The 71,574-nt window shown below is 37.5% G+C and overlaps 1 protein-coding gene across 5 annotated transcripts; it reads right to left on the bottom strand.

The window, feature by feature from the left end:
* Positions 1 to 30,204: 30,204 nt before the first annotated feature.
* CD55 (CD55 molecule (Cromer blood group)) lies at positions 30,205 to 59,777 on the bottom strand. Of its 5 annotated transcripts, none has more exons than XM_065938306.1 (12): positions 59,547 to 59,777; positions 58,629 to 58,811; positions 57,054 to 57,245; positions 55,607 to 55,706; positions 54,528 to 54,613; positions 50,068 to 50,256; positions 45,757 to 45,813; positions 44,689 to 44,772; positions 41,219 to 41,239; positions 34,733 to 34,805; positions 32,641 to 32,728; positions 30,205 to 31,395 (listed from the first exon to the last, which is right to left on the bottom strand). In XM_065938306.1, the coding sequence occupies exons 1-11, from the start codon at positions 59,644 to 59,646 to the stop codon at positions 32,677 to 32,679; spliced, it is 1,137 nt and encodes a 378-aa protein (XP_065794378.1). In that variant the 5' UTR covers positions 59,647 to 59,777; the 3' UTR covers positions 30,205 to 31,395; positions 32,641 to 32,676. The 5 variants fall into 5 exon arrangements, with proteins under 5 accessions (XP_065794378.1, XP_065794379.1, XP_065794381.1 ...); XM_065938307.1 differs by having other exon boundaries at positions 44,689 to 44,769; XM_065938309.1 differs by lacking the exon at positions 41,219 to 41,239.
* Between the last annotated feature and the right edge of the window lie 11,797 nt (positions 59,778 to 71,574).

Below are 71,574 nucleotides of genomic sequence, written 5' to 3'. Positions count from 1 at the left end.
GATTCTTTACCACTGAGCCATCAGAGAAGCCCCTCAAAAAATATACAATTTGTGTAAATTGTATGTATTTAAAGCCTTTCAAATTTTTGAAGATTTTTTTTAAAATTTAAATTATCAGCTCAATTCAACTTGATTTATATATATACACACACTACTTTCATGAGATATTTCTATCTTATCTGCCCATAATCTTCCTACATTTAGGGACTTTATTATTCTCTTTAGTATGTAATTTTACAATAACTTGCTTTCCTATTAGGCATAAACATTTGTATGAATATTAGCTCACTTAATCTTTATAATTGCATAAATTTCTATTTTTGCCATGTATCTGTTTATTGAGATTGGTTAAGTTATAAGATCTCTCTGCACCGTATTTTCTTTGTTATATGACAGAGTCATAAACACCTTTACTATTCTGGCAAAGTTGTAGGGGGGGTTAGGGGAGACCATATGTATAATAACAGGAAGTACTACAGGTTTGTCTAATATTTATTGACATTGCTATGGATAAAGAAATGAAGACTCAGAAAGTTTTTAAATGAAGGAGAGCCTCATTTAATTAAATTATAAATACTTTAATTATAAAACTATTAAATTTTCTATTTGAACTTTTTATTTTTAAGAAAAGTGCTAATAACAAACCTGAGCAAGGACATGGCAGAGTTGATAAAATCACCATGTAGCTAAGTGACTTCATCACATAACTAAGAAGTACCAGCATCTTTGCTATATATTTTTAGATTATAATTTTATATTTTTTATGAAAAAACCTTGTTAGAATTTCAAAAACTTGCTACTATTTGCATAGAAGAATGTAAAATTTAAATAAAGTTAACACTCAGCAGGAAATAGTATTTCCTCCCAGTATAACAGCAAAAGAAACTGTGTAGACTCTAATGGTATGTATCCAATAACAACCACAATAATTCCTATTTACTCAGCACTGCAGCTGTTTCACAGTGTAGAAATAGAAAATAAGGAAAATAAAACATTTCTTTTTTGTACAAATATCAATAGTTGAAATATATTCCTACCACTAGATGGAGACATAATCATAACTGACAAAATCTGACTTATTTAAAAGGAGAAAGCACATCACCCTCTAACAATTGCATAGGGAAAAGTACATATGCATCAGCTATGTAATGTGATAATTTGGAAAAATCTCATTTAACTAATTATAAAGATATAAAACAATGATGTGAAAATTACAACAACTCAAATTCAGTATAATTCCTGTACTTGTGATGATGAAATAAACAATTTTACTTGTTCTCTTTCTGAGTCATCAGAAAAGATAAATTATAAATTTATCAGAAATTATGACTAGATGATTCCTAGTTTTCCTAAAACCTAAAGACAACACAGTGCTTTTTGTTTCAATAATTTTTCTACAATGAATAGTTCTTTTGTTTTGATTTGAATTGGGAATTTTTCCCACTAAAGTAAATGATTGTTTTCTTGGGAGCAGTGCAGCATACTGTGCTATAATAAATTAGCTAAACTTAGTGAAAGCCCTTTTTCTCTGAGTGGGATTTTCAGTAGGGGAAAGCCTGAACTGGCTGCTTAACTATAAGCCAACCTGGTTAAAATGTATTTCCCACCATCTCTCCTACAAAGACTCTCAGAATCACATTATACTAAATTCCTCCTTTAGGTATGGTTTGTAACATACTTCCTGAAAGTATAGAATTCTGGTGGTTATTTTAATGTTAGCCCTGGGTGTAATATTCAAATTCAGTTACCTGTTTTATCAAATATATAGATGTTTATGAGTCTTATTTTCAAGGAAGAGCTTTGAAATTTTGTTTATTCCCATTGTTCAAAAGATAAAGCAAAATCCAGGGTTTTGTTGAATCCCTTACTCAAAAAGAGAACTAGAACTTTGCTATATGACACAGGGAAACCAACCCGGTGCTCTGTGACAGCCTCAAGGGGGGGATGGGGTGGGAGGTGGGAGGGAGGTTCAGGACGCAGGGGGCATATGTGTGCCTATGACTGACTCGTGTCGATGTATGGCAGAAACCAAGACACGATTGTAAAGCAATTATTCTTCAATTAAAAATATATTTTTTAAAGGAGTCCATATCTCTTTTAAATGAACAACTGTTTGAAGATTGAATGATTAAGCTGAGGTGGGGTGTATGGTGGCAGAGGTTAAGATTAACTTCCATCTGGGACTCAGAGGGAAGGTTGTCTGCTATTTCTCCTGTTGCTGATTGTTACTGAGTTTGGAGCCACAGGATCCAGATTTTGTTGTTGTTTTTAACGACCCAGTGAAATCTATAAGCCTTTGAACTTGATGATGGGTGATTAAATTCCACATTTCTGGTGTAATAGTTCACCTGACTAGAACCCGAGTCTGATTAAGGGCAGGCAACAGTTTTCTTTCTTTGGGCAAAGTGAGGGCCCAGAAGGAAGGTTTTGTTTTTGCCCTGTGAGCGGGCAGCAGTGGAGCTCTGGAGCTCAGTAGACTAATCTCTGACCTCCCCAGATAATTCGCTTTAGCAGCAGGACACTGCCACCCTCTGGTGGGTAAATATCCAGGGTTATGGTTCGGTTCCCTGAAGCTCATTCTTGGCAGTGATTAGGAACCTTTGGGTAGAACAGTCGTCTACAAAGCCAATCTCTACCTGCCAAGATTCAGAGTTAGTTATCTCTTTTCCTTCTTTTCTTCGGGCAAAAAGGGATGTCTATAATCTCCTTTGCACAAGCACTTGATGAAATTCTACCACTGAAGTTTATTGTTTTTTCTTCTCTGAATTGAAAGATGGGGAATAGGATATCCGAGTGAAATTCACAATTTCTAAATAGGAGCTTTAGCCATTCAGAAACAGGTTAGTTTCAGAATCTGCATTATTTCCTGAGAAGTGAAATTAGCATATTGAAGATTACCCTATATCAGAATATAACCCAGTTTCCATGCTGGGAAAGTTGATTAAGATCGGTTTATGCACCTAATTCTTTAATAAAAAGGCAAAAATGTCTCTCAAATATGATGGAATTTCCATAGCATTAGTATTAAAAAGGTGACTAAATGCATATACAAGTCTGGGAGAAGATGCTAAAGTTCTCCCCAAAATTTTAAAAATCAAGACATTTTAATATTTTAAATGTGCTATCTCTAAAACAAAAACAATAAGAACAGCAGCAAAACCCCCTTTAGAAGAAATGAAAATGTAAGTACATACATAGCAGCCACTGTGTTTGCAAAAACAACCATTATTTATGTAAGATCAAGAAATTAATCCTCAGGGGAGCAAGTCTTAATATTTTCTCTGTGTGAAAATGTTGCCTTCCAAATAAAAATACTGGCTTATTAAATGTTGTTATAGCATCATTGGCTAAAGCCAATAGTAAACTTTAATGAGAGGAGAAATAAATACATACACATAGCTCTGTAAAAAAACAAAAGCTAAATTGTTAATGAAAATGAAATGCTTTCTATCCTTAAAGAAAGATGAGGGAGAGGGACACACACAGAGAGAAACTCATGCTCTCTGGCATCTCATAGTATGAGGACACTAATCCCATCATGAGGGACTTGCCTTCATGACCTCATCTCAACCTCATTAGCTCCCAAAGGTCCTATCTGCAAAGACCATTTGGGATTGGGCCTTCAACATACAAATTTGGAGGGGACAGAATCAGTCCATAGCAGCCATCTTACAAGTGATAATTCAACACCCCCACAATGAAAGGACCATTGAGATGCTACCTCATCCTGCAATTCCTCCTGAATCAGTAAAGGTCCAGTTACGTTGGGTATAGTTTTTATGTAACTGGTTTTCCTTTTTCAAGTATGCTGCATTGATGAAACTGGCTCTGTGTTTTGTTTTTTTTTTTGGATTAGATCTACTGAAGATTATTTATATCTTTCCAGTTTAGACATCTGGGCTACCAACTGCCTTGTGAACGTATGTGGGACCCTGTGACAACTCTCAACCTATTTGTTCCAACTATGGTGCACCTATGACACCTCTGGAATATGGCACCTAAGGATGGTGAGATGAAAGCAGATTTCCTTTATTCTCCGCCCCCTCTGTGTAGCATCTAGTCACCTACTTCCCCCACTGGTTCATGTGTAAGGCATTCTTTAGGAGTGGTCACTTCTATCCCTCCCTGAGAACTTTCTAGACTGTTGCTCCACAAAATGAATGGGATCTTCTCAATTCTGTCTTTTGCATTCAACCCGCATAGAGATATCGTGCTGTCCGGAACAGTCCTAGGCCACGCTAGAGAAGAGACAGGCAATTTTTATAGGAATGGGCTGCTTTTTTACTTCACCCCTTCTAGCTGGTGGAAGACAGAGATGCAGCCAATATTGAAAAAGATCGCACTCTAAGAACACAGTGATTGTGGCCTAAAGAGTCCAAGGCTAGGACATATAATAAAGTCCAAATGCTAAATACAGCACAACTGAAAAATGAACTATCATTTACATCTTTTCCTGTCTGGATAACACTTGCCAATGAAGCCTGGCATACACCTTTGAGAGTCATTGGAGTCCAATGTTCATGGCTAGCACAATGGATGACCAACGTAATGAATAATGATGTAATTAATGATGAACAAATGACACTGGGAACCACGGGGATAAGAAGATCTATATCAATATAAACAGGTTCTAAAGCGCCATCACATTGTGAGTAGTAGCAATGCTGCCATCTTTTCCTGCCACTGGGAGATCAAAATTAACCAAGGATAACACATTGGGCACACTGGCAATTAAAATTTTTGGAGGATCTAGGCCCAAACAGATGGAGAGAAATCTTCTTCAAGTCACTGAAAAATTGTGAAAGTAAATGTAACATGGTTAAAAGTCTATGTCTAATTCAGCATCAATGTGTGTGTTAAATAATGAAACATACCTGAGACTTAAAAAATAAATAAAAAATAAAATAAATAAATAAAATAAAAAATAAATAAATAAATACTTTTTACTTAAGGGTTGGTTGGCCCTTGACTGATCCGTGTCAGAATCCCTTCCCTGGAATTTGGTTGGGTCTAAGAGATTCCACTTTCAATATGGATGTATGTCCTGAAGAGAAATATCAAACCTGGGAGCAGTTAACTATAATGTCTCCTGCCATATAGGGGCAAAGTAGCAGGAGGATCTGTACAAAGAAAGACAAGAAAGAAAAAAAAATAGCTGGCACTCAAGAGTGCTAACGAGATAGCTCTGACTGCTTCTCCAGCGCCAGGTCCCACTATCTGTTTGAAGCCTGCTATATGCTTGTCAGTGGGGTCCCTGAGACCCCTAATCCTTATGGCGCATCTTCATACACATGTGCACAGTTTTTCTTAAGTTGCATTCAGTTGATTTCGGTAACCAAAACAAAAGTGAGTCTTGACAAATCCACAACCATAGCAATGAAAATCACCTATTAAGCATCTTTTATTAAATGAAACCCAATAATTGCAAAGCACTGTGTTATAATATTATGTAGATTTCTGATGTAATGTCTTGGATTTTTAAACATTAAAAACTATATGGTTGAATATACTATTTTTCTTTTATTACTTCTTTAAGATTTTAAGCAAACTAATAAAAACTAAAATTTAGAAAACAGCCTATTGCAATTAAAGTGACATTTTCTTCAAATTTTGATTGTGTTTTACTAAATGAATTTGCTTACGATGGTATTTTCTTCTATGCCACTTAGCCAAGAGTATCCAATGTGAAAAACAGAATTGCAAAAATCTGGCAAAAAAAGACTTCTACAAAAACCAGAGAAATAGGAAACTTATAAGGGAGATGATGTAGATAATTGTAAATTAAATTAGATTTCAAACTCAATTATAGTAACTTGATAAATAATAGTAAACTGCAATTCAGCATCTTGTACCCAGAGACTGATGTAGATAGATTTCAGGCTTTAATAGTGAAGTGAAAGTCACTCAGTCATGTCCAACTCTTTGCGACCCCATGGACTATACAGTTGATGGAATTCTCTAGGCCAGAGTACTGGAGTGGGTAGCCTACCCCTTCTCTGGGGGATCTTCCCAACCCAGGGACCGAACCCAGGTCTCCCACATTGCAGGTGGATTCTTTACCAGTTGGGCCACAAGGGAAGCCCAAAAATACTGGAGTGGGTAGCCTACTCCTTCTGCAGGGTATCTTCCCAACCCAGGAATCTAACCGGGGTCTCCTGCATTGCAGGCAGATTCTTTAACAACTGAGCTATCAGGGAAGCCCAGACTTTATAGAAGACACTTAAACATCTAGCTACTCATTCCGTAAATACACTTTTGTTTAAAACAGTGGTTCTCACGGTTAGCTATAGATAAGAGTCACCTGTGATCTTTTACAAATTCAGATTCCATTCCTTACCACAGGAAAACCTAATTCAGGTTATCTGGATCTGTATCAAGGCACCTGTATTACTGAAGTGGTGAGTTTGATAAATAGCCAACTGATGAAATTACTGAACACCTTACAGAATGCTTTGTCACTGTCCAGTAATTTTGTAAATATACAAGCATTATGTATGAAAAGAAATTAGCAATTGATTCTATTTGGTTCTTAATTAAATATAAAAAAGAATAGTATATGATCTCAGACTTTTTCTACTAGGACATCTAGGAAATTGGTAAATGTGGAGGATTACTTGCCACTATGTGATAAAAGGCAGAGTTTGAGATAAAACCTCCACTGGAGTTGCAAACGGGCTTTGGATATTTTTACTATGCTGTGTTCCTTTAAACAAGATTTGTGAAGGTTAAATTAATCTCACTGATATTTTTTAATGAGAAATATCTCATCTTTTGAAGTAGAATATTTCTAAAAGGTAGGACGAAATACAAATTTAATAGTTCTATGATCACTTCATTTGAATCCTCATCAATTGTTTGATTCTGGCCTTAAGGTTAACACAATACTAGCAGAGGAAGAGAAGAAATCTGAGGAGACAAATTGTAAAAAACACATGATAAGCCTCAAAAATAAAGCTAAAAATATTTCTCAGAAAACCAGCAGTAGAATTCAGAATCTAATATAAAAAGAGAGTAACAAGCTAAAATCTATTTATAACTCACAAAACTAGCTCATAAAAGTTACTCTTACCACCACAAGAATTTAAATACACTCTCCAATAATCTCAACCATAAAACTATCATTTTCAGTCAACAATAAAGCAAGATAAATATCACACCACGTTGTTCATTTTGTCATTATTGACTTTTTTTTTAAAGTACATATGTATTAAGCACCCATAATGCGCGGCCATTGAAAGGGGTGGAAATACAATTCTGAGTAGGATAAATATAGTTTCTGCTTTCATGGGATTTACAGCTGATAAGACATAAAATTATGCAAGGCATGCAATTATGATAACAAAGAGAGATAAGCAATATGAAGAGCTGTATGGAACAATGTGTGTGAAATGTGAACGTGTGCTTTTGATGCAACCGAAATTAAGAGACAGAGAAGTGAAAAGTGTCGGTAGAACGGAGGGGCACCATAATGTTTTCTTTGGGTGAGAAGCAAATTATACTCAGAGACTGAGACTGTCTTTGCCAATAGTTTAACACAGATTCACTGCGGGAATTTCACAAACCAACAACATACAATAATAAGCCACTCAAGAAATAACATACTCCAAACCAACGAATGATAAGTTAATCACACTGTTGTTCCAAGCAAGGGGAGATAGAAGGAATAATGTCCAAATTTAGTTCCAGAGTTTTGGTTTCTAACCAGAACCAACTGGAGTCCAGCTGCCGGAGCAAGAATAAAAGTCCCTTGTTGCTAGAACACCGTTGCTAGGGGACTGACACGCCAGTTTGGCCGGCCAGCTAAGCCGCTCCGGGGGGTTAACTACAAGGACTTGTCCTGGCTTGAGCCCCTTATGTCCCTTCTCTCTCGGAGACGGTTCTATGGTTTACCACCACTGCCCAGCAAGAGTAGCCTGGTTACAGCAGAAGCATATGTCTGAGAATCTTCTGAAAGCTAGACCAGCAAAGGGTAGCTCTGCTCTGACCCGAACTCTAGAATATTCCTCACAAACTCTCCGTAGGTACAGTCTAAATGTCCCCTCTTCATAGCTGCTTCTCCACACATTCTTATCCATAAGCCCCCAGAGGGGCCCCTCAACATCTGAACTGCAAGTGCCTATCAACCAGGACAGATGAGAGGATGACATCTTAACTTCATTCTTATATCAAAACAACTGTACTTATAAAAACAACTTTTTTTTTTTTTTGGCATTTGTCACAAACAAGTGAATTAAAGCAACGCTGCTTAAATTATAAATAAGTAGATTTGAAATAATACCCAGCCAATACACAACAGTCGTCAAGACTGAAAGCTACAGAATAAAACTAGCATCTTGTGTGAAGGTTATTAAAAGGAAAAGAACTAAAAGAAAATGTAATTCAAAAGTTTCATCTTTAAAAGCTGAAATACTCATATATTTCATCAAGATGGGACTAAAATGTTCTGTTAAAATTCATGCTCAAAGAAAAGCTGTGATCCTCAAAAAGAAAAATTAAAAACACATATTATACCCTAACTTGAAATATTGGAAGTTAAATTTCTGAAAAAAATTTTATTTCAGTATGTGGAAAAAAATAATTGAAGTTAAAACAAACTATAATTTTAATTTTTATGATCAAATAGAAAAAATAGAAGCATTTTCAGGTAAAATATTTAATACATTTTCAAAAAAATAATATTGATCTTATGATTGCTACCCAATGCTAAGGACCACCTATCACACCACATATTCTACTAAAATAAAAATATAACTCTTAGGAAAAATTACAAAGTAAACACTATTGTTTCAATCAATTGACTATTGGTACAGCACTATTAGTTTACTAAACTACAGTTTCCACACCATAATATATGGTACCTTCAGTTCAGTTCAGTTACTCAGTCGTGTCCGACTCTTTGAGACCCCATGAATCGCAGCACGCCAGGCCTCCCTGTCCATCACCAACTCCCAGAGTTTACTCAAACCCATGTCCATCGAGTCGGTGATGTCATCCAGCCATCTCATCTTCTGTCGTCCACTTCTCCTCCTGCCCCCAATCCCTCCCAGCGTCAGGGTCTTTTCCAATGAGTCAACTCTTCGCATGAGGTGGCCAAAGTACTGGAGTTTCAGTTTCAGCATCAGTCCTTCCAATGAACACCCAGGACTGATCTCCTTTAGGATGGACTGGTTGGATCTCCTTGCAGTCCAAGGGACTCTCAAGAGTCTTATCCAACACCACAGTTCAAAAGCATCAATTTTTCGGCCTTAGTCATATATTAAGATCCCTCATAGAACTGTGTCTATTCCTAAATATTATTTGATATAAGTATAATTTGTATTTTATCTAATTACTTACAATATAAAACTCTTTATAATTTAATAATTTTGGTAGAGCTAGAATTAGTATAACATTTAAGTAAACAAAATTTTTTATTTATTTCTTGATAAAAATGGTTTCCATTAGAAACATTTATTTGAAAACTTCATTAAAATCTGGACAGATAATACCATAATAATGCTAAGGAAAATGTCCATAACTTTAGCCAACATTTTAGAAAATTTCCAGATGTTTTAATTTGGCACTAGAAGATAATATCTTTAGTTGTCTTGGAATGATCTAATATAAGATTTAAATCAAACAAATCACTTAAACTCATTTTTCAATAAGCTTGCATTCACTTCTACACATAAAATAGACATTAGATTAAAAAAATAACAAATTGATGGGAATATATAATAATAAAAATTCAATGATTCAGACATTGGTGGGCAGGCTGTAATTAAGGCTAGAGGTGCAAAGACAGTTCAGAAGTCATAGAAGTTTTATCTATTAACTTTAATACAAATTTGCAATGAGAATAGTTAAACATGTGGAAATGAATTCTTAAGAGTCTTAGCTAAAATACATAAAAGCAATGTTAAGAATTTCTTCTTATGAGAAAAATAGTTATTAAAATGAAAGATTAATTCTATAGAAATACACACATAAAACATATAAAATTATGAAAAGTGAAGGCAATTATTGAAATAAATATTGCCGTATATTCTTAAACAGAATGAGCTAATCTTGTTTGCTTCTTAATAGACATACATATCTATTTTCTCAGGGGCAAATGGATGATGTAGTGGACAAAAATATGCAATTTTAAATTTTCTGTAGGAAGATATAATACATATTAAGATTTGGTCAAGAAAATGTCTAAAATATTAATATTCTTTAATTTTAAAGCTTTGTCAGTGAAACAAGTCCCAGAAAGATAAGGAAATGAAGAGAAATCAGTTCTGATAAACTGGTGATTTGAGAACAAGGACACAATACCATTTTAAGTCCCCTGTTCAACATGGAAGTTACAATGAAATAGTATAATCCTGTTGGTTTTTGTTTAACAAATGGTTCCTTTAAAGCTTTCGAACTGTGGTGTTGGAGAAGACTCTTGAGAGTCCCTTGGACTGCAAGGAGATTAAACCAGTAAATCCTAAAGGAAATCAACCCTGAATATTCATTGGAAGGACTGATGCTGAAGCTGAAACTTCAATTCTTTGGCCACCTGATGCAAAGAGCCGACTCATTGGGAAAGATGCTGATGCTGAGAAAGATTGAAGGCAGGAGGAGAAGAAGGTGACAGAGGATGAGATGGTTGGATGGCATCACCGATTCAATGGACATGAGTTTGCTCAAGCTCTGGGAGCTGATGGTGGACAGGGAAGCCTGACATGCTGCAGTCCATGGGGTCACAGAGTGGACACGATTTAGGAACTGAAAAACGACAACAGGTAGAATCAGAGTACAGAACTGAAGCTCTGGTGAACTATCTTTAGTAGAAGGCTGTTCCTCATGACAGGAAACTGCCACCATTAGGAGGATGAGAATGTAAGGCAGATGAAGATGTGGTTTAGCAGAAGTGGAGGCCCAGGGCCACTGAGTGAAAGGAAAGTTGTGTGTTTGTATTTTTACTTCTAAATATGTACTTCACTCTTAAATCTATGTCAAGCAGGAAAATGGAAAGATGACCTTTTATCGGCCTACCTAAACTTGTTCAGAACATACAGATTCTTTTTTTTTTCCTGTGGAAGAAAATTGTAGTCATAGTTTGAGGGTCATTTTATCCCTACCCTTGGTGAAAGCCAACATGAATTGACATGAACTGTGTCCAAAGTTAATAAGAGATATCTTCACATATTGAGGTCTGGAGAAATCATTCCAAAACCATGCAACTCAGATTGGGACTTGAACCCATGTTCTTTTAACTGAGATTACACACCTGGTCTCAGGACTTAATGAAGCTCAGGCTCTTGATGGCTCATCACAGGAAGAATTCAGTGAGAGACAAAGTGACAGGTAAGAAGTAGATTTATTTAGAGAGAAACACACTTCGCAAGCAGACTGTGGGCCATCTCAGAAGGTGAGAGCAGCCCCAGGGTATGGGGTTATCAGTTCTTAAAGGGTTGGGTAATTTCATAGGCTAATGAGTGGAAGGATTTTTCCAGTTATTTGGGGAAAGGGGTGGGGATTTTCAGGAATTGGGCCACCACCCATTTTTTGACTTTATGGTCCCCTTGGACCTGCACCTATAGGTGAATCATTTAGCTTTACTACATTTACTACATTTACTACATTAGTTGATGTAGTACATTGAGCGTATACTGAGGCTCAAGTTCTAGTGGAAGTCAACTCTTCTACCATCTTGGACCTATTTGGCTCTAATCAGTTTATATTGTGTCCTGAGGTTTGTCATTCTTTTAAAGGTTGTGCCCTGCTCCCTTCCCTCCTATTTTAATTCTAGATTCTACATGAGTTAACTTCACTTTTATGCTAACTAAAACAGCCAGTTTGTGGCCCATCAAACATATATTATACATCTACTTTATTAGGGAAAAGGCACACTGACCAGAAATAAAGAATGTTCATATTAAAAAACAATGATTAAATTACTTTTTTTTTTCTGGGGCACAAAGGCAAGTACTCCTTCAATAATAAAACTCCCTCCCCAGGTGCAAGGCTGTGCTGACTACTTACGTGTACCTGCTAATCTGTTGTGGGCTTTTGTTTTTTGTTTTTGAAATCTTAAAGGAATATATCCCTGACTTGTTTAATGTTCTTTGTTCTGACAAGATACAAAACTGTTCTGAAACCCAGACTTCTCCAGAGCAGCTCCTCAGAGTTACATGAGAGGCTGTCTTTCAGGCTACAATCCTCAGTTTGGCTCAAATAAAACTCTTTTCTACTTCTATTGTAGGCTCCTATTATAGATTATTTATTGATTATTTTCATCAATAAAGCTAATGCTCACAGGTGTTCCTTTGCATGGTCCCTTCCAAGATGGTAGTATTAGTAACTATATTTGAATTCATCATTTTGTATTCATTTTCTTAAAAAGCATAACCCCTTCCAACAGTTGTATATTTTCTAGTCTCAACAAAATTTAAATTCACCCTGAGGAATGGGAGATTCCCAGAACCCCAAAATAGATTTCTGCCTTTGATGATGAAGCACTATGGCTGTCTACACTTCTCAAAGAATGAAATGATTCCAATTTGTAAGCTTTGACTCAAGATTTCATTTTATCTAGACTGTTTTATTTGCTTTTAGATAACTTTGAAATTTAGAGGCAAATAATTTCAAACAACAGAATCTTTATTTTAATTAATATTAAAAGTCATTAAGTAGTTATCTAAATATGAAATAACCATAAAAATTGAAAAAATAAGAAAGTGGGCAATTTTTTCAGTTCTTTCTATGTGATATTCATATTCTTAAAAAATTCATGTACTCGGGGAAAAGTGAAGGTTCTACAGTCACCTGGTAACTGTAATCTTTGTATATGAAATAGGTTAATGAATTTAATAGTCAGAGAATTTTACCTCAAAGTGGTTTTCTCGTTAGAAATAACACCTTTCGAATTTACTTTAAAAACAGTATTAATAATAAAAAGATATTATTCAATTGACTTTTAAACCTTTTGGTTAATGGTATAGCATTAAAGGTAGGTAACACATTTTGACAAGAAAAATACCCAAGAGTTTATAGATAAAATATCTAAATGATTACTTGAAAAACTATTTCCTAGAAGAAGAAGGGCGTGACAGAGGAATGAGATGGTTGATGACATAATCGACTCAATGGACATGAGTTTGAGCAAATTCTGGGCGATAGTGAAGGACAGGGAAGCCTGGCATGCTGCTGTCCTTGGCGTCTCAAAGAGTCAGACACGACTGAGTGACTTAACAACAACAACAAAGCAACTTTTAAAAATTGTGTTTAAATGTGTTATACATGCTGTGCGCTTCAACAGAAAGGTAAAAGAAATAATAAAAGCGAATGTCACTGTTGTTCAGCTGATAAGTCCTGTCTGACTCTTTGTGACCCCATGGGCTGTAGCACACCAGTCTCCTCTGTCCTCCACTATCTCCCAGAGTTTACTAAAATTCAAGCCATTGAGTCAGTGATGCTATCTAACCATTCCATCCTCTGCTGCTCCCTTCTCCTTTTGCCTTCAATCTCTCCCAGAGTCAGGGTTTTTTCCAGTGAGTCAGCTCTTCCCATCAGGTGGTCAAAGTTTTGGAGCTTCAGCTTCAGCATCAGCCTTTCAAGGAATAATCAGGTTTGACTTCCTTTAAGATTTTCTGGTTTGATCTCCTTGCTGTCTGAGGAACTCTCAAGACTCTTCTCCAGCACCACAGTTCAAAAGCATCAATTCTTTAGTGCTCAGTCTTCTTATGGTAAAACTCTCAACCCATACATGAGTACTGGAAAAACCATAGCCTTGACCAAACAGATCTTTATCAGCAAGTTTATGTCTCTTCTTTTTAATACACTGTCTAGGTTTATCATAGGTTTTCTTCCAAGAAACAAGTGTCTTTTAGTTTCATGACTACAATCACCATCTGCAGTGATTTTAGAACCCAGGAAATTAAAATCTGTCACAACTTACACTTTTACTCCCTTCTATTTGCCATGAAGTGATGGGACCAGATGTCATGATCTTAGCTTTTTGAAGGTCAAGTTTCAAGCCAGCTTTTTCACTCTCCTCTTCCACTGTCATCTAGAGGCTTTTTAGTACCTCTTCACTTTCTGCCATGAGAGTGGTATCATCTGCATATCTGAGGTTGTTGATATTCTCCTGGTAATCTTCATGATTCATTCAACCCATCATTTTGCACTGTGTACGCTGCATAGAAGTTAAATAAACAGGGTGACAATATACGGCCTTGTCATACTCCTTTTCCAATTTGGAACCAGTCAGTTGTTGCATGTCTGGTTCTAACTGTTGCTTTTTGACCTACATATAGGTTTCTCAGGAGACCTCATCAAAGGCTTTAGGGTAAACAGTGAGACAGAAGTAGATGTTTTGCTGGAAGTCCCTGGCTTCTTCCATGAGCCAACGAACGATGGCAATTTGATCTCTCGTTCCTCTGCCTCTTTGAAACCCAGCTTGTAAAACTGGAAGTTCTTGGTTCATGTACTGCTAAAACTTAGTGTGAAGAATTTTGAGCACAAACTTGCTAACATGTGAAGTGAGCACAATTGTAAAATAGTTTAAACATTCTTTGGCACCCTTCTTTGGAAATGGAATGAAAACACTTTTTTCAGTCCTGTGGCCACTGCTGAGTTTTCCAAATATGTTAATATACTGAGGGCAGCATTTTAATAATGCATTTTAGCTTTCCATAAAAAGAGTGCTTAGAAATTAAGAGGGAGAAATCCCTTCCTGCTGTTAGATCAAGGGATGTTATCTTAAATTGCAAATCAAAAGTATAAAATGTGAAAAATTGTAGGAAACAGCCAATAGAAAAAAAACATTTTAATAGGAATTCACTATGTGTGAAATTTTTTTAATAAAAAACTATGATAAAAACACCAAAATAAGTGTTTTGAGAAATTAATGAAGGATAAACAGTCATTAATAACTAAGCAAATAAAGGCAGATATGAAGTACAGACTGTCAGATATAAAACTTATCTTAGTGGAATCATTTCAAATTGCAATCTCAATTAATTGTATTGCCTCTAGTGTGTCCATTCTTCATTTTCTGACCTTTTTAAAAAATGACACTGTGAAAGAAGGATTGAGAAAAAAAATATACTTCCGATCTAGATTTAGGATCAAGTTCTTAAAATCACTGCTGGGATTATAGAACGATGTGTGGAAAACTGATTTCTTAACACTGTGTGTTCCTGATTTGCCAAAAGTTTCACTTTTGTTTGAAACTTCAGATTGCAGTGTTGGGGGCTCCCGTTTATAATCTCAGGCTGCAAACTGGTATTGTCATCAGTTTGGATGCAAAAATGCAGCTCTGGCTTTACTTTAACATTTTTACAATGCTGTTTGTTTTATCTGATGAGTCATGGGATTTCACTAAACTGTGGGTTCAGTTGGCCAGACCTCTAGGGGCTCAAAAATTCCAAAACCCACTGCCTATCTTATCTAAAGTGCTGCCTAATTAAACATGCTTGTGGGTAGGAACGGAATCTGGGCAGTGTACAGGCAGGTCAAAAGCAAGATCAGATACCTGCTCTCCCATCTTGTGAAGCCTGAACAAGACTTCCTCCACTGTAATTTCCCTAACAGCCTCAGGACTGTTTAGGCTGAGGAGCATGGAAATAAGGCAAAATAACACAAGCACCCTTCTTAACTGTATATGCCAAATAAAAATTCTAGATCATCAAAATAAATAAAGTGATCAAAGAATAAAGTAATGGGTTAAGCAATGAAGGAAACAATTTTTCAACAATAGGGGGTTTAGTAAACAGAAGTCCTACCATGCATGAGAAGTATGTTTTTGTACATCTGTTCCTATATCCATTAACTCATTGGCAGCAATAGTTGTAACAATACAATATTCTATCAAGTATGTGCTCAGCTACTAAGTCTTGTATGACTCTTTGCAACCCCATGGATTGTACCCTGAAAACCTATCAGGATACAATTACATTTATCTATGAAAGTTTCAAAGAAATTAGTAATACCAAGGGAATATTTCATGCAAAGATGGGCACAATAAAGGACAGAAATGGTAAGGACCTAAAAGATAGAGAAGATATTAAGAAGAGCTGGCAAGAATACACAGAAGACCTGTACAAAAAAATCTTCATGACTCAGATAATCTCAGTGGTGTGATCACTCACCTAGAGACAGACATCCTGGAATGTGAAGTCAAGTAGGCCTTAGGAAGCATCACTACAAACAAAGCTAGTGGATATGATGGAATTCCAGTTGAGCTATTTCAAATCCTGAAAGATGATGCTGTGAAAGTGCTGCACTCAATATGCCAGCAAATTTGGAAAACTCAGCAGTGGCCACGGGACTGGAAAAGGTCAGTTTTCATTCCAACCCCAAAGAAAGGCAATCCCAAAGAGTACTCAAACTACTGCACAATTGCACCCATCTCACATGCTAGTAAAGTAATGCGCAAAATTCTCCAAGCCAGGCTTCAACAGTATGTGAACCGAGAACTTCCAGATGTTTAAGCTAGATTTAGAAAAGGCAGAGGAACCAGAGATCAAATTGCCAAAATCCACTGGATCATTGAAAAAGCAAGAGAGTTTCAGAATAACATCCACTTTTGCTTTAATGACTATGTCAAAGCCTTTGACTGTGTGGATCACAACAAACTGTGGAAAATTCTTCAAGAGATGGGAATACCAGACCACCTGACCTGCCTCCTGATAAATCTATGTGCATATCAAGAAACAACAGTTAGAACTGTACATGGAACAAAAGGCTGGTTCAAGATTGGGAAAGGAGTAGGTCAAGGCTGTGTATTGTCACTCTGCTTATTTAACTTCTATGCAGAGTACATCATGTGAAATGTGGGGCAGGATGAAACACAAGCTAGAATCAACATTGCCAGGAGAAATATTAATAACCTCAGATATGCAGATGACACCACCCTTATGGCAGAAAGCGAAGAAGAACTAAAGAGCCTATTGATGAAAGTGAAAGAGAAGAGCAAAACTGCTGGCTTAAAACTCAACATTCAGAAAACTAAGATTATGGCATCCAGTCCCATCACTTCATGGCAAATAGTTGGGGAAACAGTGAAAACAATGAAAGACTTTGTTTTCTTGGGTTCCAAAATCACTGCAGATGGTGACTGCAGTCATGAAATTAAAAGACACTTGCTCCTTGGGGGAAAAGCTATGACAAACCTAGACAGCATATAAGAAAGCTGAATATTCATTGGAAGGACTGGTGCTGAAGCTGAAGCTCCAAAATTTTGGCCACCTGATGCGAAGAACTAACTCATTGGAAAAGACCCTGATGCTGGGAAAGATTGAAGGCAGGAGGAGAAGGGTATGACAAAGGGTGAGATGGTTGGGTGGCATCACTGACTCAATGGACATGAGTTTGAGCAAGCTCTAGGAGTTCATGATGGTCAAGGAAACCTGGCGTACTGCAGTCCATGGGATCGCAAAGAGTTGGACATGACTGAGTGACTGAACAGAACTGATGAAAGTTTATAACTGGTTTTTTGCCAAATTTTACATAAGGGTTCTCAGGGGAAGCCAAAATTTGGAACAGAAAGAGTAGGGAATGACATTTGAGTCACGATACCTGAGTTCTCATGGGGGGAAAGTAATATGTGGTCCCTTTCCAATATAAATGATAAAATGTGTTAGGCTTCTGGAAAAAGGGATTCCCAATTAGTATGCAGTAGTTTCTACAATCATTGGTTGACATCCACAAAAATTGAGGGACAATTTCAAAAAAACACATTAAAGGATTAAGAGGAGATATTCATTGAGTTCTCCAATAAGTAGAGTTCCCAAATGCAAGAAGTTGATCCATATAGGAGTCCCTTGGTAGCTTTGTCACAGTCTATCAGTAAGTATGATTATTAAACTAACACACAAAATTGGCACATAATACCTGTGTTCAAGGCTTGAACTATATGTTTACCAGTACTGTGAAATCTAGCAGACAGAAAGGCAAAGTTTTGTCTGTAGAAAGGCAAAGTTCGGAAAATACAGGCCTTGTTTGCAGGGCAGGTGAAGTTATCCTTAGTTTGGGTCTGGCTCATGTTTCTCCAACTGAAAATTCCTTAATTGCTTTCTTCATATTTTTCTTTTAATTGGCATATCCATGGATGTTGAGGCATGAATGACAATCCACATTACAATCAGGCTTTCAAGAATAATCTATTCATGAAAATAACACTGGCTTAATGATAAGTATTTCCATTTTTTCCTGTCAGGGGATTATCACTAACATGGTATTATGTTTCCCCTGCATAATCATATCAGCAGGCATGGGAGGGCTGTTAGGCTGCTTCACCCAGACTTTAGCTCCACTTGCAAGCATTTCACTTTTGGACCCAAACTGGTCATCACTTCTCACTGTTAGTAAGATGGGAGATATTCTTTTTCATGCTTTGCCAATTACACATGGAAGAATCAGCTATTTGGTGATTCCATCCTGTTTCCTGGAGCTTCCTTTGTTACTCAGCAGTAAAGAATCCGTTTGCCAATGCAGGAGATGTGGGTTCAATCCCTGGGTCAGGAAGGTCCTCTGGAGAAGGAAATGGCAACCCACTCTAATATTCTTACCTGGGGAATCCCATGGACAGAGGAGCCTCGCAGGTTACAGAACATGGAGTTGCAAAGAGTTGGACACAACTTAGTGACTGAACAACAACAAATCCTGTCTATTGATAAATAGATCATCCTTTTTTTCCTTTTGTAAAATTTCTTGTATTTCTCCTTAGCAGTCTGGGTCTATAATTCCCCCACAGACACAGACCCCATTCAAAGTTAAACTGGAATGTTCTTTAATTAATCCAAGGTGTCCAGGAGACATCTTAATTACAGTACTTGAAATAATACATATCAATCTTTTAGTAAGTCTATAGAGTACAAATCCAGTCCAAAAGCCTCAGGAGTAGCTCAGAAATGAGCTAGTACTCTTAGACTGATTTCCCAATACTCAATTGTTTCAAGTTGGAAGTCTATTTTATGAATTTGTAAATTTGGAATAGTCATTCTCAAAGGGGTTTCTGATTCTCCTATAGGTCTATTATTTAAAATGTGAAGGCAGTAATAGTCTTTTTGTAAGAGCCCTCTCCAAGTTTAATTAACTTCTGTTTATGCAAGCTACTCATTCTTTCAATCAAGTCAGCAGCTTGATAATAAGAAGAAATATGGGAAAAATCCATTGTATATTATGTTTCTGGGCAAACTCTTGTATGAACTTACCTTTAAAATGTGATCCACTGCTACGTTGCCTTTGAAGTAGAACACTATATATAAATTAACTATATTAGTCTGATTAACTTTCCCAAAAGGAGTGGCCACTAAAAATCCAGAATAGGTGTTCACAGCAGTATATACATAATGGCATCTTTTATCTCAAATCAATGAACCGATATAATTAATTTGCTATATGTGCCCAGGCAGCTTGCCATTTGTCAATTGTCCTTTGACTAATTCGGCAAGCTTCTGTTTAATAAGTTTAAAAATTGGATATTGTAAAATAACAGGTTGAATGAGATCCATAGTTAAAGAAATACCTTGATTCTGAGCCCACCCACATGTTGCTTTTTCTCCCAGATGGCCACATTTTGGTGTGCCCAAAAAGTCAAGGCTTTTAAGTCACTGGAGTCTGGATCGACTTCTACTGCTTGGATAATGTTTGTTTACCTGTAATAGAGTTATACCATCATTTTGTAGAATTTGGAACACTGTGAGTATCTACAAGAAGACCGAAACATTAATAGTTTGAACAATTTCCCAAAGGTCAGACCATAACTTATTTCTACATAGCTCCTTGGAGTTAATTTGCCAGTTATTCTTTAACCATAGGGGAAACCAGGTCCAATTCATTGACTTCCAATCAAGAATCTGTGAATAGATGTCATTCAGATAAATTCTCTTGCTTTAATACCTCATAAATAGATGTGCATGTGTGCTCAGCTGCTTCAGTTGCATACCACTCTGTGTGACCCTATGGACGGTCACCTGCCAGGTTCCTCAATCCATGGGATTCTCAGCTTGGAAAGTCAGCTACTTTTAACTTCCGCAGTTCAGGTCAGTCACTCAGTTGTGTCCGACTCTTTGTGACACTGTGGACTGCAGCATGCCAGGCTTCCCTGTCCATCACCAACTCACGGAGTTTACTCAAACTCATGTCCATCGAGTCAGTGATGTCATCCAACCATCTCATCCTCTGTCGTCCCCTTCTCCTGTCTTCAGTCTTTCCCAGCAACAGGGTCTTTTCCAATGAGTTAGTTCTTCACATCAAGTGGTCAAAGTATTGGAGTTTCCACTTCAGCATCCATCCTTCCAAAGAATATTCGGGACTGATTTCCTTTAGGATGGACTGGTTGGATCTCCTTGCAGTCCAGGGGACTCTCAAGAGTCTTCTCCAACACCACAGTTCAAAAGCATCAACTCTTCAGGGTGCAGTTTTCTCTCTAGTCCAACTCTCACACCCATACATAACTGCTGGAAAAACATAGCTTTGACTAGACGGACCTTTGTTGGCAAAGTAATGTCTCTACTTTTTAATATGCTGTCTAGGTTTGTCATAGCTTTTCCTCCAAGGAACCCATTTATTTTAATTTCATGGCTGCAGTCACCATCTGCAGTGATTTTGGAGCCCAAGACGAAAGTCTCTCACTGTTTCCATCGTTTCCCCATCTATTTGCCATGAAGTGATGGGACCAGGGCCATGATCTTAGTTTTCTGAATGTTGAATTTTAAGCCAACTTTTTCACTCTCTTCAAGCCTCTTTCATTTTCATCAAGAATCTTCATGGTTATCAGTGTTATTCAGATCTTTTTTGTACAGTTCTGTGTATTCTTGCCACCTCTTCTTAATCTCTACTGCTTATCTTAGGTCCATACCATTTCTGTCGTTTATTGTGCCCATCTTTGCATGAAATTTTCCCTTGGTATCTTGAATTTTCTTGAAGACACCTCTAGTCTTTCCCATCCTGTTATTTTCCTCTATTTCTTTGCACTGACCACTGAGGAAGGCTTTATCATCTCCCCTTGCTATTCTTTGGTATTCTGCATTCAGATGGTTATATCTTTCCTTTTCTCCTTAGCTTTTAGTGTCTCTTCTTTTTTCAGCTGTTTGTAAGGCCTCCTCAGACAGGCATTTTGCCTTTATTCATTTACCTTCCCCAGTAGTTGTTAGCAATTTAGTAGTCACTGAATTATATGCCACCGCTTTGCAATAGTAAGTGGATCCTATATATTTAGCTGATCCATCAGCTAAAAGTGCATACAATTTTTCTTGTGTAGTTCAAGTGTCAAAGGGCTTGCCCCATTTTACAAGGGACACAGTTATCATTGGTTTAGTTATAACCTCTTGCTTGAGTCCTTCAGTTGAAATTTCAGAAATCTTTTCATATAAGGCAGTGAACTCATATGGCCAAGGTTTGGCTCAGTCCTGAATATACCATTTCACTTTTATTATGCTGGACACCTAGGCTTGCCCGTTTTTGTAGATGCTGGGAAAATTTGTACCCATTGCATGATTGGCACTTGAGGCTTTAATATTACAGTATGATCAATAGCAAATTGTTCCATATCAATCAAAGCCCAATAATAAGCCAATAACTGTTTTTCAAAGGTAGTGTAATTTCTCCTGGCCTCTGGAAATTTTCCGATTCCAGAAGCCCAAAGATATTCTTTTGCCTTGCTGCTTTTGCCATAAACTCCAATTAATATATATAATTGTATGTTCCTTGGTTGTAGCTCATGGAGTAACTAATTTCTATCCAAAGAGAGAGGAACTATCTGGGAAGTGAGTCCTAGTCAACATAGATCTCAATTAACAAAACTATTCAGTGAAGCATAAAAAATGTTTTTGTGAAGGCGTTAACCCTGCTGCCCAGAAAGGTTATATCCCTTCAAATTTAAAAATGAGGTTTGTCAGAGATCTGGTAAAGGCCAAGCAGCCATCTTGGACTTCCCATAGCCCTAGCTATGTGATTTACAGCTATTATTTACCCATTTTAAATTCCTTGATTTAGGAGTAGATTGTTGCCATATCTTATGGACATCAGGATAGCAAAAGTCTAACGCTGAGTGGCTATTTTTTTGTAGAAGTAGAATGAGCTTTATCTATGTGTGCCACAATCTTCATAGAAGATTGTGAAATAATATTTACTTTACCAAAGTAACAAAAGATTCTAAAAACAAATGTAAATTACTTAAAGATGAAGAAATTTGCATAGTCTGTTATCAAAAACCACATTCCAAGAAAACTTTATTCTCATAACAGAGAGAGAAAGCCAAATTCCAGTCTGATACCAGCTTACTGTTGATAACAAAATTTTGTTTATCTATTTAAATGTTAATGTAATCTTAAAAAGTATTTTCTATAAATCTTGAAGAGGTAGTTTTTTTTTTGTTAAGGCATTAGAATGAAACCATAGCTCTCTATAATGACATAAAGGTTTAAGAAGGCACGTTTAAATTCTGATGACAATGCAATTGACAAAGTAACTTGGTTACTGCTGTGACATGTAACACTTTAAGATAGTAACTGGAATTATGACTGATAACATTTTACCAGGACATATCAAATCTTCATGAATTCTATATAATTTCCAGAATATCCATAATAGTAACATTTACCATACAATGCAACCTGAGAAGATTTATTAATTATTAACAATACTTCTCATGTATGTTTAACCTACCAAATGAACTTAATTAGCTTCATGTCTTTCTTTGGGATGCCTCAGGAGCCCTCTGAAGCACCCCAAAGATAGCTAGAGGTCAAAAGAATTTCATTAGAATTTGATTTTAGGAAGTTGGTCAAAAATATTAAAGGGTTTAGAAAACTCAGTCAGATAAGATCACAGGTCACTATGAAACAATAGTTATTCATTCAGCTAAAGTAATAATAATAGATTTCAAAAGCAAATATAGATCACTTAAGACGTTGCTAGCTGTTGGTTTAATCACTAAGTCATGCCTGACTCTTTTGTGACCCCACAGACTGTAGCCTGCAAGGTTCCTCTGTCCATGGGATTTCCAAGCAAGAATACTGGAGTGGGTTGCCATGTCCTTCTCCAGGGGATCTTCCCAACCTAGGGATTGAACCCTTGTCTACTGCATTGGCAGGTGTTTTCTTCACCACTGAGTCACCAGGAAGGCCCCTTTTAAGAGGTAAAGAAATTTAAAATGTGTTATCAAAGGCTGTACAACATCCCAAGAAAAACTTGTATGATGCATAAAACTCTTTTCTCGGAGTCCACTTTCCACAAAACTTTCTTATCACTTTTTTATATTCATTATTTTACTTTCCCATTCAGAAACAGACACCTATAAGTAAGACCTACTTCCTTTTCTCTTAAATAAATGCAATTTTATTTCTCATACTTTCTTTACTAAAAGCACACATCCTACTTCCCTTAAGCAACAATGAACTGTCCTTTACATTAGCATTCTGTAGACTGGTGAACATAAATACCAGTGATAATTTTTAAAATGTTTGCTTTCTTATAGAGAACATCTCAGGATGGTACCAAATATTCACTGATAGTTTTAATGTAAGAGGAGGCCAGTGTTCAGCAATTAGTTTCAGTATCTTATATGGGAGTGGCTTAGCTATTCAATAAACTTTCATCACTTAATTTAGCACAGCCCTAGCAATTTAAGTTACCAACGTTTGCAGAAACTATTTTAGGTAGACATTCCTAAAGCATAATTATTCTTAATAGTTATCTAAAATCTCTTAGATGCTTGGATGTTTAGAAGAACTGATGCTTTTGAACTGTGGTGTTGGAGAAGACTCTTGAGAGTCCCTTGGACTGCAAAGAGATCAAGCCAGTCAATCTTAAAGGAAATCAGTCCTGAATATTCATTGTAAGGACTGATGCTGAAGCTGAAACTCCAATACTTTGGTCACCTGATACGAAGAACTGACTCACTGGAAAAGTCTGATGCCAGCAAAGATTGAAGGCAGGAGGAGAAAGGGGCGACAGAGAAAGAGATGGTTGGATGGCATCACCAACTCAGTGGACATGAGTTTGAGAAAGCTCTGGGAGATGGTGATAGACAGGGAGGCCTGGTGTGCTGCAGTCCATGGGGTCACAAAGAGTCAGACATGACTGAGCAACTGAACTGAACTGAAAAGCTCTTACTTACATTTTCTTTCCTTAAAAGATAATATTGAGTTACTTTCTAAAGAGGACTCAGTACCTGGCCCAAATGTGGAATATGCTACTGCCAGAAACCAAACAGTCCTAGAAATTTTTGAGCCTCCCTTCTTGCCTGTTGAGTTGTAAATTTCATTATCTTTTGTTTTGCCTTAGGTAAAATCTCTCTGTGTCCTTTTAGCCCATGTTATTCCCCAAAACTTTACAGTTTGGGCAGGTCCCTGGATTTTGGAGGGATTGATCTCCCATCCCAAGCGTTGGGGTTCCAATCTACCTCTGCTTTAGCTATTGCCAGATGAATTTTTTTTTCAGTTTTGTTTTGTTTTGTTTTGTTTGTTTTGCTAACCTTGCCACACTGCTTTCCATATTTAACTTGTGCAATCTTTACAGAGAGGCCTTTTTGGCTATTGACTGATGGAGATTCAGTCAGCTAAAATGCAATTTTGACTTTGTAACATGAACAATCATCCTTTCAAATCACATACCTCTTTCTCTAATTTTAATTTATCTTCAAGCAATTTTAATTTGGTTTCAAATATCTTACACTAGGCAGAGAAAAGGATCTAGTCTCTTGTCCCAGTGAGGTAGTCTTGTTCTTTCTCAATTGGCATGAGCCACAACCATTCCATAACTTGTAAAGGTTTGACCCACTTTAATTTGGGGGTCCCAGTTCTCACACAATCCAGTGATATGTCCCTTTCAGTAGCTAACCAGCAGTAAGGCAAACCTTCTCATCCAGGAATAAAAACTTGGTTAGTCTTAACTTCTTCCTTTTTACAGAGTGGCATTTTATTCACTAATCCTGCTCATAGCACCAATTTATGTTTTGTTGAAGTTTTTACTTTCATTTTAGGTTTGAAGGATTTATTAACCAAGAAAAAAAAATCATCACAAACAAAATAAATAAATAAAATATTTAATAGACGATTCTTTAACTTAATTTCAATATGCAAACATTAAAAGAAAAGAAAAATAGAAACAATTAAAAAAAAGAGTAACAACACAAACATCATCAAATTGGACTGACTAATATCCAGGCTTAAACAACACACTGGGAAGTCCCTTGTTAAGAGTAATCTGGAGTCTGAGTTTGGAAAAGGTCCCAGGCAGTGTGTCTACTTCATGAGTGAGACTTCAAATTGCAGTTTCAGGGATTCCCACTTATAATTCCAAGCTGCAAACAGATATCATCATCAGTTTGCATGCAAAAATGCAGCTCTGGTTTTACTTTAACATATTTACAATGGTGTAAAATTTGGTTTATCTTGTGAGTCATAGTATTTCACTAAACCCTGGGTGCAGTTGGCCAGACCTCCAGGGGCTCAAGAATTCCAAGACCCACTCCCTTTCTCATCTAAAGTGTTGCCTGACTATCTTCACTAGTGGACAGGCATGGAATCTGCAGTGTCCAGGTAGGTCAGAAGCAAGATTAGAGGCCTGTTCTCCTGCTTAGGAAACTTGAACAAGGGTTCCTCCATTTTAATTTCCCTAACTGTTCCAACTCATGAAAACGATATATCATTTGTTTAGATATATAATTTCTTTCAGCAACGTTTTATAGTTTTCTTCATAGAGTTCTTTCACATTCTTGCAAAATGTATCTCTCAATACTTCATGTTTTGTATGCTACTGGAAATGGGATTGTTTTTAAATTTTCTTTTTCTGATAATTCATTACTGGTATATGAATTATAAAATTATAATTGTTTGTATATTAACATTGTATCCTGTGACTTTACTAAATTCATTTATTCTAGTAGAGTCTTTTCTATATACATAATCATACCATTTGCTCATGAAGACACCTTTGCTGCTACCTTTTCAATTCATTGACTTTCACTTTTTTTTCTTGCCTTATGGCACTGGTTAAAACTTCATATAAAATACTGAATAGAAGTAGTGTATATCCTTGATTTCTTCCTTTCCTTAGGTAGAAAGCATTGAGCCTTTTACCATTTAGTACAATGAAAGTGGGTTTGTTAAAGATGCTCTTAATTAGGTTAACAAATTTCCCTTTTCTTAGTTTTCTGAAGGATTTTATCATGAATTGATATTTGACTTTATCAAACTTCTTCTGCATCCATTGAACTGATCATTTTTTTTGTTTATAAATATGGTGAATTATATTGATTGATTTTTGGATATTAAATCAACCTTTAAAATTGATTTGATTATGATACACCATATTCTTTACATATTGTTAGGTTTGTTCTGTTATCAAACTTCTTCTGCATCCATTGAAGTGATCATTTTTTTTGTTTATAAATATGGTAAATTATATTAATTGATTTTTGGATATTAAATCAACCTTTAAAAATTGATTTGATTATGATACACCATATTCTTTACATATTGTTAGGTTTGTTTTGTTAAAATTTTGTTGAGGCTATTTGTGTTTATTTTCATGAGGGATCTTGGTTCATAATTTTCTTTTCTGATGTCTTTGGCCTCATAAAGTGAGTTTAGGAATAGTCTCTCTTCCTTTATTTTCTAAAATAATTTGTGTAACATTGGTCTAATTTCTTCCTTAAATGTTACAATTTACCAGTGAAACCATCTGGGCCTAAATTTTCTTTTTGGAAAGATTTCTAACTGAAAACTTTTTTTTAAACATAGGGCTATTCAAGTTGTGTATTCTCATTGAGTCAGACTTTATATAATTTGTGTTTTCAAATAATTTATTCATTTTACCTAATTTTTTGTTGAACTTATTAGTATAATGTTGAATTTATTGGCACGAAATTAGTATTATCTTATTTTTCTTTTAATGACCAGGCTCTATAGGGTGATACATTCTGATACTGTGATACTGGTAATTCTTGTCTTCTCCTTTTATTCTTTATTCTTTATCAGTCAAAATGGAATTTTGTCAGTTGTATTGTTTAAGACCTAACTTTTGATTTCATTGTTTTTTTCCTATTGCTTTTTGCTATTCCATCTCAAAGATTTTTGTACTTTATTATCTGCGGGAGGCGGAGGGCAATATTTGATTTTCATGACCTAGACACTCTGGAAGAGTACGGGCTAGCTATTTTGTAGAAAGTTCCTCGAACTGCTTTTTTCTGATGCTTTCTCATAAATTGATCTAGATTTCACATTTTTAAACCATGCAGATGATACCGAACTCTTCTCAAGGTGATCTGTCAGGAGCAACTCATGTTACTTGTCCCATGATCAGTGATGTGACTTTGATCTGTTGACTAATGTGGTGTCTGTCAGGTTTCTCTTTCAATCAGGTTTTTACCCACAACAACTGTACTGGAAGAATTTTGGACAAGGCCACCAATAGCCTGTGTATTGTCAACCCAAAAGTTGACTATTAATCTTTATTTTGCTTTTTTGGGTTCCCTGACATATGTTCTCCTATTGATGACTCCCAAACATATCAAGTTTGGTCACCTCCCCTGAGCTCCAGATTTGTATTTTTGACTACTCATGCATGTCCACTTTGATGTCCAAAAGGCATCTCAAACTTAACATGTATAAAAACAAACTCCTGATCTTTCTGTTACAAAAGTCTTCCCTTGCTCTGTAAATGGCAACCTCCTCCTTTCTGTTGCTTAGGTCAAAAATCTTGGTGTCATCCTTGACTCCCCTTTTTTTTTTCAACTGCACACCTAATCCTTTAACAAATTCTGCTAACATTTCAAAATATCCAACTTCAAAAGGTTCACTTCCCATCCCTTACCTCCCCACCCCAGAAACCATCAGGATGCTTGGCTTCGAAACTTTTAGATTATGAGCAACATCTGTCTTCTTTTCTGTTTACAAGGATCTTCTCTCTTCCTGGTTCTGATTCTACCTTCCTTTGCACAACTTAGTCTATGACGTGAGCAAAAACACATCAGAGAAAAAACAAAACAAGAGAACTGTCTTTAAGCTTCTTTAAATTTTCTGCTTCCATGTTGTTCCCTGTGGCAAGGAAGACTGAAATTTGGCTAGCTGTTTGAAATTGGGAGAGGAAAAACTACAGGTAAAAAAATTAACATTTTAGTTAATTACCCAACCAGAGTAAAAAGAATAATTATTTTTTAAATAATATATGGGAGACCTGAGGTGGAAGTAGTGGCAAGGGGAAGCAAGGAAAACACTACCACCTCTGAACACTGAAACATCTGCAGTCTGAAAATAAATCAGCCACCACTGGAGTTGGCTGCAAAGGAAGCACCAACCTTAGGGAGGAGGCAGTTTTTAACTCGGGCAAGGGGGTGAAGGAAACACTCATAGTGGGGGTGTGGAAGATAAGGCATTTCCACTTTGGGCATTGACTAAAAAATCAGTGCCAAGGTGTGATAAGACAAAAACAATTAATGTTCAAATGTTCCAAGAAATTTGATAACAATTGTAGGTTAAATACTATAAAACACAACTTTCTGTGGTGAGCAAGTATAATTTCCTACAGCAAATAAGCACCAGTCTCAAGGTAAAAGCAATAATACAATCTTGGCAATTAAAGTATAATATTATAGAAGAGCTTACCTTGGGAAAATATAAAACTATTCAGCTTCATGATTACAGGATAAAAATTATAAGTCATACAGGAAAATCCCATTATACTTAAAACACTTATTTCTATAATTATTTTCTTCATATAACTGGTTGTTAGATGTTTTTCAGCTTATACCCTTACCTAAGTAATAAGATGTAAAGACTCAGTATAATTTATTGCCAAAGTTTAATGTTTCATAATACCTAAAACTCTTGCTACTATAAACTTGTGACCATTGATTCTGACTTTTAATTTAATCACATCAAAATAAACTATCCAGAATTTATTATTCTACACTACACATGACACACCATAGTCCTCTCTCCAAGCCTTTCCTACTTTGAGCTTGCTACAGTATTTGCAGCCCCCAGTCCTGCCAGGTGAATCTCATCTATTTGTCCTTTCTCAGTTTGCACAGTCTTGAATGATCCCAGCCCACCACCTAGCAAAAATGGCTTAGGAACTCCTTATATTCCATACAAGTGTAACATTTATAACTCTACATTCTTTCTCTCAATAAGTGTATGACTTTGGTCTTCTTCTAAGTAGATAAGTGGGTAGATACTGTGCAATCATTTGGTAGCTGCAGCACCTAACACATGATAACCTGCATGTAGTAGGCTCTTATGGATTTTTCTGAGTAACTAAATCAGTATTATCCTTGCTGCTACCCCAGGAAGCAGAGACTGTCACAGCAGGTAGAGTAGGTCCTCCTATTTAACAAATGAATGAATTAGTAGATAGACATTGGCCTATTTGCAGAACTTTTAAGGAAGTTAAAAGAATTTCCTAATATTAGAAACTATTAGGAAATTACCATTAATCTTGTTAGTTGTGATGATGTGGCTAGTTAGGAAAAAAGTCCTTATTGTTGGAAATACATATTTAAGTATTTATAGTGAAATGTTATGATGCTTATGGAATTTATTTTAAAAGACTTTAACAACAAATGGGGAAACAAGGGAAACAGTGACAAACTGTATTTTGGGGGGCTCTAAAATCACTACAGATGGTGATTGCAGCCATGAAATTAAGACACTTACTCCTTGGAAGGAAAGTTATGACCAACCTAGACAGCATATTAAAAAGCAGACACATTACTTTGTCAACAAAGGTCCATCTATCAAGGCTATGGTCTTTCCAGTAGTTATGTATGGATGTGAGAGTTGGACAATAAAGAAAGCTGAGCACCAGAGAATTCATGCTTTTGAACTGTGCTGTTGGAGAAGACTCCTGAGAGTCCCTTGGACTGCAAGGAGATCCAACCAGTCCATCCTAAAGATCAGTCCTGGGTGTTCATTGGAAGGACTGATGATGAAGCTGAAACTCCAATACTTTGGCCACCTCATGCGTAGAGTTGACTCACTGGAAAAGACCCTGGTGCTGGGAAAGATTGAGGGCAGGAGGAGGGGATGACAGAGGATGAGATGGTTAGATGGCATCACCAACTCAATGGACATGAATTTGGGCAAACTCCGGGAGTTGGTGATGGACAGGGAGGCCTGGCAAAGAGGGGACACGACTCATGGGGTCGCAAAGAGTTGGACACGACTGAGCGACTGAATTGAACTGAACTGAACAACAAAGTCAATGAAGCAATGTGACAAAATAATTATTGCGAAATTTATTTATGTATATATTCTAGTCTATTCCAACACTTAACATGTAACTGGCAAGATGACAAGAACATATTAAGAATCTGGAAACTGATGTGATTGCCTTTAGGTAAACCAATAACAAGTAACACATTAAAAGTGATTCCCACTAAGCCAAAGGACAGCATTCTAAACTTCTATGAAAGGCAGGAAGGGACTCCCTTATTTATAAATAATTTACACAAGAAAATAAATGCCAGATACCATGTGAGACAAAAATGTGGTTATTTCTATTTAGGGAAGATAAATTTTTCTTTACATATCTCCTTGAACTTTTTCTGATACACATGTAAAACATAAATAAATATAAATTAAACTTAATGTTACAAAAGAATAAGATTTACAATTTGAATATGAACATCTCACTTCAGAAATATAGAATCTTTTCTTATATTAATATTATAATATCTCTACAGAGTTTTAAAGGCATTAAGTAAATCTAAGACAACTTTTACTCTTTCATGGGGGCTCTTTTTCAAATAGAAAAAACTGCTCTAAGAACAAAATCATAGCTGATCTATCTTACAAATAAGGGGTTAATTCACTATCTGTGCTTGTATGAAAAAGGAAGAATTATTCCTTCATTCTTTATTCCTCCTTTGTCACCAACTAACCCAAGAAACTCAACACTCTTGGATCATCAGCATGTTTTTCATTTAAAAAAATTTGCCAACTAATTCTGGCTCATTTTAATAGAATAAGAAAAGCGAAAATGCCCTTTAGTCAAGGAAGATCATTGTATAATGTGTTTTATCTCTTTGACAATTTTCCTTATAAGAGACTGGTTCATTTGTTTTCAATATCCAATTGTTTTAATTTTTTGTGTTTTTATAAATAAAAATAACATTACATATTTGGTGAAAAAATTCACTTTTTTTCCTTTTTTCTCACAGTCTAAACATGAACAAATCTCTCCACTTTCCCACACTTTTATGAAAGTAATCACTCTTAATCTTACAAATTGTTCTATTTTCAAGGGTCTTAGGAGTGTTGAGACTGTGATTTCAGGACAGATTCATCTTTCCTTGCTTCGTGGACATTCCCACGCATCTTAAAAACAAGATAACATGCAAAACACTTTCTTCTCAACTTCTTTGGCTCAGTTAGCCAACGGTTACTAGCATCATAAGCAAAATTGTCAATGTTATATACATATGTCCTGAAAGTAAGAGAAAAAAAAAATTAAAACCAAAATAACTTTACTTACTGGTGATATATATTCATTTTTAATTACTATGTGATAAATCATGAAATAGAATAGTTGGTTAATTTGGGGTACAAAAAAAATGCAAAGTTAGTAAGTTATACAGCATGGACCATCCCACCCAGTATAGTTCCCTGGTGGCTCAGTGGTAAAGAATCTGCCTACAGTGCCCAAGACCTGGGTTCAATCCCTGGGTTGGAAAGATCCCCTGGAGAAGGGCATGGCACTTCAGTATTCTTGCCTGGAGAATTTCATGGATAGAGGAACCCCATGGGCTACAGTCCATAGGATTGCACAGAGTTGGACACGACTGAAGCGACTAGGCAGCAGCAGCAGCAGATATGAAAATGTGTTAGTCACTCAGCCATATCCATCTCTTTGTGACTCCATGGACTATAGCCTGCCAGACTCCTCTGTCCTTGTGATTTTCCAGGCAAGAATACTGGAGGGGGTAGCCATTCCCTTCTCCAGGGGTTCTTCCCAACTCAGGGATCAAACCCAGGTCTCCTGTATTGTACGTGGATTCTTTAAGCAACACCAACTAAAATATGACATTCGAGTTTTTAGTTTCTTGTGATAAATTGCCAAGTTAGATTCAACTAAGATACTTCAGATTAAAAATCGATGAAAACTCCCTGGAATGGAAGAAAGCTTAATCAAAAGAAGAAGACACCTAGAAAGTTTCACACATACATATATATTAAGTTAGTTTTGTTTGATAATTTTGACTCACAACCAAACAGAGATAAGATCTATAAACATGACTTATAAAAGACTCTTTAAAATAGATTTGATATTTCTTAAACATTACAAATGGGAGAAGCAAATACAGTATGAGTCAACCATCTCATGATGCAAATAGTCACAATGAAGGCATTCCTATTTGTAAGCCCTAATGTATCAATCTTTTGCTTTTTCCAGATTATTTACAGGATTGTGAACATCCAAACATTTCAAAAAACTGAGTACAAAACACAGAATGATACAATAGGTATACTGCTGAAGAGTGGAGGGCTGAAAACAAGTCATGTTAACAAAGATTCAATGTGTTAGTCAATCATTCAACAAAGAAAAACAATTCTAACAATAATAGAGGTTTAAACCTCTATTGTCCTTTAATAGTCACAGATAGATACCAAGCCAATTGTGTTAATGGACATTTTCCAAGACAGAGAAATGTGATTTTACTGAACCATATACCTTTTGTAAATTACCAAAGGTCTTACTTCTGCAGCATCACCAGTTATCAGGACACCTATGTGTTTTGTCCTCACGTGTGTAGTAAGAGCTGAATAGTGGAGAAGGAAAACAGTGATTGAATTATGAAAGCTTAAAGCTCAATCAAAAAACAACATGAGCATTTGTTTACAATCGCATTCTTTTTATACACTAAAATTTATCATATATACCAACACTTCTAAAAGATGTAAATAAATCCTTGGATAGGCAAACACAAAATATCAACAGGTGAAGGTATGAGACACCTTCACACTCATTTACTCTTTCCCCTGTCTCATTAAAAATCAAATTTTAATTAAATCAGCATAAAATTGAGAAAATAACAAGGAATGTATAAAGTTACCTCTTACACTAAACAGCTTATACTTCCAAAATAAGGCAAGTGGAGTGTTTTTAAGTGGACATAAAAAAAAGGCAAATTCTTTCTCAGGGGTTTGCATGAATTTTCTCTGATTCAGACATAGAAGAACTAGGTTTACTGCAAAATCCCAATAAAACATAAATATTCCCTCCTTCTACATTTCAGCACTTTTCATTCTATTAAAAATATCATGGTTAATTATTTTACCAAAACATCTAAAGAAATTGATGATAGCCAAGAGAAAGCCCTCAGCAAACTCATTCCATTCCAGCCCCCTCAACCTAACAAGCCCTGGAATATTGGCTTGAGAATTATACTGATAATGCTCCAATTCAAAAGCAGAACTGGACTATACGTAAGGAAGTACAGAAAAAAAATTTTTTATTCTTTTTTCCAAAATAGTCTTGAGGAGGCATCTGTACCAACTTAACTCACTTTATATGACTTAGAATCCTGTTATTTATATTGAGCTCTAAACCACATTCTTTAAAAGTTTCAGAAAAATCTGAAGAAGTCATATTTTACTACATTTGCTCTTAAAGCATCTAGAATATTTTATTGGCAGTAAACAAATATCTATAAATCCTGCCAAAAAAAAAAAAAAAAAAAATAGGACCTAGTGACCAAAGGCTTTTAACAAAAGACTGAACTGCTTAGTGATTTAAAGAATGTTTTCATACTTTACCTTATAAAAGACTTTCAGTTAAAGAGAAGGGAAAGAGCCATGAAGGCTAAAAAGGAGATACATCATCCAAAGAATTGAAAAGGCAATGAGTAACAGCATTAAAATATAATTGTTCTTAAGCAATGAAAAAATAGACAGGCATTAGGGCATTTCAGAAAGAATTCAGTTTATGTGAACTCCACAATTAATCTTCTGAATGATAAAATCTACAAAACAGAAGGTCAATTTAAATATTACTCTGTCTACAGAATATATCAGAGCCAACCATGACTTTATATTTAACACACGTATATTCAATGCAGACCAGACGTTTCAAGTACTGATTTTCTTTTTCTTTCTTTGTTGTTTTATCACCTGAGTGCTTACTGTGTGCCAAGTGATATCCTAACCCCTTTACAGGTGGTGATTCATTTGATCCCACAAAACAGATACTACAATTCCATGAAGTGGGTACTATTATTTCCCCCATTTTACAAATGAGAAAATTGAGGCATAGAGAGGTTAAGCTCCTCACAGTCAAGTGGCATGTAAACCGTAGACCCTGAATTGGAATCAAGCAACCAGGTTTTAGAACTTGCCCTCTTAAGCACTGGGCTGACTTTGGCTAGATTGGCGTCTATTAGTAAATCCGATTTATTCATAGGCCTAGTCACATGCAATTTAACAATACATTAGAGTTTCTTTTTCTAGACATTTTCACTTGTGTACAACACAGAGATATTCATAAATTGTACTGAGTAGAGAAAAAAGGTGAGTTGATAAATAGATTGCGATGAGACTTTGGCTTTCAAATCACTTAATGTTCTTGTATATACTGAGATTTCTAAATTTTTTTTTTAAAGACACAGGCTATTCATTCAAGATAGTAAATAAAGACAAAAGGAATAAAGATATAGCATGACAAAAAATACAATTAAGCTTAGAAAGTTATCTACTGCTATAGTGTCAAGTTTTACTGGAAAGAAGCTAAGAACAAATTTTTAAAAAGCATCAGAATTTTTGCTCACCCTGATTTTCCACTGTCTCGGGAAACTTTCACTAGAATTATGATACAAATTATTACAGTAACAGGAACACATCCTTGAGGGGGAAAAAATAGTAAGTCAATCAATATAGAAATGAGCAATTACATACACAGTGTAATTCACAATGACAAACATACTGATCCTCAGGTAAGTTAAAGAAAAAGCAGGAGACATGAATTATATTTTGCTTGCTTGCTTATGTCACAAGTTTGACAGTAAGATCTACATGTTATTTATCTTATTTTCTTTCAAGGGAAAATTAAATATTTAAAATGAAGTATCACAATGTTCAAATAAAATCTTACAGATTTGAGAGGACTCTAAAATGTTTCAACTCCACCATGCTTAATTTTAAATTATTTGATCACTGATTATTTAAATATATTGACTGTACTATGTGCAACTTCAGCACTAGAAGATGTCTTGGAGTTCACATTTATTTTGTAGATAATTAAATTGAGTCTCAGAAAGGTGAAGCTTCCATATGTGGCTAATGGCAAGGCCATTTACTCAGTTCATAGTAAAGGTAACAGAATGGCAAGGCCATTTACTCAGTTCATAGTAAAGGTAACAGAGATGAAGGCCTTTCTCCATCATAGGAAAGGCATCAGTACCTGGGCATGGAGAGTAAAACTACAGAAATGCTTTCTAGTGTTTGGTCTACTGCAGATAAAATTTCATTTAGGGAAACTGGTATTTACTTTCAATATTAAATGCACTATTTTGAGTTGAACAACAACAAATAATTGATGAAATAATTTGATCAACAGTAAAAAAAAATTTTTATACCTTGATTTTTACACATAAACTTTCTTCTTAAAACCAATCAGTGCTCTTTCTCCTCACCACCCTGCGTATCCCTTTTCTTCCCCACGACACCCTCCCAAATCCTTGAACTCTATTTTTTGATCTGTACTACAAAGAAAAGCATAAATGATACTAGAAAAGCAACTGACGCTAATGTGACTAACAAGTGTGTCCAGTTTCAAATCAGCAAAATATGATAGATGTCGCATAACTGAGCTGTCATGTGGATACATAATTTTAAAAACAGCTGTTTCTACCACAGAATTTACAGTATTTTACCCAATTTATTTGATTCCTTAGCACCACAGCATTAGTTTGAAAGACTGCACTAATAGATCATGGCTCCTCTAAAACGTGGGCTTTCTTTTTGTTTTACCACTTCCCATTAATCCCACCATTTTCAAATGTTGCAGAAAAACCCCATTTTCAATTTGAATGATAAATGAAAATCGAAAAATTTTAAAGTGATCCCAAATGTCTGGGTGACAAAAGTGGGAATATTCTTAGAACACTGGTCAGTACATATATGTGATTCTAAAAGAAAGTGTGAAGGTTTATGTTTTAACAGAAAACCAATGCAAACTACAGAAATATAAGAAGTATAATTCTGAATAAATAATTTCTCAATTAATAATTAATGAGAATACTATTTTGCAAATTAAAACAAAGAAAACTTTATAAAGGCAATAGTTTATGATCTAAAATTCACCCAAATGAATGAGTACTAATTTAAGACTAAAACAATTTAGGCCAGCTTGGTTAGATAGCATCACTAACTAAATAGAGGTGAACTTGAGCAAACCAAACTTCAGGAGATAGTGGAGGACAGGGAAGCCTGGTGTGCTACAGTCCATGGAGCAGCAAAGAGTTGGAGCAACTAAACAACAACAACCTGGGATAAATGAAACCATAATATTATAAATGAAATTAAGATTATGATTCCAGTGTCATTAAAGAGCTTTTGGGTAGGAAAAATCACATAATTTTAGAAATGTTTTTCTCTAAGCAAAAGGAGTATTTTAGTAATGTTCCCCATTATGTAGAAATATATTTACCTGGTACTTAAAACAGTGCAAAGCAGTTTCCCACATATTAGCACATTATCTCCAAAAACTGGCATGATATTTATAAATAGTAAAAATGCATGATTTTAACTGTTCATAATATTCTCAATAAAAATACCTGAGATTACTCAAACTAAATTTGTATTAGATGGGTATTATATAAATATATAATTATCTCCATTCCTGAACAACCCATATCAGAATGAGGCTTGCCTCCTTTCCAGAAGAAATGTGGATTCACCCAGTCATTTCAAAAGGCCTCAATTATACACATGCCATGAAGTGGAAATGCACTCTTTATACTGTGAAAAACTAAGAAAGCTGTGAGCAGGTTGTGTTCTTCCTTATAATCCTATTTGACATAAAAGCATAATTAAATAAGCATGTGATGTTTAAAAAAAAAAGTACTTTAGATATTTCACTGAGCATTCTTTTAATTTTTTTTTTTCTTTACTATTGCTAATTGCTACAAGCGGCTTATGAGTGTCACAACACAGGATTTCAGCAATGAAGGGAATAAAGGTCAGGTTAGGTCAGTAGCTCAGTCGTGTCCGACTCTTTGCGACTCCATGAACCACAGCATGCCAGGCCTCCCTGTCCATCAGCAACTCCCAGAGTCCGCCCAAACCCATGTCCATCGAGTCAGTGATGCCATCCAACCATCTCATCCTCTGTCGTCCCCTTCTCCTCCTGCCCACAATCCCTCCCAGCATCAGGGTCTTTTCTAATGAGTCAACTCTTCACATGACACGGCCAAAGTATTGGAGTTTCAGCTTCAGTCCTTCCAATGAACACCCAGGACTGATCTCCTTTAGGATGGACTGGCTCGATCTCCTTGCAGTCCAAGGGAAAACTCTCAAGAGTCTTCTCCAACACCAGAATTGAAAAGCATCAATTCTTCTGTGCTCAGCTTTCTTCACTAGCCAACTCTCACATCCATACATGACCAGTGGAAAAACCATAGAATTGACTAGACAGACCTTTGTTGGTAAAGTAACGTCTCTGCTTTTTAATATGCTGTCTAGGTTGGTCATAACTTTCCTTCCAAGGAGTAAGCGTCTTTTAATTTCATGGCTGCAATCACCATCTGCAGTGATTTTGGAGCCCCCCAAAATAAAGTCTGACACTGTTTCTACTCTTTCTCCACCTATTTCCCATGAAGGGATGGGACCAGATGCCATGATCTTAGTTTTCTGAATGTTGAGCTTTAAGCCAACTTTTTCACTCTCCTCCTTCACTTTCATCAAGAGGGTTTTTAGTTCCTCTTCACTTTCTGCCATAAGGGTGGTGTCATCTGCATATCTGAGGTTACTGATAATTCTCCCAGCAATCTTGATTCCAGCTTGTGCTTCCTCCAGCCCAGCATTTCTCATGATGTAGTCTGCATATAAGTTAAATAAGCAGGGTGACAATATACAGCCTTGACGTACTCCTTTTCCTATTTGGAACCAGTCTGTTGTTCCATGTCCAGTTCTGACTGTTGCTTCCTGACCTGCATACAGGTTTCTCAAGAGACAAGTCAATGCCAAAGAATGCTCAAACTACCACACAATTGCACTCATCTCACACGCTACTAAAGTAATGCTCAAAATTCTCCAAGCCAGTCTTCAGCAATACATGAACCGTGAACTTCCAGATGTTCAAGCTGGTTTTAGAAAAGGCATCAGAACCAGAGATCAAATTGCCAACATCCGCTGGATCATGGAAAAAGCAAGAGAGTTCCAGGAAAACATCTATTTATGCTTTATTAAAGGGAATAAAAGCAACACTTATAAATAATCAGGACTATCTTAATTGTTAAATTTGAGCTGTACAGCTCTAGGAGAATTTTTCCACCCTTTCAAGCACTGAGTGCTGAAGAAACTAATCACCTCCCTCTACTCACGTGCCGAATGGCCGTGTGACCTTGAGCAAGTTAAGAATCTTGCGCAGCCGCAGTTCTCTGTTACAAGGTTCTCACAGCTACGCTACAGGACCGGTGTGAGAAGTAAGTGAAATAACACACAGGCGTGTCTCCCTGCAGTCCTCACCATGACCCAACATGCACATGTCACTCTAATAAAGGACTATCTAATTCTTTGGTGTGGCCAGAGGGAGCAATAAAATTGTCAGACATCCGTCTCAGAAAGATGATAGTGACAAAATAAAAAAGAATTCTTAAAGCTGAGATTTACCCAATTTTTGGCACTATGCCAAGTAGTTTTCACAACCATTATTCCATTAAGCTTCCAAGACTTTAAACAGGAATCATGATCACCATCTCATAAATGAGAAAATTGAGACTCAGAGAGATTAAGTAAATCACTTGGGTTGAGTAATTACTAAATGGAAAGAAAAAAAAATCCAAAACAGGATTCAAACCAAGGTCTGACTGATTCCAAAGCACAAGTCGTCCTTCTATAAAATACTGTCAACAAAAACAGACAGAAAATTCCACAATTATGTACAGCATGTATTCTCAGTGGGGTTGGTATCATCCCTAAAGGGGAAAAAGTGGTTTTTTTTTTTTACTTTTTTACATATAAAGTACAGATGTGCATACAATACATAAATAGATTTATATTATATCTGTAGTATTAATATTTTATAGGGATGATTAGGGGGAAAAAAGCCTTACAAGATCCTTGAGGGGGAGAGGGTAATAATGAAAAAAAAAGAAAAAAAATTGTTTTTGGAAAATACACTAGTACACAGCAGAGAATAGCTTTACAAATCACCTCGCAGGGATATCCCTGGAGGTCCAGTGGTTAAGAATCTGCCTTCCAAAGCAGGGAATGAGGGTTTGATCCCGGGACAGGGAACTAAAGATCCCACATGCTTTGGGGCAACTAGGCCTCAGTCAGATGCCCATGGGCAGCAAACTGTAAAGCCCTCACACCACAGCGAAGATCTCACAGGTGGCAACTGAGGCCTGACACAGTCAAAAACAAATAAACAAATAAAATGTTTGAAGAAAACCACAAGGCAGGCCTCACTTACACAGCAGATAAAGCTCTGAGATGAGCAGTCAGTCTCTATTTCTTGGCAAAATTAAACAGGAAAATATTCAAAGTTTTTGCATTCAAATGCAAAGTTCTAATATCATTTGTGTCACTCATGTCCTTTGCAGTAGAATCAATAAAAGCAATTTCCTTGTTCTAGAGTTTATCTTTAAAATGAGAAAAGTGACCTCATTCACAGACTATTTAAGAAGTAAAGATAATTTTCAGGTTTATGTTTTACAAGTATAAGATCCCAAAGAAAAATATTACCATATGTCTGATATAAGAGGGAAGGAATTCCTCTTTTTTTTGAGCACAGGTTGGAATTATAACTAACTCTAACGGAAAGTTTCTGGAAAATCACACAATATATACTTAAAGAATTTTAGAGAAAATAATAAGCACCTCAAATCTTCACTGAATGCCACTGAGCTGGTAAGAAAAAGCTTATCTATTAAATTTTAAGATCATCTATTAAAAATGTCATTAAGCCATTAGATCATGAGATTTTCACTTGAATGTATTTATTTTTATTTAAAATATAGAAAGGACAAAGTGAATTGCAACTGTTGGAATCTTTCAAAATAAATCTTTTAGCTTAAAAGAGGTTTGCCTAAAACATAAAAACTGTAATAAGTAACAATGAAAATAATAAAAGCAAGTATTACTTTCAGTTTCATAGTCATATGGCTAATTCATGCATGCATAAGATGAACTTTTAGCTTATAAACACATAAATCAAAGTGCTTTTTAAAAATTTTTATGTGTATTTTCCATTAGACATTACTTATCAATATGCCAATTTAGCTGTATTGCTTCTTAACAGACATTTCTTTCACCATCTCATTAATCTTGTAAATACATAACATCAGATGATATATTTACAAACAAAAAAGGACTGGACCGAATGATAGAAGAAATTGCAACAGGTATGTTTTTGGTCTCATGCCCACAACAACAGAGTATTTTTTGGAGAAACTTTACTTTAAACCACTGACAGGGAAGGGAAAAGGAAGAAGATATAACCAAAAGTAACATTCTTTGTTTTACTTGAGATAGGACAAATCTAGAAATAGTCAGTGAGTAGTTTATGATTAATTATAAAACACTTGAGGATAAAAACTGTATTGATAACTCTCTCCTTTTGTGATTCTTAGGCACTAGAAGGAGATGCAGTGAGCCACTAGACAAGCAATAATACTTGACTGATTGGCCAAATGATTTGAAGTTGTCCTAAAATTACCCTGGAACAAGAACACGGTGGGAAATGTTAACATACTGAATACTCTAACATACTGAGTACCTAATGGTGCCCGCAAACATGTCAGTAAGATGCCTTTACCTGTTTTCTTTTTGGCACCCACACATACTGTATTCTGATAGTATCCCTAAGACAGTATCACCAACTCAATGGACATGAATTTGACCAAACTCTGGGAGATAGTGGAGGGCAGAGGAAATTGACATGCTACAGTCCATGGGATCACAAAGAGTTGGTCACGCCTTAGTGACTGAACAGCAACAACAAAGACAGTATAAAAACCATATTCTTTTCCAGGAATTATATATCCAAAAGCGATGACAAATTCTGCGAACTCTCAGAGAGACACACTTACCCGATGCAATGATGCTACCAACTAAAGAAGGAAAAAAGCAAAGAATTACAAAAGTAAAATGCTTTAAAGTCATTGATTTGCTAGCAATTTAATAAATATATGTTTATCAATCAACTGTACTTAAAGTTCAAAAGTAACTAAAAGAAACAATTATAAATAAATTAATGAAGGCAATCATATTACTAACAATCAAGTAACACACATCAGTATCTATTTCTATTAAACAAGGGCTTCTCTGGTAGCTCAGATGGTAAAGCATCTGCCTACAATGTGGGAGACCCGTGTTCGATCCCTGGCTCAGGAAAATCCCCTGAAGAAGGAAATGGCAACCCACTCCAGTATTCTTGCCTGGAAAATCCCATGGACTGAGGATCCTGGTACGCTACAGTCCATGGGGTCGCAAAGAGTCGGACACGACTGAGCGACTTCACTTTCTTTTCTTTCTATTAAAGTCAGCCAACAATAGAAACATAAAATGTGATTAAAGAGCTATTGAATACTGAAATAAACACTATGTAAATTTGGTTATATGACTTGATGGCAAATCAAGGTTACTGTAAGGACTAACACTGACAAATGGAAGGTGCATGGTACATGCCACTCTGGATCACACTCAGTAGTAGCTACTACTATTTTTTCAATAAGAGCAGAAAAGGCATACAATATTTAAAGGGTAAATTAATTGTATATAAGAGAGAAATTCGATCCCAAATGTTCACTGTATTTTTATTATAATCATTTAAAATAATTGAAAAGTTTAAGCTAATTTGTTAAATTATCTTATATTCATGCAGAAAAAAAGTATTGCAACACAGTTAGCTCTATAACAAATTTATACTAAGTGAACTTGTTTCTCTTCACTTTGCCCTATTAAACCTATATATTCAACCAAAAATTTTTAGGGCGAGAGATGTTATAAAATTTTAAGAAGTCAGTAACCACATATAAATGTTAAAATTAATGAACTGAATCTAAGTGGATCAATATAAGCCACAAAAGCAATGTTGAGTGCAAAAGGTCAAGTTAGGTAATGAAACATATGACATACTGTTTACATAAATTATAAAAAACATGCAAAGCATTAAGGTAGCATAAGAATAAAGACACAGAGAGGAAGCTTACACAATGAGGTACTATCTCACACCGATCAGAATGGCCATCATCAAAAAGTCTACAAACAGTAAATGCTGGAGAGGGTGTGGAGAAAAGGGAACCATTCCACACAGTTGGAGGGAATGCAAATTGGTACAGTCACCATGGAGGGTCCTTAAAAAACCTAGAATAGTGTTGCTGTGTGTGCGCTTAGTCGCTCAGTCGTGCCCGACTCTGCGGCCCATGGACTCCCGCCAGGCTGCTCTGTCCATGGGGATTCTCCAGACAAGATCACTGCAGTGGGTTGCCATGCCCTCCTCCAGGTGATCTTCCCAACCCAAGGATCGAACCCAGGTCTCCTGCACTGTAGGCAAATTCTTTACCATCTGAGCCATCAGGGAAGCCCAAGAATACTGGAGTGGGTAGCCTATCCCTTCTCCAGGGGATCTTCCCGACCCAGGAATCAAACCGGGGTCTCCTGCATTGCAGGCAGATTCTTTACCAGCTGAGCTACCAAGAAAGTCCAGTTGCCATATGATCCAATACTCCTGAATATAGATCCAGAAAAGATAAAAATTCTAATATGGAAAGCTACATGCACCCCAATGTTCACTGCACAATAGAGAAGACATGGAGGCAGCCTAAATGTCCATCGGCAGAGGGATGGATAAAGAAGATGTGGTACATGTACACAAGGGAATATTATTCAGCCATAAAGAGAATGAAATAATGTCATTTGCAGCAAAATGGATGAACCTTTAGATTGTCACACTGAGTGAAGTAAGTCAGACAAAGAGAACTATCATAAGATAGCACGTATTGTGAAATCTTAAAAAAAAAATGACACAAATGAATTTATTTACAAAACAGAAACAAACTCACAGACTTAGAACACAAAATTTATGGTTACCAAAGGGGAAAGGTTGGAGGGAGAGAGAAATTAGAAGGTTGGGATTTATACATGCAAGTTGAGTCACTTTGCCGTATGGAAGAAATGAACACAACATTGTAAATCAACTATACTTTGATAAAAAAAATTTTTAAAGAAGCAGGCAGGAATTGAAGTTCGCTTTTTAAAAAGGGGAACTAATTGGAGTGAGATCTTGTGTATTTGACCTTTTACCTAAAGGAATAAAGAAACATACAAATGAAATTTCAACAATAATATCTGTAATGTTTTAAGTTCTTAAAGATTGTGACTAATGGCCAAATGAGCTTGAGTATGGCAGTTTATGAAATCTGGACAACGTACAGAAAAGTCAACAATGATAACTATCTGAAGACACGAAAGAACAAACTAACTCAAGAAGAAATAAATCAAAACAGAGAGCTCAGGCAGCAGATGAGCTGCAGGGAGTGGGATCTGCCTGCATGCAGCAGGGAGAAATCCCTAGGCCACCCGGCACAGAGAGCGGAAAGCCACAGTTTCACTGGCTGGAGAAGTCAGAGAACAGAGTTCAGAATCGACAGAGCATCTGGAAATTGAGGGGCTGATGCTGCTCTGTTTCTTGACATATGTGGCAGTTACACTGATATTTGCTTTAGGAAAGTTATTAAGCCTTTATGTATATTTTTTACAATTTTCTGTGTGCTGATGTCAGCAAAAAGTTAAAATAATTTTAAAAATTGTCTCTTGGCTCAGTCCTATTGAGATTATATATATATAAACAAATGGATAAAAACAACCAAAAATCCACATATCTCTATTAGAGAACAAGAGTGTCTATAAAAATGGCTATTCATTAAGCAAGTTATAAAATAAGAAGATATCCTGGTGGTCTGAAAAAGCATTAATTAGTTAGATGGGTTTCATTCACTCAGTAAGTTTTCCTTAAATCTAAAGCATATGTTACTCTGCTTTCATAAAAAACTGTCATTTAAAGAGTTAATCTGAAAGATTTCAAAGAACTCTGTGTTTTTAATTACTTAGAAGATACTATTAAGGTACTTAACCAAATCAGAAACTCTAGGGAACCTGGAGAGTTCCTTTAGCATGCTTGAGGGATGGGTCACTGTCACTGAATCAGACCTAGAAATCAACCTAAAGGATTATACATACTTGGTTCTTTGAAGGATCATGAGGAATTCAGTGACTCCCTAAAGCTAACATGAAAGCAGCATTTTTTTACTGACCTTAATTTAGAATTGCTTTTATGACACCACAACCTTTTTCTATATCATTGCAAAAATATTTCTTTCTTAAAGGTATGCTCTAGCACAATCCAAAGTTAGCCTCTGTAGAAAGTCAGAACATTGCTATGAAGAAACTCTCCCTACAATAAACCAGAGACTACTTAATTTTTTAACCCTGATGAATTTGAAATTTCTACCATGGCACATAAAAGCCATATGTGGAAACCTGAACTGAGTTAACTGACCTGAAGGAGTGCTTCCTCTTCCTTTAGGTGTGCTTGTTGTATGAAAACGCGGGCTTGTCCTGGGAACAGCTGTGCTTTTTGCTGCTGTAACATGAGCAGAGGTCAATCTTTGTGTTATACGGAGACCCTTAGTCGTATGTATAAAAGTGGACTTCTGTGTAGCTTTCAGATTCTGTGTAAGTAAAGATTTTGCTGGGGTGAATCTTTGGGTTGTTGGTGTGGTTGTAGAAGCATTTGCCATGATGGGATTCTGAGCTGCTGTAGAGACAGTGTTTGATATTGGGGAATTCCAGGCTGTCGTGGCGGAATCATTTGCTGTGGAAGGTTTCTGAGGAGGTGATGGGACCTTTGTAGCTGGTACATTTACAGTGGTGTATGTCTGAGAAACTATTGTGGGCTTTGTAGCTGAAGAATTTATTGTGATGAGTTTCTGAGGAGTTGGTGGGGTTTCTGTAGCTGGAACATTCACTGTGGTGGGTTTCTGAGGAGTTGGTGATGTTTCTGTAGCTGGAACATTTACAGTGGTGGGTTTTTGAGGAGTTGGTGATGTTTCTGTAGCTGGAACATTTACAGTGGTGGGTTTTTGAGGAGTTTGTGGGGTTTCTGTAGCTGAAATATTTATAGTGGTGGGTTTCTGAGGAGTTGATGAGATTTCTGTAGCTGGAACATTTACAGTGGTGGGTTTCTGAGGAGTTTGTGAGGTTTCTGTAGCTGAAATATTTATAGTGGTGGGTTTCTGAGGAGTTGATGAGATTTCTGTAGCTGGAACATTTACAGTGGTGGGTTTCTGAGGAGTTGGTGGGGTCTCTGTAGCTGAAATATTTATAGTGGTGGGTTTCTGAGGAGTTGATGAGATTTCTGTAGCTGGAACATTTACAGTGGTGGGTTTCTGAGGAGTTTGTGGGGTTTCTGTAGCTGAAATATTTATAGTAGTGGGTTTCTGAGGAGTTGGTGGGGTTTCTGTAGCTGAAATATTTATAGTAGTGGGTTTCTGAGGAGTTGGTGGGGTTTCTGCAGCTGAAACATTTACAGTGGTGGGTTTCTGAGGAGTTGATAAGACTTTGGTACCTGGAACATTTACTTCAATGGATTTCAGAACTGTTGGTACGACATTGTAAAAAGTTTCTGTAGAAGAAAAATGTTATAATAAAATTAGGTAAATAATGCTGTCCAAGTTAAGATTTAGGAACCAACTGTTTGCTCTGACTCTTCTCTTTCCCCACAAATATCTAAGTAAGACTTTTAGGAAACCAAGTATCCTCATGTCTTTCCCAAGGAACTGAAAATGCTATATATTATCTTTGCTTTGAAATAAGTTGCACCTATAGGCAACACCAAAGTAATATTGAGATTCTTAAAACTGTTTTCTATTTGAAAAAGGAAATCAAAGTCAGAACTGGCAATGATCTCATTCTTAATACCCCTCAAATAAAGAGTTTTTCTCATAAATTGTCCTCTTTCCCTCATGCCAAGACCAAAGAAGAACAGGATGCAACCTTGAACCAACAAAGATAAGCACAACATAGTCACTTTTTCCAAAGCAGCAGGACATGTTAATGACCTTGGGAACTTGTTTTGTTTCACTTCTCTTTTAAAGCAATAAATTCAATCAGACTACAGTAAATCCCTTTTCTCCTCTTGTGTTGGTTACCAACTTTACATAGAAAAATAGTTTAGTTCCCCTTTGGATTTTAGGTGAGATAACAAATATCTGAAGTGCAAATTTAGTGAAGACCTTATTCTGAGAGTCACCAATCTAACATTAGAATTTTAGGTCTATTTGACTTTGGATTGCTGATCCAATCTCCCTCATAAGGCAGTACTGAGCAGCGTGTAAGCCTGTTTGACCACATATTAGAGACTGCTGTCAACTTCTCTAAGCTTCAGTTTTCTCATCTGTAAAATGAATGAGTTTCCAAAAAGTTTCGCTATGAGGTGCCTGCAGATGATTTTGTTTTTATTCTGCTTAGAGTCCTGAAGGTTTTTGGAATCTCTTGGTTGATATACTTCATCACTTTGGGAAATTTTTCAGTCATTATCTCTTAGTATATTTCTTATACTTCTCTCCCTCTCTCTTTCTCTCCCCTATTTTTTTTATCATAACTAGAACAGTCATATCTCTAATGTCGTCAAATTTGGTCTGTATTTAACTTTATTTTTCTCTTTGTCCTTCAGTTTTAATTAACCTTTCTTCCATCTACCATCTCCTGCTATGTCCAAATTGCTGTTAAACCTATCTACTATGCTGCTCAGCTACTATATTTTCCTATTGAACAATGTCTATTTTACTCCATTTTATAGACTCCAAATCTCTGCTGAAGTTCTCTATCTTTTCTGTTAGTATCTTGAATATATTAATCACTTAAAGTCCTTGTCTGCTAACTCAATTATCTAGATTTTTCTTATTTGTTTTTCATTTCTCCTAATTTGATTATAATTTCTTACATCTCTCCACAGCTCATAATTTTTATTATATGCAACACATTGTATAAAATTCAGATGATATGATCTTCCAAAGGGAGAGTACCCTCCTCTGATAGGCAGATTGGTTTGCGGTGACCACATCCTGACCAATGAGGACCGAGCTGGGTTACAGTTTTCCCATATGACACAGCCTACTTCTGCTCTTGCCTCTGCTTCTTGGAAGCGGATCTTTCTTCCTCAGCCCCGAGAGACTGTGGGTAATCCAAGTCTATGCTTCAGCAGTACACTCTCTAGCAACACAACCTCTCTCTCCACAAAGCTTCAAAATGAGCTTAAATGTTATAAGAAGGATGCTGGCTGTATGCTTGATAAAAGCCTGTTCTTGTGATGGGTCTGTTGTCCAAATACCATAAGGGTCAGGAAGATCTCATTTTGTACTTTGGCAGCTTGGGGTCTAGCTCCCCAGTCTCATCTGCATTCCTAGAAATCGGCAAATGGCTCTTAGGAAAAACTCGGTCAGCATTTGAGGATTTCCAGTTTCTAGTGTGTTATCCTAGCTAACCACAACGACCAAGAGCAATGGTCTTTTATCTGGCTCAAGACAGATCCTCAGCCTACGTGCACATCAGAATCGTTTGCCTTCACTTGGAATTTTAGCTCATTCAGCCCTAGTTATTCCCCTGAGGGAACAATTTTTGCCTTTAAAATATGGTTTTTAAAAATAATCTACCCAGGTTTTGTAGTTATTGTCATGCCGGCATTGGCCTGCCATGACATCCTTGAGCATTACCACAGAACTATAAATTCTAAATAGCTGATTATTTAATAAAATAGGGGAAATAAATATGAAGTGGATCATATGGCTAAATTTTAAAATGTCAAAATTTACTCACTTTAAATGAATTCAAACAATTAAATGAAATTTCCGCCCTTTAACTATCACATCTCCACATCATAATAACTGTTATCATTAATGGTACAGAGAACAAATATGCAATATTACTGGGACAGTAAATTGGTACAGTTTCTTTTGAAACAATATTGGTAACATCTCTCAAAAGTTTAAATGAATATATCTTTTATATTGTAATTACACTGCAAGGAATTTATTGTAAAAAATGTACTTGTACAGATATAAGGAACACAATAACATTTACTGTAAAACTTTTTTAAAATAATTTTTTAAAAACTAGAACAGATACTAAATTCCATTCAACAGGAGACGGGTTAAGTAAATAATATATGTATATAATTAATATGATTTTAAAAAGAAATATGTGTATGTATATTTATTTCCTAGAATAAAACACAAAAATTTGTAAACAGTGGCTACTTCTGAGGGTAGGATTAGAAGAGACTTTTGCTTCTCATTTTATATAATCATCAACATGGTTTTAACATTGTGCTGTGCTTAATCATTCAGTCATGTCCAACTCTCTGTGACCCCATGGACTGTAGCCCGCCAGGATCCTCTGCCCATGGGGATTCACCAGACAAGAATACTGGAGTGGGTTGCCATGCCCTCCTCCACAGGATCTTCCCAACCCAGGGATCAAGCCCAGGTCTCCTGCATTGCATGTGGATTCCTTACTGTCTGAGCTACCAGGGAAGCCCAAGAATACTGGAGTGGGTAGCCTATCCCTTCTCCAGGGGAATTTCCCAATCCAGGAATCAAACTGAGGTCTTCTGCATTGCAGGTAGATTCTTCACCAGATGAGCTACCTGGGAAGCCTAGTTTTAACACGACTTCATAATATTCATGTATACCACTTATATGAAAAAATTACTATTAATAAGCAACGCTATTTAAAAACCATGCTACTAAAATTCACATATAATTATAAAAAGTAGCATTTGTTTGAGTTATACTGGCATTTGAATATGATACTGCTTAAATAAATGCCACCTCCTAGGAAAGTTCTAGAAATGTAAAGAAGAGAGCATTGTCAATAAGAGAGAAATTCTGGAGGCAGAAAACAATACAATTCAATGAAGTCAACAGGTGGGCAAGAGTTTCTCTTTGTTGTCACAACATACAAGATCATTATTTAGATCCTCCAGCTCAATCTAAGATTTCCTCTCAATTAAATAAACCAATTTATACACTTTTTTTAAACAAGAATATATCTATATTAACTTATTGGAAGTAACATGGTAAGAATCAGCAAATATAAGCTAATTCACTAAAAACACAAGACATATGTGTGTGCATATAAGTATATATGTATATATAAATATATATATGTATATAAAATACATCTCCATCATACTCTGCAGTTCAAGCAGTAAAGAATCCACCTGCAATGCAGGAGACACAGGAGACCTGGGTTTGATCATTGGGTCAGGAAGATCCCCTGGAACAGGAAACGGCAATCCACTCCAGTATTCTTGCCTAGAAAATACCATGGACAGAGGAGCCTGGTGGGCTGTAATCCATAGGTCACAAAGAGTCAGACATGACTGAGTATGCACACACCTGCACTATTACACAAATACATATACTCACAGAGGTCATGTGTGTAGTATTTGTATTTTACCATACAGTGGCTCAGCAGTAAAAGAATCTGCCTGTAATGCAGGAGAAGTGGAGACTCAAGTTTGATTCCTGGGTCGGGAAGATCCCCTGGAGAAGCAAATGGCAACCCATTCCAGTATTCTTGCCTGGAGGATCCCATGGACAGAGGAGTCTGGCAGGCTATGGTCCATGGGGTCGCAAAAAGTAAGACACGACTAAGCAACTAAACAACAACAGCAACAGTACATGTTCTCCACATTGGTGCTTCTTCCTTTTGGAAGTCATAGACCCCCTCGTAGAGTCTACTCCCCAGAAAAATGCAAATATGCATATGTGCAACATTTTACATTCATTTCTCAGGGAGTTTGTATACTCTCTGAAGCCCATATACAGACCCAAGGGTAAGGATAAACAGAAATGTAACTTCGCAAACTGATTACCTTTGCATTGAGGTAGGGGGCCACTCCATGCTCCTTGGTCATCTTCTTCCGTACAATAGATAGAGCTCTCTCCATGTAGGGTGAAGCCTTCCATGCATTTATATGTTACAGATTGTCCGTATGCATAACTGTTTTGTTTCTCTTGAATCATTCCATGGTCAACTTTTGGTGGTTCTGGGCATAAAATTTCTTTTAAAACATCATAACATATGTTAAATTAATTAAATCCACAAGATATTTTTATAAACAAGATTAAAATATGTTAAATATTTTATTTAAAAAGATTAAAATATACCATTCTTCTACTAAATTGAACATTTCATCTCAGAGAAAGCAAGGCATAGACTTCTATTTAAGGAGTAAAAGGACTTGAGTTTAAACTAAGATGTACCCTCCTGAGAGCAGAGAAGAGGGCTCTGCTTTTGATTTCAGGGAGAAACAATACTGAATGAAAGGAGCTGGGAATGTAAGTGGCATGCATAGGAAACAGAAATTTTGGATAGAGCAAAAGATTTTAAAAGTCAAAATTAGACTTTAATTTTCAGGATAAAAATTTTAAAGCATGTGTTGACTCTTGGCCTTTTATTTGAAGTAAATCTTACTGAGCAGCTGAATTTGTAAAGCAAATACAAGCAAAGTATTGATTGTTATATTATAAAAAGAAGTCTCTCCCTGGCAGCTTCCCTAATAAAATATTTGATGGGTCCACATTCTCTAGAGACATGAAGCTGTTCTTCTTGTCTTTTTTTTTTTAAGCAGGAAAGCAATGTGATCACATGTAGACGTCAAATTATATTACATCAAATACTCTTAAGTACCCAGACAATACTAGCTATTTATTAATTACTTTTAGGCCACTGATCAAAGCAGGGAACAAAAACAAGCTAATCCGATTTACACTGGGCTGAGTGGGTATTGACAACACACATTACCATCAGTTCAGTCCCAACAGTTTCCGAGCACCTAATACGTACTGGGCATTGTTCTATAAATAGAAGTATGACCAAGTAAGATACAGTTCCTCTGTCTTAAACTATAGTAGAAAGAGACATTCAAAGAGGTCGTGTCCATACAAAATGGTGAGGAATATCACAGAAGCGTGTACAGTGGTATTGAAAGAAAGAACAGCTAACCAGCCCGGGACTGTGGGTACAGTCAGGGAAAGCTGCGAGGAGAAATTCCAGAGCAAACTCTTAAGAAACAAAATAAAAGGGGTGGGGGCACTGAAGGGATTTCCCGGCAAAGGCAGCATCATAGGAATGATGTGGGGACATGAACAAGTCCGAGGTATCCAGACAACCTCAGCAGTTTGTGAAGGAGGAGGGCAAGACATAACATGTGGAGAATTGGATAGACTATGGCTAGATTTGTACACTATATGAAGGGGTTTAGACCTTGTACATTGTACATGATGAGGAGATACTATCAAGTCTCTTTCAAGAAGGAAAGAGACAAGTCACGTTTGTGTTTCAGGTGGATGACTGGGTTGAGGTTGGATAAAACACTAAAGGTGTGTGAGAATGCAGGCTGGAGGCCACTGCAGTCAGCATCACTTGAGCAAGTGGAACTCCTGCCTAGCTCCCACCTCGTGAAAGGCCATGCTCTTGCCCTCCTCTGTGTGTGCCTCTCTCTGCTGGATGGGGAACTGCAGGGCTGAGACAGTATGCTCAATGTGAGCTACTCCCCACCCCATCTAAATCATGCTCCAGGAACTGGTGCCCAGAACTCCCTGGGCCAACACTCCTTTCAGGGCTTTTCCTCGTCCATATTCTTGACAATAGTCTATACTGCTGAGGTGTCCACTTTTAGGCCAGAGTTCACGGAGTGGGGCTAAGGGTTACAGGGGATATGATTTGGGTGTGTAGGTTGACCAATCCATTTACAGGCATCAGAGACCCCTCACAGTGCGAGAAGGGGGCACCAACTTGAGAAAGGCTGAATCTTAGATTGAGTGAGTGAGTGAAGTCACACAGTTCAGTCCGACTCCTTGTGACCCCACAGACTGTAGCCTACCAGGATCCTCAGCCCATAGGATTTTCCAGGCAAGAATACTGGAGTGGGTGGCCATTTCCTTCTCCAGGGGATCTTGTGACCCAGGGATCAAACCTGGGTCTTGCACATTGTAGTCAGATGCTAGCACAGAGGCCCTGGGACCTCCATTTATACTCTTGTCCTAGGCCCTGAAAATGTTAGGAATAGCCCTTATTGAAAAGTCAAAATGAAGGCTAGTAAGCCATATTAAAAGTGTTATATATAGAAGATAAAATACAGCTTTGAGAAATACATTAAGGAGATAAAGGAAATAATATTTGGTGATTACAAGTGAGAGGTTAAGATAATGAGAGGGGCCTGGAAGGACAGATATTATATAGCAGCGACTGATTCTAGGCTAGTGTGTACTAGTCGTCAACTAAAATTATTTTTGAAAAGAAAATACTGGCAGAAAGATAGGAAAACAGGTGTTTCTGACACTGAGGCTTTCTTCAGAGGTGAACAAGTGTCACCTCTGATTGATGTATGACCAAGGAAAAGTTCTGAATATGTCCATTGTTCCTTCCTTCTTTGGATCCACACCTCCATATCCACATCCACACACGGACACCAATGCTGCCTCATGTGTTGATAAAGGCCTAGACTGCATACTTGAGATATGCTGTGTGCTCAGGCAAGGTCAAAAACCTCATTGCTTAAGAGTTTATACTTTCCACTTGAAGTTTTTAATGGAAAGTCTACACTAGGAGAAGTAGGGCTTTAATAGGGATAGTTGAAGACATGGGGTTGCTGAATGAAAAGGGCTCTTTCCCACAGAATAGAGATGTCAGTGATTGCAGAGTTGCAGAGTCAGGTAAGACAGTCAGAGCGGAAAATATGGACATCAGGGTTTTAACCACAGAGTTGAAGATGTTAGACAGAGAGCAAGATCTGGACTAGCTATAGGCAAACACAAAGAGAAATGGGGTTTGCAGTGCAAAAGCTCTTCTGTGCTGGAACACACGCTTGGTGTACACATTTCTGTGAAATTCATGACAGCAGTTGCTTATAAATACGTTGGCCTCAACTGGGAGACTGCTTGTCCAGACTTTGTGATAAGCTGTTGCCTCTGTCAGCAAAAAAGATACGGTCTAGCTCCTGCTTGGAGAAGGCAATGGCAACTCACTCCAGTACTCTTGCCTGGAAAATCCCATGGACGGAGGAGCCTGGTAGGCTGCAGTCCATGGGGTCGCTAAGAGTCAGACAAGACTGAGTGACTTCTGTTTCAATTTTCACTTTCATGCATTGGAGAAGGAAATGGCAACCCACCCCAGGGTTCTTGCCTGGAGAATCCCAGGGACAGGGGAGCCTGGTGGGCTTCCGTCTATGGGGTCGCACAGAGTCGGACACGACTGAAGAGACTTAGCAGCAGCAGCAGCAGCTCTTGCTTGCTTTCCATATTTGCTTTAGTATCATTTACAGAATGCCTAACTGGATGATGGAAATAGGAAAGGTGATGGCGGGTAGTAAGGATGGATACTTGAAAATAATAATGAAAAAGAGGAAGAAATAGTAGATATAGGAGGTGGGGTCCAAGGTGGGTGTGGCAAGAGCAAACTCCTGGGTGGCAAGGCTTCATTTCATTTGTCTTCTTATCAGTTGACCCCACACTTTCCCTACCAAAGAGTGTGATTCTTGTTAAATTACACTACATCTACTCAAGTTTCCTGCTCTTAATAACACCAAAACTTGAAATGAGCAATAATTTCAAAGAGGATGAGAGAAATAAAACCTACTTTTTAAAACACTGCACGTATCTACTCTGTTTCCAGGAGACATATGTCTCTAATGCACATATATCTAACTTGATATACCCTTTTAGGAAATTAATCTCTGTGCCCTCTTCCCTCTTGAGAAGATAGAATTTTCAAGTGCAGATATTTCTTCATTACTATGAATGCTTTTTTCTCTAAAGATAAAAGTATATCACGGTTTAAAACATTTCAACATAATTAGCTCAGTTAACAATCCTTAAAGGAGTCTAGTGTAAGTAACACTAGGTCTTAGAAGAATGACGGGTTTGAAATCAAGAGGTCTGGGTTAAGTGCCTACTTTGGCCACTTATTTTGGCATATAGGGTCAAGTCATAGAGACCTTCTAATGAATAGTATTTTAACCACCAAAAATTAAAAATTATGAAGGAGGGGGAAAAAAATCCGAAATCTATTTTATTTGACTGTTAGAAGGAATGATAAGATAATAAATGACCAAGCACAATATAAACCTTAGTTAATTTTTAATCCTATATCCTCATGGTTAATAAATTAAGAAGCATTACTAATAGAGTTATATAAACTAGGCAAAACATTCACACACTGGAAGGTGAGGGTACTACAAATATATACTGAGGGTGATTTTAAAGACCAAAAAGCAATTTATCATTGATTATTCAGTCCCACAGCAGAGTGCTTAGAATTTTTCAGTCTTACCTTGGCATTCTGGAAATTCATCAGTCCACCCAACAGTATCTCCCATAGCAGAACAGTAACTAGAAGCTGCACCAACTAATTTGTACCTAAAATAATGAGGGAAGGAAAAAACATTAAGTTCCATTCACACATATTTGACTTCCCTTAACTCCTTCAGAATAGCACCTTACAATATTTATTACACCAGTCGATAGAGACAAACAACAGTTGATAAAGGCTCATTTGGCAGTTTAAAGGAAAAGAAAAACTTATATCTAAAAGGGTGACATCAAAGATAAAAAAGTGTAAGATAAGCAAAATATTTTTTATTTGGGTAAGGCATATGTTGAATACAGATCCTTAAATCTTTTCTATTTCTGAGTTCTCAAAGATCAATATAGATTCCATAGAATAACAGAATGTACTTATATTTAAAGCATTTCAAAGTATCCCCAGATTTGTTATTAATGATCCAAATATCTGTGTTTAGTACAGGAGACAAATGATACTGGTAGCTTTATAAAGAACATGGACACACACACACAGAATAAAATATCATAGTTCAATTTACAGGTATTAAATGAGAAAATGAATATAAAGTTTTTAGCAGCACTTGAAACACTGATAATCCTCAATGACAATACCCCTTTCCCATATGTAGAGAACTTACAAAAGATCTTAGGTCAGAAGGATATTTTTACACTAAGAATGATTGTTTTTAACCCTTGATATTTTATAACAGATTATTTGCATACAAAGAAAACAAACAAATGCAAACTCATTATTTAGGTAAAGACTGGTTTCAACACTGAAAGATTTAATTTCTCCAAGGATCATCAACTTATCACAAGTTTTTTCCTCTACAAGTTACAGTTAAAATTTTATAATGAAATCTAACATTTGAGAGAATTGTGGTGGTATTATAAGAAATATTCCTTTTTTGCCCCATTTTACTAATTTTAACTGCAATGAGTTCATCATTGAGCAGAAGGGTAGTTTTATTGCTCTTAAACACTGGTCACAAATCGAAAAGTTTCCATCTTAAATCCTAATTTGTTTTCCCAGTTGTTAAATATAGTGTTTCATATGCTCAAACTTACCCTGTGTTACATGAAAAATAGATCTCCGCACCAAGTAGTATGTCAGTTGTTATATTGACATGACCATTTTCTATTTCTCTAGGCTTAGGACATGATCTTTCTAGGAAAGAATATAAGTTGATTTTTTTCATTAAATTATCAGGCACATCTATGCAAATTCACCATCTGAACCATTGCTATTACTTATCCAACTATTTAAATTGTACCTTCATTTGACCAGTTTCAAGAAAGCAACGTATTAGTCCATGGGGTCACAAAGAGTCAAACACGACTGAGCGACTTTCACTTTCTTCAAAATATACACTTAAGTCATTTTGCACCATGTTAAGTCGCTTCAGTCACATCCAACTCCGTGCGGCCCTGTGGACTGTAGCCTGCCAGGCTCCTCAGTCCATGGGATTCTCCAGGTAAGAATACTGGAGTGGGCCATTTCCTTCTCCAGGGGACCTTCCTGACCCAGGGATCAAACTCCTGTCTCTTAAGTCTCCTGCATTGGCAGGAGAGTTCTTTACCAATATTTCATTTTTAGGCTACTCCAGTACTCTTGCCTGGAAAATCCCATAGATGGAGGAGCCTGGCAGGCTGCAGTCCATGAGGTTGCTGAGTTGGACACGACTGAGCAACTTCACTTTCACTTTTCACTTTCATGCACATGGAGCAGGAAATGGCAACCCACTCTAGTGTTCTTGCTTGGAGAATCCCAGGGATGGGGGAGCCTGGTGGGCTCCCATCTATGGGGTCGCGCAGAGTCAGACATGACTGACGTGACTCAGCAGCAGAAGCAAACTAGGTTTAATCTTAAAGGTTTATACAGTGGTCATGTATGGATGTGAGAGTTGGACTATAAAGAAAGCTGAGCGCCAAAGAATTGATGCTTTTGAACTGTGGTGTTGGAGAAGACTCTTGAGAGTCCCTTGGACTACAAGGAGATCCAACCAGTCAGTCCTAAAGGAGATCAATCCAGGGTGTTCATTGGAAGGACAGATGTTGAAGCTGAAAGTATAATATTTGGCCACCTGATGCGAAGAGCTGACTCATTTGAAAAGACCCTGGTGCTGGGAAAGATTGAGGGCAGGAGAAGGGGATGGCAGAGGATAAGATGGTTGGATGGCATCATCGACTCAATGGACATGGGTTTGGGTGGACTTCGGCAGTTGGTGATGGACAGGGAGGCCTGGCGAGCTGTGGTTCATAGGGTCACAAAGAGTTGGACATGACTTAGTGACTGAACTGAACTGAAACCTTAAATGAAATCAGGGAGCAAAGTAATATTTCTAGCTCACAAGTAATTAGTTTGCCGAATTTAAAACAAATTGGTTCTAATGGTTCATTTAGGAATTGTTCTAAATAATAATATGTACACATAGACTTCCTCTATGAGTGAAGGAAGAAACATTTTTTCCCCAAACACCATGTGACTAAGATTACTCTTTAAAGCTGTACTCACTTTTACAAAATCCATCAGGTTTGGACCACATAAAATTCTGAAGACAAGTTATGTTTCCTGAGAGAGAAGGGTCCCTTATGTATCCTGGACGGCACTCATATTCCACAGTGGAACCTTCTGGGAAATAATTCTGTTGGATATAAGACTTTTTGAGAGATGCAAAACGTAGGCTGGTTGGAAAGTCACAGCTACCTGAAAGTATTAACAAAAGCAACAACAACAACAAATGAGTATCACTTGATGTTACAATCTCTGTCTAATTATCTGGTCCTTAGATCACTTTTTCTCGTATTTCTTTGTACATTTAGTATTCATATTAATGTCACTATGGCATTGATAGTGTATCAGCATATTCACATGTAAATTTTCATTCCCCAGTTACTAGAGCACTGTGAAGTAGATTTGGTACACTAAAGTCACTCTATCCACAACTCAGAAAGTATAACTTATTTAAGTTGCCTGGTATCATTCTGGCATTGACCCTATTAATGCCAATTCCCTTACCCTGTCCCATGTATCATAGGGATAGGTAAGAACCGGCATTTCCAGATCCCTGGGCTAGTGTCCTGGACAACAATAATAGCTAACAATAATAGCTAACATTTATTGAGTACTTGTAAATGTTTTACACATACAAACTCATTGAATCCTCAGGACAACCTATGGAGGCAAGGATCAGATGAGCCAATGGAGCACAGGAAATATTTAAAAACTGGAACCATCCAGACAAATTCGAATTTATAGTGGCATCATATAGTGTAAGGGGCATTAGATCTATAGTCAACAGACTCGCTGGCTCTTCTGCATAAGGAGCTCCTGATCCCAAGGAAGTTGTTTAACTGGGGGCTGCTTTCTCAACTGTAAAATGTGAATAAGTCCTTAACATCCTCAGGGAGTTGTTTGAAGAATTAGACAAAGTACTCTATGCAGAATAGTTATAAACACTAAAACATGATACATGTGCAAAGACATGTACTTCAACCTCCTGCCTTGGATCATGGATAAATAAAAACAAAATTAAAGCTGATTTCACACCTGATTTCAAAAAGTACTTGTGGCAGTTTCTATGCTCACTGTAGCTTCTATTGCTCCAAGTTGTTCAAATGCAGGAATTACATTTTATCTTTACATGTACATGTCAAGGCTAAACTAGGGAAATGCCTATAAAGATAGATTTTGAAATGAAAATTGAGAATTTTTAAAAATATCACCACAGAGTTGTACCGGGCAAGTCCTACAGAGGACTCTGTTATGTGTCTCAAGGTAACTGCCAAACATAGTTATAGGTAATGTACTCCCTAAACAGTACCTATTGTTTATTTTCGCTATTAATCAGTTCAAGATTTACAGTGTTAGGGGAAAAAACAAAAAACAAAAAACAACTGTTAATGAAGAGCAGGACCTATTCCAGGAAGTAATGCCATCAATTAGCTAGATTGTGAATTGCCAACAGGTATACCCAGGTGATTAATAATGCTAGAAAACTATCAATTACCAGTCATTCCAAAGAGGGATAAAATTAAACTTAAGAAACATTCCATTCCCATAACTTCTAAAATGAAATGAAGAACTTACGATTACAAAATTCAGCAAGCTCTGACCATTTATTATTTTGACAGACCACTGAGTCTGCCTTGCCAGGAACTTTTACAAAGCCTTTGTTACATTTGTAGGTTACTTTCTGTCCTTCAATAAAACTTGTAAGACTTCTCAAAGTTGCTTCGGCATTAGGTACATCTGGGGGAAGGCCGCAGTCACCTAGGAAGGAATAAACAAAACTGAAGGAAATACCACTTTTCAACTCACAGCAACATTCTTTTCCCAAGACAAATAAGGGCGGCAGCAAAGGCTTTTGATGCCTGCACAATATTTCCATCCAGTGCTGAGCTGACATATCAAGAACTTGCCAGGCTTCCTGTCTGCCAATTAATTCAAAACTAAAAGAAATTCCTGCCCCTCGTTATCATATACATACAGAGAGAGCTCTAGACTTCCACAGAGATGCTGTTTCGAGGCCCACAATACAGACAGATGCCCCCTTGGAACGTTACACCTGGAGGAGACGACGCGCAAACTTATAGCGCCAAGTCTGTGCTCGACTGGACCCTGTGGTGGGCAACGATCTGGCCTCCCAGCCTTAAGGAGATGCTGAGGATCCACTCTCTTCGACCTCTGCCTGTCTTTTTGGATTCTCGATGTTTGCCCATCTCCCCTCCATGGCTCCCTCCTAAAACCCTGCCAGCTGGGGTCCAGCATAGTAAACCTCCTAGTGGCAGGTGAGCAACGAAGAGCCCTTTCCGTCCCCAGGGATCGTGCCAGTAGGAGGGCTGACCCTTACAGGTGGAGGGCTCCGGGAACGATTAGGGATGCCCACACAGCTCACCCGCCGCGCTCCGCGGACCCCTCGGCTGTCGCGCCGAAGACCTCCACCCCTTCCACCCTGCCCGAAGGCTGAGCCGCAGCGGTGGGCTTGCGCCCCGGACCCCCACTCACCCGACGCAGCCGGAGGACGCAGGAGTAGCAGCAGCAGCTGCGGGCCCAGCCCGCCCAGCAGGCTCAGCAGCGCGCGGGCGCGCGGGCGCGCGGGGCTCATCGCGCGCGGGGACGGGGACCGGGCGCGGGCCTCCGCGGTGAAGACACAGCGGGCTGGAAACGGGAGCTGAAGTCTGGGCAGCGCTCTGAAGTTGAGCAATAAGTTAGATTAGCGCCCTGGGCGGGGCCGGGGCTCTGAATCACCAAAGGACTGCGAAGGAGATGAGTGGGCGAGGGCTTTTCTCACACCAGGTGCTGGGCGGGGTAAGGGCGGGAGCCCCATCTTCACGGGCCCCTGGGATCCGAAAAAGAGGAAAAAGAGGGGCCCGGGGCAGGGAAAGCAGCTCGCTGGGGCCGGACGCTGGGACTCTTGCTTTCTCTTTGCTAGGGTGGGGCCTGCTATGAGCCGCCGAGTGGAAATGCAAATATCTGCTTTCTTACGTAAACAAAGTAATAGGGGGAAAGGAGGCGAGAGGACTGGTTAAGCGGCATAGGCCTTCCTGGCCCGGAATCTGGATTAGTTTAAGTGGAAATGAAGCGCCTTTGAGTGCTGCAAAGCTGAGCGGTAGGTGCGGCGGGCTTGGAGGTTGCCCCCGGAGCTGAGAAAGGGGACGCACCCGGGGACCTGGCGTCTTCACCTTGGAGGTCTGTCAAATGGCAACCAGAAGATGAGAGGGAAGAACCACCGTGTGCTGTCTCCTTGAACATTCTGTGATCTGAAAACAGCAAATGGGAAACCAGCCAAGAAAGCAGGTCGAGAAACAGCAGGGAGTGAACAGTGTTCTTAGCATGGTTGCATGAGGATCGCTTTCATCGCCAGGGGTATTCCTTATAAACCTAGGACACCTCTTGGATTCTACTTAGGGACTGCTGTCGTGTGACTGCTGTAGACCTGTGTCGGCTGGGAGAAAATTGTAAAAACAAAAACGGAGCGCTAGAAAGCTAAATAGTAAGAGGGTGGATTTTAAGAGGAAGCTTTGTTAGAGAAACCTTAAGTATATGCCAGGGGTTTGCCAGGGTGGCCACACCTTAGAATGACATGGGCATGTTTTTAAAATCCAAATGTTCAAGCTACACCTGAAGTTAAATTAGAATCTCTGGAGATGGGACCGGCAGGACATCAGGATTGTTTTGAAGCGGTCCTCGTAATTCTACTCTGCAGCCAGGTTGAGAACCACAGACTGCTGGTCAGGGGACTGTTCCTGCCAACAACACCGAAGGACATTGATGAGAGGCCAGTTATTCATCCTCACCCGGAACAACTCAGAACGTGTTTCCCTTCAATAGTGTAACTGAGCTGGTTAGCAGAGTCCTAGCCTGGATTTCCTATCCCCCCAGACACTTTACCTGATTACATGGAATCCCCAACTTGAACTTATGCCTTGGTCCGTGGACCAGCTGTGGACTCCATGCCTCTTATCCTTTCCTAAATGCTTTCTGGTCACTCTTTATTGGTTAGTGTGAGCTTTACAAGGGGGAAAACAGCAGTTCTACAACAGTATTTTCTCTGACTCCTGCTTACTGTACTGAACAGAACTGTGTGTTACCCAGTGCTAGAACCTAGAACCGTTCCAGGAAGGGAAGTCCTATAGGTTTTCATTGAAGCCAATTGGTATTTAAACACCTTAGAGTTTAGAAGGGGAGGGGAGTGCTTTCAAAACCATCTAATGTGGTCCTCATCCTTGATATCAAAATACCTTATTTTTAAGTCCATATTTGGCATAAAATCACAAAGTGTATAAGGGCTCAGAGTGTTTTAGAAGTTATACCAGATCTTCATTTATTTTTCCAGAGAGCCTCCCTTGACTTTAACTGCCACTCCCTTTTGCTACACCATCATAGGCAGATAGTGTACACCCCTGCTTGAGCTCATACAAGTGGTGTGAAAGGCAAGGTGGTATCATAAAAAAGAGTTGAAGATCAAGGCCAGTTATGGAGTTGCTAGAAGACTTATCTATGAGGCCTGTTAGAACAGTTTATTAAGTGAATTTAATAATTTTTATTCAAAGAAAACATTGAAGTCTGCAAATGTAGAAAAAAAAAAATGTCTATCACCCAGCTTAACCACACTAAATGCTCTAAGCATTTACCTTCCAAACTACTTAGTTAATAATTCATCTTTTTTTAAAAGAACTTTTATGAGAAGTAAGTGAGTAGACTCTAGTAATACTTTCAGTAACAGCACTCCCAAAATTACAACATTTCCTCAGAATGTTGAAAAAAGAAAAAAAAAAAAAAAAGATTTCCACTTATTCAACTTAGAAAAAAGTTCTATGATAAAAATCTATGCATGATTAAGAAAATTAGATATTCAAATTTATAATTTACTGAAGATTATTTTGGCTTCAATTTGTTGTGTTCCAATATAGACATTATACACTGTTTTGCCATGACAACTTCTTAAAGTGGAGATAACTGTCCACATCTTAGAGATGAGGAAGCAAGCTGAGAAGGTAAGCAATTTACCCAAATCTGTGCAGCTAGTAAGTGACCAGGCCAGAATCTAAATCCAGTTTGTCTTATTCCCAAACCTCTATTTACCTACCCTACTCTACCACACTACATTCTTTTTGTTGGACTTAAGCAGCACAATTTTCTTCTATGTGGAAGACTCTGAATTAGGCAATTCGGGGAGGTGATTTGAGACCAGCTACATCTGATGACATATGTGGTCCTGAGCCTTCATACTTGATCCATAAAAAACATCTGTGTATTCTCAGGGACTCAGGTACCCATTGATCAAGACATATTTGGGACAAGAATAGTCTCTACAGAGCTTTGCAATTTCAAAGCAATGTTTATATAATTAGGTTGAAAAACATTTAGCAAAATAGAAAATAGCTCTACGATTTTCACAGAGGTTAGAACACATGGCTTCCACCACTGTCCCAGGCACCATCCAATGACTACATCAAAGGTTTTTAATACACTGAGGGCCGCTTAGTACTCAGAAGCACATTAAGAAAGTGGTGATATTTGTGTTTCAGAATCTGTAACCTAAGAGAGAGGTTTTATGTGATAAGTGCCATGAGCATACCACAGTCAGTGTGTGCTATGAGGGTTCAGAAAAGACAAAAAGGAATATGGCTGTTGGGGCAGAGGAGGCTGACATCCTAGGGATTCAACTAAATATGACAAATGAATATCAGTGTAATAGGGAAAATATGAAAATAGATAAGAATGATATGAACAGAGATTTGGGGTCAGGAAAAGCACAGTTTATTCCAAGAGGAGTAAGGAATTTTGTTTAGGGAGAACTTGTAGAACTGAATTGGAGCAATAAAAGGTTGAAACATAGACTGGCAATAGATTTGAGGGAACCTTAAATGCAAGGCTTTTCCACATTTAGTGCTATTCTGAAACACTGGAGGACAGTTGAAGATTTTAAGCAGGAAGCTGAGGTGAATTTCACAGTTGTGTGTAGGATATTGCAATGGGGGTGACTGAACAAAGACTCGATTTATTACAGCTAACTGTGTAGTGGCTGAGCAACTTAAGATTGGAGTACAGAAATGTCGTTAATTTTAAATTAATAAATGTATGTTAAGGAAACAATCTTGCTACTCTAAAAATCCCTTGACACAATTTTTACAGCCATTTGAGTTTTTATGATTGTTCTTACCAATATGTTTCAATGGAAGAACTTACAATTTGGTGACTCAGAGATAGGAAACAAGGGGAAAACTGTTAAAGCTGACTCAGCACTTTGGTATTTGAGCCTAGAGGTCCTATTTGAAAGAATTGTTTCAAAGTTAAGAAGTAGTTTAGGGAAGAAATAAAAATTTGGGGAAAAAAAAATTTGGCTGTGCACTTGTTGAATGTAAAATGCCTTGGCAGGGTGTCCACGTGGAGGTGTATAGATGAAAACATAGATGAGGTTGAACTGGAGCTTGGATGATGTGGCTGAAGGTGTGGTAACCAAGGGGGAGAATGTAAACAGAAACTCAGAGGCCTGAGGTGTGAGCCTTGCGCCATCACTCCCTCGCCTCCGCAATACAGTACAAATGATAAAGGGGAAGGAAAAGAAGTGCCATTTCCTGGAAGCCTAGAGACACAAAGCCTTAAGCCAGATATTATCACTCTAGCTGTCAGGGAGGCGGTTGGTGTTTACGGAGGTTAAGTGCCTCCAGATCACTGGGCAGTGAAGGGCGGAGCTGGGGCTTAGGACCCTAACCCCTCTGTTGCACTGCTCAGCACACCCCCTCTGCAAAACGCTCTGCTCACAAAATCAGACCCAGTACCAAAGGACCACCACCTTTCAGGATCTTTCAGTTCCTCAATTCTAAATCAGTCTATTTCGTATTTGCATTCATAACTCAGCCTAGAATTATCCCCAGTCAATCTTAGAGTGGCCAATGAAAAACAAAACTTTTTTCTGAGATATTTTGTCACACAGTTGCAAACCAGGGCAGCCGTGCTGCACAGAATAAGTAAAAAGTAAATGAAAGCTGAAGAGAAGACTCCTTCTTTTAAGGGGAGTTTACTCTTCAGGAATTCACTAATCAAGGTATCAGTGTACTATATCAAATTTAGCTTTTGTTTTTCTTTATTTCCACTAGGGGCAGGTTTAGCAGCACCCCATAAAAGTGACTTAATACCTTGTGATATTTGCACTTGCCTTGGTGGCATCCTGCCCTGCCTCCTGCTTCCTTGTCTGTGAGGAAAGGCTCAGAGGCCGAACGGAAGCATGATGCTTGACTCACATGAGCAAATGTTTCTAGCCAAGCCCTGATTTTGTGAGACGACAGTGAATTTTTGCCGAAGTGGAGGTGGTGGCAGGAACCAGAAACCTGTGTGGGGTGTGTGTGTGTGTGTATGTATCTGTGTGTTTGAGTCTGTGTCTATATGCATGTGTGTGCGGCTGTGCTTCTGAAGGTATGTGAATGTGTGAGTATGTGCAGGTATGCATGTGTATGTATGTTCACATGTGTGTGAGTATATGTGTATTTGTGTGTATGTGTGAGTGTGTGATGGGAAGTAACATAGCACAAAGACTGAGGGAGCAGTCTGGGAGTCATACTGTCTTAATTCCAAACACTGACTCTGTTGCTTCATTACTTTCTATGCGGCATGGTATCCAACCACTGTAGCACAAATCACTTATTTTTAACTCAGATGTGATAATGTTGCCTACCTCATAGGGTTTTTGTGAAAGATAAATGAAGTGATGTATGTAAGACACTTGCTACTTTGTGTGACTCACAGTAAATACTCAACGACTATTACCAACAATTGATGACAATGACAGGCATGAACGAGCACTTCATATGCCAGGACATGCCCACTTTTCATGTATTTAAAAAAAAAAATCATGACAGAGAATCTGAAAACTCTATAACAGGAGTATCAAGGAGATGCTAATAGTGTTGAGATCATTCCATTATCCGCCTTATTCCTTCCCCACCCAGTAGAATTTCACCATTGGCAAAATTAGTCATTTACAAAGATTCAGATTTATTTAACATTGTCTCCCTCCCTACTTCCCCTGTAATCCCATCTGCATTCTGTTTGCCTTGATTTATGACCTTGCAAATTAAAAAGCAAAATTACAATCTGAGCTCAGTATAATTGCACAAGGGTGAGGAGAGAAAAAAGATATTTGCACTTAAGGATCACATAGCATGTGCTACTCTTAGTTTGAGGACTAACTCACTGCTTAGAAATCATGGCAATGCCACAAGCAAACGATTACTACATCTATTTTCATATAACACAGATGCTCAGAGGAAAAAATGGTTGGATCAAGAGATACATATAGCAAAGCCAAGATTTGAATCCAGGTCTCAGTAGCTTTAAAATTGTGATCCTTCCACTACACGTTACTTTATATTTGTTGGTACATAATTAAAGATAACTGTTCCTTGATATTTCTCAGAAGGATTCATTAGTGGGTAAATATTTTCTTACCACTTCGCTTTTCATTGTCAAATAAAAGCCAATTACCTAAAGATGAGCATTTCCCTGGAATAAATTGCACTTTTTCATGTAAAGCCAAACAGTTTGCTATAAAGAAGGCAATTCAAATGAGGCTTGACTGGTGAAAATGCTCTTTCCTCGAGGTCTCCATTTTTTACCACCTCCTCTAAGACTTCTGTAGTATCCTCTCTTCTCCCTCCTACATACTAATCCTTGTGGTTCAAAGTGCTTTGCCTCTCCTTGCTGGTTCTTTTTTAGTACATTCTGCCACATGTGGGGATCACTGAAGGATAACTCTAAATTGCAAGAAGGTCTGAACTTCTTTATGGCAATTACAAGGTCTAATTTATCATTTTGTCTTTTATTCCCTAGTGCAATTTCATGCACAGAGTAAGTATTGAATAAATGGTTGTTATATTTACCAGTCTATCTTCCTTATGACCCTGGAATTTATTAACTTGTTTAATAAACACGGCCGATATACTACGATAAGAACTGATAACATTATTTCAACTTTGGCCATTTCTCTCTCATAGTCCGTAATTTAGATAAATCTTCCATGACCTCTGTATCCGATTAGAATCTCAATAGGTAGAAAGAGAGTAAAGAATTTTCCAGGATAAAAGACCTATATAGGACAATTTTATTTGAGACATATACGAAAGTGAGCTTCTTCTAATTTTCAGACCCTCTCTCTCTACTTCAAATCTGCTTTATTCAAAGAATAGTATCATTATCCATTCAGATTTAGGTACCTTCCCATCTCTTGCTTCTATTGCTTGAAGACATTTTATGGGGAAAAAAAAATATTCAAATGGCCAAAATAAGAATGGGGAGAAAAGTTCCACATCATTATTCATCAAGGAAATGAAAATCAAAAGCAGTAGTTTACTACTAAACACTCCATTGGAGAGACTAAAGTTTTAAAAGACCTTTTATTAGTGAGGATAAGAACACCTGGAATCCTTGTACATTGCTAGTGAGAATGTAATATAGTTCAACCACTTTGGGAAACACTTTGGCCCCTTCTTAAAAAGTTAACTGGATACCTTGTATGTTAGTCATTCAGTTGTGTCTGACTCTTTGCGACCCCATGACCTAGCAATTCCAATTCTAAGTATTGACCCAGGGAAAAGAAAAACATATCTACAAAAGACTTGCGCATAAATGCTCCTAGAAGCTTTATTCATCATAGTCACACATGGAAACAGTTCAAATGTCCATCAACAGCTGAATGGATTTAAAAAACCGTAGTGCATGCATACATTGGTACTTCCATATGTGCTCAGTATTAAAAAGAAACACGTTAGTGATACCAGTGGAGAAGTCAATGGCAGCCCACTCCAGTACCCTTGCCTGGAAAATCCCATGGACGGAGGAACCTGGTAGGCTGACGTATGTGGGGTCGCACAGAGTCGGACATGACTGAGTGACTTCACTTTCACTTTTCACTTTCATGCACTGGAGAAGGAAATGGCAACCCACTCCAGTGTTCTTGCCTGGAGAATCCCATGGACAGAGGAGCCTGGTGGGCTGCTGTCTGTGGGGTCGCAAGAGTTGGACACAACTGAAGCAACTTAGCAGCAGCAGCAGCGGCAGTGATACCATCAACAGTATGAATGAATCTGAAAAATACGCTCGGCCAAGAGTACCTAGACAAACAGAGTACATACTATATGATTTCATTTGTGTGAGATTCTAGAACAAGCGAAATATTTACTGTGATAAAAATATAATTAAAGTGGGCATGCCAAAGAGATAGGAGGACTGAATGCAAAAGGGCAACAGGGAAATTCTGAGGGCAACAAAAAAAGCTTTGTATAACATCCGTTAGGGTGGTGGTTATGTGTGTATGCATTTGTCAAAATTCATCAAACGGAATGCTGTAAATGATTCCATTTGGCTTATGTAAATCGCACCCTCATAAAGTTGATAAAAAATGAGATCAGTTTTCAGCTCTGGAGTTAGTGGACTTCAGCAACAAAGAGCCAAGTAAGTCATTATATCAAGAACAGCACAATCAAATGTGTTGTTTAGTCCCAAAATGTGTCTGGCTCTTTTGTGACTCCATGCACTGTAGCCCACCAGGCTCCTCCATCCATGGGATTCTCCAGGCAAGAACACTGGAGTGGGTTGCCATTTTCTTCTCCAGGGGATCTTCCCTACCCAGGGATCAAGCCTGAGTCACCCACATTGCAGGCAGGTTCTTTACTGCTGAGCCACCAAGGAAGTCTTACAATCAAAAGTATCTTTTTCCTTTTTGCCCCCTCATCTAGTAGATCAGATTTAATTAAGTAGTGTTAACCTTACTTGTGCTATAATTTCAGCCTGTGCAGTAGTCTTAGCCTATAAGGAACAATAGTAGTGACCTTTGCTGACTTCCAAAAAAACTGTGTTTTATATACCTGAGAAAACTGACCACATGACAAAAACTTGTAAGCATGTTGGGTAAACCCTTTGATTTGGATAGTATGACCCTGGTTGTTCACTATAGACTGAGAGGCACATGGTCACGTCAGATGGCTCATTCTTACCAGTACATCCATGGGAACTTCCAAATGTGACTTCCCATTACATGAAAACCTAGGAGTTTCCATCATCCGTACAATTTTGACCCCCTTATTCTCCCTGCTCCATCTGAGGAGCTAGTAATGTTTTCTCTGAGCTAGTGAGGAGGATTTCTGTCTGTCCTCCAGTGACCAATCCTATAAGTTCCCACTGAATCTTGTGCTAGCATGATATGGAGGAAAGATGTGACGACTGCTGTAATTCAGATGCTCTGGGGTGTTCATCACCGATACCTCAGTTAGTCTTCCATCCACACCTTGACATAAGTGTTATGATCCTCCCCTAAGTGAATTTCAAGGATTACCTAACTAGTGCAAAGTTTTACAAAAGTAATGATCAGATTTTGCACTTGATCCATCAAGTGCACTAAAGATTTTGCACGTGATCCATCACACCACTCACACATCACAATATACAGTCTTGCAAAATGAAACAACACCTGCAGACACCAGAGTGCTGTATATTTGGTCTGCTCACTTAAGCACGCTGTTTTCACTCTTAAGTATCAGTGGGTTATGAACTGGCTCAGATATCACTTTTCCATAAACTTTTCCATATCACTTTCCATAAACATTTCCATGAATTCAGAGTGTTTAAACAACAATAGGATGAATTAGGGGATAATTGTACCCATACTTAAGAATGTACTATGCCCTTCTTCCCTGTTAACTTAACAAATACATATCAGTTCAGTTCAGGCACTCAGTCATGTCTGACTCCTTGCAACCCCATGGACTGCAGCACGCCAGGCTTCCCTGTCCATCACCAACTCCCAGAGCTTTCTCAAACTCATATCCATCAAGTCGGTGATGCCATCCAATCATCTTATCCTCTGTCATGTCCTTCTTCTCCTGCCTCCAATCTTTCCCAGCATCAGAGTCTTTTCCAGTGAATCCGTTCTTTGCATCAGGTGGCCAAAGTATTGGAGTTTCAGCTTCAGCATCAGTCCTTCCAATGAGTATTCAGGACTGATTTCCTTCAGGATGGATTGGTTGGATCTCCTTACAGACCAAGAGGCCCTGAAATACATATAAATAAATGTAGATGCAGTGTAAAAGCACACAAATGTAGACCTAACCAGAGTGTGCTTCTGCAGTTAATTATCAGACCCTAGCTGTGCCTCCATGGATGTTTTCTACAGGCTATTTCCCATGTGTCGTTATCAGCTGTCCTTCAGGGGCAGCAATGTGGTTAAAATAAACGGTCATTCTGTTGTCTCACTGAGGTTTTCCAGTTTAACTGTTTCATCCCCGACTAAATAGAAATTATGTTTAAACTGGCTGCTCTTCTCATACTCTCCTGTTTTTTCCAAAAAGCTTTCTCTGGAATACTAGTCTATGGACACAGCTCACAATTCAGAAAAGTCTAAGTAAAAGGATACTACACTTATATAAAAATAATTTTTTTTAGAAAGTGTTTAAATATCCAACTATATTTGGTTAATTATATTTTAGTATGTATACCTACATTACTGAATGTTACATAATGATTAAGAATTATATATACAAATAAATTTGCAGCAGAATATGGAGTGTTTTATTACAATGTTATTCAAGCAAGATAAAAATGATAAGTTCTGTATATAATAGCATCTTCAATTTGACTATTTATCAACATGCAAAAAAGCTATACATAAAAGAAAAAAGTAACCCAAAATGTCATCTAAGTATATATCTGTGGAGTAAGCTTACTGATTTTTCTTCTTTCTGTTTTTATTTTCTCTACTAAACATACATTACTATTAATTCTAAAAATCTTTCTCTTATTTTAAAAGAAATCCTATCATCTGATTCAATATCATAATTGCTCAGTATTTGATTGGATTGCTCTCAGTTGTAACTTGTTTGAATCTAGTGATTTGAATTCATTCTACTTGAGCTTCTTGCAATTTAATTCCATTTTAATCATATCAGTTCCATCCTTTCTAGTTCGAAAAAATTTCTCCTTGGTAGAGAAGGCAAAATCCAACATTTTATGGCAAGTCAAATTCTTCCCATCCAGGATGCAGCCCTTTATTTGCACTCTCACTAACCACTGTCTGATCTCAAAAAACTCTCATCCGGACTGTCACAATAAACCCTTCCCTGTTTTTACCACCTCCTCTTCATTAATTATGGGTACCATGTCCAGATTAAAGTATCATCTGCTCAACAATGACCTCCCATTTGCAGAGGACCAAGGCCAGTCTTCTTAGCCTGACACCAGCCCCTTTGTAACTTGACATTAGGTCCTCCCTGCCTTGTTCTCACCGGTCTCATGTGTGAATGAACTAAATTTGCAATGCCCTGGTGAAACCTCCTTCCTTGCTGACCTCTGGCATCCAGTTCCTACCTCCACATTCTGACTCTCTCAAAGAATGCCCTCCCTGCCCTGCTTGGTCCAAGAAAAGTCTTCCTTGACCATCAGCCGAAAGGGTTCTCCATCTCTTCTGAATCCTACGGTAATACACTTATTTTCCCAAAAGTATGCTTGCATGCATTTGAGACACCTCTTCCAGCATTTTGTTGAACTCTTTTAGATCTTATAAGGTTGTTTAGTTCTGTTTGTTCTTTTTCTCAATGAGGTTATAAAGCAGTGTGACACAGTGGGTAACAGCGCTGGCTCTCAAGCCTTCTGCTTGGGTTTGAATCCTGACCCCATCTCTTACAAGTCCCATGACCTGGATAAGTTACTTAATTTTACTGAGCCTTGTCTATAAAATGAAGATAATAATATTATCTATCTCACAGAATTAAGTGAGATAATTTAAAGTACTTGGAACAATGCTTGGTATACATTTTACACCAATTAAATATTAGCTGTCATGGCTGTTAGTTTAGTGTAAGGAGTATATTTCATATTTCTTATCATCCACAACTCTTAGTAAAAAATGTTTTACTAGGGAATGAAGAGTAAAAATGTTTATGTATTTGCTGACTTTTTTGATAATGAGACAACCTTTATATTACCAACTAGTAAACCTTAGGAATTTATTAATAATCTATATGTATCAACAGTATATTATATGCTATATACATATTATTTTATTAAATAGTCACAATAAATCTTCTCTCCTACATTGCTTCATACGTGACTTTTTATTCAAATTTTAGGTTATGAGCATGTGTATGCAATTGAAAAATACAAACAGTACTTCTTAAGGATATGAAACAGTAGTTACCTGACCCATTACCTCTCTAAAAGGTAGTAATTTTCAGCATCGTTAACATATCTTCTGGTATATACCTGTGTACTCTATTCTTCATGTCTTATTTCTTTATCAATTTTAGACCTTATCTGTTGACTTCCTATAATGGAATATTAGAATTTAACTCTCTTACACCCCAACCTCCCATACTTCTTCTCTGTCTCCCTCAGCCTCTTGATATAGTTATTTAACAATCTTTACTTGAATTAATCTTCAATATTTATATATTATTACTATAACATTAACAGGTTGGTATACAGTGCATTATTAATTTTTTACATTAATTTTTAAAATATTTCTTTCCAGTGATAATTGTCT

Source organism: Muntiacus reevesi, chromosome 5 (genome assembly GCF_963930625.1).
Source record: "Muntiacus reevesi chromosome 5, mMunRee1.1, whole genome shotgun sequence".
Classification (NCBI taxonomy): Eukaryota; Metazoa; Chordata; class Mammalia; order Artiodactyla; family Cervidae; genus Muntiacus; species Muntiacus reevesi.
This window is presented reverse-complemented; position numbering and strand designations above follow the sequence as displayed.

Coding starts and splice junctions, on each gene's coding strand:
- CD55 (XM_065938306.1), bottom strand. CDS start 59,646: ATGAGCCCCGCGCGCCCGCGCGCCCGCGCGCTGCTGAGCCTGCTGGGC. Junction 55,707..57,053: donor ACCTGATGGATTTTGTAAAA/GTGAGTACAGCT, acceptor ATTCTTTCCTAG/AAAGATCATGTCCTAAGCCT. Junction 32,729..34,732: donor CGAGACAGTGGAAAATCAGG/GTGAGCAAAAAT, acceptor TCCACTATTCAG/CTCTTACTACACACGTGAGG.